The sequence below is a fragment of the Haliotis rubra genome, unplaced genomic scaffold, assembly GCF_003918875.1.
Source record: "Haliotis rubra isolate DU_JTF1 unplaced genomic scaffold, ASM391887v1 Scf305, whole genome shotgun sequence".
Lineage (NCBI taxonomy): Eukaryota > Metazoa > Mollusca > Gastropoda > Lepetellida > Haliotidae > Haliotis > Haliotis rubra.
The window spans coordinates 894,472-961,313 of NW_025766975.1; the positions used below are offsets into that span (position 1 = coordinate 894,472).

Consider the following 66,842-nt stretch of genomic DNA (forward strand, 5'->3'; position numbering starts at 1 on the left):
AAGCAATTGTACCCCACGCGTCATGTTTAAATAGGACTGGTACATATTTTGTTTATTTGTTTGTTTGTTGTTTAACGCCGAGCTCTGTAATATTCCGCAATGTGACAGCGGTCTAGCCAAGTGGTTAAAGCGTTCGCTCGTCACGCTGAAGACCAGGGTTCGATTCCCCACATGGGCACAACGTGTGAAGCCAATTTCTGGTGTCCCCTGCCATGATATTGCTGGAATCTTGCTAAAAGCGGCGTAAAACCAAACTCACTCACTCACTCGCTGTATGGAGCGTCTTGTCTGGTATACACGAGGTATGTTTATATAGTTATCTCCACATAACTGTTTAATACATCAAAGTCTTATGAACTGATTAGATCTATGAACAATAACCCGTAGAAGTCTACTGTTTTGAAAGCACATACTGATCAAAGAACAGATCTAATGATCCTAACGATCCTAACGGTAAACGGATCCTTAGGTTACATGCACTCATAAACAGGTGCAGCAATGTGTTTCTTATGAAGACATATTCCAGTATTTACTGTTGTTTTCTTACGGTGACTGTCTTCAGGGAAGGACTATAAACACGGACACAACGTGTTTTAAATCTTAACTTATTTAAACACAAAGCTTAGAGACGGAGTGATAAAAAGAAAACAACACAAATGTCTTCAGCGGTCTGGGGTATGCACGTCTGTGTGAAATATAGATAAATACATATTGGTCTTATGTCACAAAATATCAATATGTATTAGTTTACTATTTTCCTTGAGGATTAGTTGATGACAATGACACTGATCACAGCCAAGACATCTGAAGGGACAAATACGCCACATAACAACGGCAGTTTGGTGAAACTTGTTAATGTACGTTTACTTTTGAAAACAAAATACAACCAGTTTATTAGATCTTTATGTGTCCTTATATTGTGTGTGGTACCGGAATTGTACTGGTGATGCTCTAACTGAAGGGCTCCCAGGTGTACTGGGAATACACTCAGACATACACATATTTTCCGCAAGATATAAAGGTCACACCTTCCTCCTTTATTGCAGCGTCTGAATTCGAGAAGTCCTTATTGACAAGTGTATGAATAATGTAACAGAAAATACCCTCTAAAAGGTATTAGCGAAATACAATGACAATATGAACGTATTCGATAAGAGATTACAAAAGTCAAATCAACGAAAAAAATATTTTCGTCTCTAAAAAATGTTTTTCCTAATTAATACTAACCCCTTGGTAGAAAGAATAATGAACAATCAATATAATTGTTCAGTCATAAAATTAGTTGCGTTAAATATTCATAAGTTTATACCCATGTTATATATTTGTATAATTAGCGGCATGAAATAAGCGTGTATCCCAAGGCACGCGGGTCCCTAAGGATCCTATTACATATTGGATAATCAGGAAATCCATATTTCAGAATATGGAATCAGTATTATATTATTGGCATATGACATTTCAACGCTATTTTGAACATTTCATTTCAGTAGTGAAACTGGCTTAAATTCTTTTTCCCCAGTTTGAAAGTATAAAGTATTGAAAATAATGATTTGAAATATTAATCGACATTAATTGACAATTTACTGTTAATTTTATTTACCAACAGAATGACTTTACACTAACAGAACGATAAAGAAAGTCATAAAGTTGACGACGACAAAGAAAGAGAATATATCTTCACTCTCTTTCTTTGTTTAGAGATTACAGTCACTGCATGTAATCCTCTTTATAACGTTTCAGAAATACGGATTAACCCAGTTTTAAGCAAGCTCTAGATACTGAATATTCTCCGAATAATTTACTGTTTCTAACAAAAATCCAGTTATAATCGTACGAGAAGGGGATTAGCCGAAATGGTCCTCTTTCATCGCATTTTCTGTGTGAGCGAGTCCCATCATACGAGGGTGGTGGAGGTCAGTTACAATGGACTGTCTACGATGCGGTGACATTTGGGCGGCATTTATCAACGATATCGGGTATCACGACACGGGCTCATTGAAGCGTGAACCGTAAGTCAATTTGTTGCCTCGTCACGGTCTAACTGCAAACACTTAACAAAGCGATCGTCACACTGAGGTACTCGCGACAGGGGTAAAGAGTTGTTCAAATTCAACGACACGAGTTAAACTGTTGTTTCTATGAAATGTTGTTGTTTATCGTAATAAATAACCGGGCACGCGCGACAAGGACAGTTGTGAATAGCCCCAGACAATTGGAACTCGTCTATTTTAGCAAGCGTTGTAAATATCAACAATAGGCCACTCTCTCACCATCTGTCATTGACGAGCCCGGTTCGGAGAGAGCGACCGGGTTCTTTGGTGTTTGGCGACATTGTAAACAATTTTTCCTTCATTAAAGACCTCTGAGTTTGCTTTGTGAAGATTAATCTCATCTTTGGTCAGGAAAATCAACGATATGAATTTGTAAGAAATTGCCAGCGTCAATATTAGCCATATGCTGACCTGAATAAATACGTGATGTGAATATAATTTGAAAACAATATTCCTCCCTGCAAACAAGAACATAAGATGACGAATATTTTGATCGGAAAGAAATATTTCAATATTTGCATTGCTTTGACGGTGTATGGGGAGGATTCCGACAGTAAAATTTGTCGTTTTCGCCTTCCGTCAATGTTGAACAGGAGGCGCGGACTTGGTTGTCAATTTCACGAGCCACGTGGTGTAAGCGAAACATAAACAAAACGTGAGCTGCGCGTGTCTGCAAGCCCGCGCTTCGTGTATGTGGGTCTTTTTACTGTCGACGGCAGTTGGAGGTCCCCCGCTACTAACACTGAACGCTGAGCGTCGAGAGATAGCAGAGGTTACTACCATTTCAATTTCAATTACTGCTTGTGACTCTGCGCTAGTATGATAATATGAAAATAGCACCAATTCGTCGAAATTAACAATGACCTTTGGCGGTATCTGATTGGCCCGCTGCTTCGCTCGTCCACTCCCCTACGGCGCATGGGCGGTAATCCAGGTCTCACCAGGCAACCGGCTCACGCGATTGGCTAATCGGACCCCATCGCTGGTCGTGCTCTCCTCCCCCGGGATCTCGATGGTCCATTGGGATGGCAGGGTAACATCCAACTGAAGAAAGCAACAAAAGCCGTTCTCGAGAGATTTTTAGCCAGAATTGGCGGTGGCACTCAGAGGAGTCTATCTAACTTGGTGGTCAATGGGTGATGTTTGGTGATAGAGTGACGGGCGAGGAGAGAGATGCGTTATGGTCTAAAGGCGAGAACACTTAGACTCTCACAGGATCTTGTGTCGTCAATTACTTCTTCACCACTGGCAGCGTACCTCCGTCCTAGAATCTACCTCTCGTAGTCATCGACAGGCGCTTGGGATTACGGCGTAAAACTACATGTGATTTTATTCGCGTGTGAATGCATGTGCGTGTGCTAATTCTGACGTGTGATTGTCAACCTACGCCCGATCTGGCAAACTTTGATGTTTGACTACCCTGAGGATTCAAACACAACATCCTCTAACACCACCCCCATGAAAGAAGAGAGTACCCACCCATCTCAAACGACACTGACACCCGTAAGAAACTGGATGCAGCCCACGGTGGTAGACCAGGGTGGCAGGTACGTGCTTATTCTCCCACCCTCGCTTCCTGTTCCCGACCCCGGGGACTAACCCTCCCTTCGGGGGGACACTCATTCTCGTGGACACTGATAATACCCCCGGTCCCCGCAGACCAATCCGTTTTGTAATACATCTCATATAATTTCGATTTCGTGATCACGGAAAAATCTGTCTATTCCCAAATCGGCCTTATTTTATGCCTGTCTCTGCATGTTCTAATGTTTGTTCTGTGTGTTGTTATTGCAGTGCCGGACTCGGCCGGGCTCACTTTGAAAAACAGCCACCCAGCAATCTGAGAAAGAGTAACTTCTTCCATTTTGTCCTCGCTCTGTACGACCGGCAAGGGCAGCCCGTCGAAGTCGAGAGGACTGCTTTTATAGACTTCGTGGAAAAAGATCAGGTAAGTTCATCCGAGAGTCTGTTTACATAATCATCACGTTCGTGACACGTTACAAACCCTGTCAATGTTCAAATCAATGAATAACCGTCTTGTGTAGAACCCTGTTTATGTTATTTTTATTTTATTTTCAGGAATCTGAAGGACAAAAAACTAACAATGGAATTCACTATAGGATTCAGTTGCTCTACGCCAACGGTAAGTCAACATTTCAATTGTATTACAAATTTAACAACACCAGCTTACAGACTGACTCACTGGGTTCGGTGTCCTAATCTCCTTTCCTTTACAACACTGACACAATGCATAAAAATGATATACCCGATATATGGTCCGCTTTCACTGGCTTTTTTTATTAATAATGAATACCCGATTATTATCAATTTTCTAGGTGAAATAAACCGTTTTCAGTCTTTATGTCAGTACATTATCTTCATATCGAAAAATAAAGGGCAGCATATGTCACAGCGATACAAGGTGGTCGAAGAATACTGGCTACAGTGAGTCTTATTACTACAAGAACTGGTTCCAGCGTAGCCACATAGCCCTTTATCATCTGTTTCAATGGACGTATTAATTATTTAAACTTTCACAAAAATGGCCTGCCAGTCAATCAATTTGCGTTTCACTGTTTTTCTTAGCCCGACATTGTAGAATTGGCTTAGGCCGTACTCTGCAAGCATGTTAAAAATGTATAAGCTTCGCGTAAAAATGAAAGTCTTTCAGGATGATATTTTCCGTTTGCAAACGAGTTTGTAGGAATCATTTGATGACACGGTTTCGTTGTAGAATTATTCCAATATAAAATTCTGTTAATTCAACATATACGGTACAGTTCCAACAATATGTGATAAGATTCATGGAGCGACTGCTCTTTGGCGGAATATGGTTCTATAAGGCCCAGGCCGTTCTGTCAATTAGTCTATGTTTTTAATGTAAACACAAACCGCTTCGAGCACGTGTTGTTATCAAACCCATAATCAGATCTATTTTCCACCAAGTGTGAAACGACATTGTAAAAACATTGTAAATGTAAATGAAACTGATCAATCAATTATTTCATATTTTCTTTGATAAAACTTGTCTCATCAATCAGCCAATAATTCAAAGAATCTTTCACTATATGCATCCTCTACTTCATCACATTCATGGGCTATTGCTTCGGGGGCTTCTTAACAATTATGCCTTGCTATTAACTTAAGTAGTTGACTCCTGGACAACGAATTAAGTCTTCTGTGAAAGCGCAGATAGCACTTTGACGGATGTCAATTACAACCCAAACGTTGTCGATTTCTCATAGATATTGACACGTCTTTAACATACACAGTTTGTTCACATATATATTATTAAAAGTCACTTAGACTACTAAGACTCAAATTAAAATCCTTTAAAATCGAATGGAAGATCTACGGTCTCATAAACTGAAAAAAACATCTGTTCCATCATCGATACACATGCTGGCATACAAAGCTGTTAAATTATGTTTAGTGCATCTTTACGGTTTGTTGAATTTCAGCTGAATATTTTATGAGAAATGCCACAGTCATCAATTCAAATTTGTCCAAATGGATTTACATATAACGCATTCTCAGACGTGGCGCTTGTTTGCATTTTCCAAAATAACTGCATTGTGTTAAGATACACGAAACATCGAGGTAAATGTCATGTAACGAACAAGATAGGGTTCTTTAAAATACTGTAGAATATATGTATCATGTACTGTAAATCGTTGGGTGCTTTGTTGGAATTATTTTCTAATATGTAAACACATTCATCAAAATTGTAATGTACAGCTGGAGTATCAAACGCAAAAATTGTAATTGAATATAGTTGTTGACAATTCCGTGACAGATTTCGTCCACTGCGTCAGTTCCATTTTCAGAAATGTATCATTGCAACTCTATGTAAACCACATATGTTTGTATACATCAGGCCTATGAACACTGTAAACTATTTAAGAAAGCAACAAACACGTTGTAATTAAGACTTATAAAATCAGTCTTTATTTAATATTAAAAATGGAAAATTATCAAAATAGATAATCATAGTGTCTTTATAGCCATGTAAGTTGGGAAAAGGATACAATGAACTCACGATCAACCGTTCAGGGTGGATACAGAAGGGTTTACTCCATAACGTTTAAACGTCCTTACAAGTAACTTGTCAAGAACGTCCTTATTTTTGTAATATTAATTTCATCCTTTAAAATCAGTCAATATTTTTTCACATTTTTAAACCTGTCCGTGTTTTTACCATGTCTGTGTCATAATTTTTATCATGATGTATGGAACATTTGGCAATGAGATAACAATCAGTGCAGAGTTAGGAAATAAAGTATGAACTCGTGCATGTTTACAACGTTTAATACTATACAGACTTAAAGGGGTGTTGATTACATTAACGTTGTTAATTTCTGTTGTTTATAAAGCTGCGTGAACTATCAGGTTTGAAACATACATAATAAATACCTCAAAGTTACCCGCCCTCTGTATGTCGATACGGGGTTTCCCTTCAGTTTAAATTACCTTGGTGACAAAAGTCGTGTCGATTGCAATAACGTGTTAATTTCTGTTGTTCTTTTCATCCGCGACGGGACGGACCATCTGTTCTTCACGTGATAATTAACGGCATCTACATTAGCTGCTGGTGTTAATTTCAGCTGTACACTTAGAGAAAACTGAATATGAAACTCGCACACCGTAGGAGTTTTCTATGGCTTAGCCGGGGTGTCATCAAACCACTTGATTTATTGATGTCTTCGAAAACGTCGGCATAACGGTAAATAGATGTTCCAAATCCCACACATTGTAAAGTCTGACCCTCTAATCTGCTGTACTTAAATACATTGTTTATTGTACGTTTTGTAAGCGCCAGTTGACATACCTAATATGGTGACTTTAAGAATTTGGATGAGGAAATTGAAAAAATTCATTTCAAGTATTAACATATTTACAGCTATGATCAAATCAACACGTACTGCAATTTGAAACGGGTGAACAAAAGGTTTATAATTACTTTGCAAATAACGTCTTTTATTCATGAACTCCTTTAATTAATTAAACGGATTCCCTGAGAAATCATGCGCAAATGTCCTGTAACCAAGTCAGGAAAAATAGTCGGGGATGCTTTAGAAGGTTATTGTGACAAATCATTCATGTTAAAGAACTATAGTTTCATGTTGATAGTGGTTATGAACGATCCGGATCCATGGTTCCACCATACAAATATCCTCTCTGCACTTTGAAGCCCAAAAAACAAAACCAGAATGCAAGAAACAAACTAACTAATTCTATTTATTTTGGTTTTTATTTCAGGCGTGCGACAGGAGCAAGATTTGTATGTCCGTCTTATTGACTCCGTCTCAAAACAGGTAAGACTGTTACCATAGGAACCAGAGCTAACAAACTCTATTTCGAGTCTTTTGTCTCCAAATTCGAATTTTTGACTTGTGTAGTCCATGCACGTTTTATCTGCCCGGAGTTGAATCGCCTTGTTGGGCTGGGTGCTGTAATTTTCTGCTCTTTCTTCTTGCATTGACTGTGAGTGTCGAGGGGGGAGGGGCGCACGTTCTTTGTGCGAGGGGGGTGGGAGGAGGCGTTAGATTAAAAACTAAATTTGTCTCACGTCCCCTCTGAGGTCAGTTCCTCCCTGGAGAATTGTGAACGAGGTTTGCGATAATACACTTTCATTGAAATGTAACCGAATAAAACTGTAGGGGATATTTGTTTATTTGAGTTCCTTATTTGTTTCGTTTCGGATATTATCGGGCGATAATACATGTTGTTTACAGCTTGCCAAGCTTTCATATAAGACCAAAAAACTATAGCATGACATTATTACACAAATATCTCATCTGTGAAATGAGTCTCCAATAAATTAGAAATCCCAGGGCGCGAGCCAAGCCATCTTAACCACATATAGACAGAGAGGCTGGACTGGTCCAGTTCATTACACCTTTTCGTTGCGAAGATGAAGGGCCACATGCAAACTCGCAATTTATTGATTCTTACAAACACTCCAATATCGTCCCCATCTGGACCTTAGCACATTCTAAAAAACAAAAACAATGTATGTCATTAGAAAGCCGTTATAATATTTCACGGTGCCAAAAGAACCTTCTGTAATCGTTGCTTTTAGTAAGTATGATTACGGGAAGACGTCACAAACGGAAAATGGAATTCGATTGGTTGTACGGTTAAGTATTGTGAATGCTTCACGCATGAGAGTAATCCCCCTCCCATGAGATAAGAATGGCAAATAATTAAAACAATCTAGAAGAAGCCAAATCAATGAGCATTCTAATACACCCTAGAGACGGACCCTGGTGACTACCTTGGATCATCACAATGGCGGAATATTAAACTGAATTGTAGCCTGTATTTAAAACCAACAAGGAAATGCGTTTGGCTCTTGGGTATTAACGCTCCGAACTACCTGTTTACTTATTTAAATATCTTCTTTACGATATTATTCTTGTTTGTATTCGTATTTTAAACATTTAAAAACAAATAAAATATATATTTAAGCAACAGTCTATTCCCTGAAGTCCTCGCAAGTTTTAATACGTTTTGTAAATGAACGAAATCCCGTTTCGTTTCATTTATGTTTCGATTCCAAAATGTGAGAAAATCGCTTTGACCTTTTAGTGTCAACCGGCACTGTTTCCCGTTCACAGGATTCACTGAAATGAATTCCCAGGGATGTTTTGATTCACTGATAGCTTTCGTCTGGTGCAGGCGTTAGAACGATACGTTTAGCTTTAGAGGAAACCAATAAACAAGAATGTTTATGTAAGGAGCGTATTTGGAAAACACCAATTTAGGCATCGGCCCGTCAACTGTTAATGGTGGTCTTATTTTCATTGTGTAGAACTGCTGCGTGATTAGGCCCTCACAGTTGAATGTAAACACTTTTTCCTCAGTCCCAAGTGACGCTGACACGTTCAAGGGGAGATTACTCAATCGCTTAGTCTGTGTTCACACTGACCCATCGTGCGTTGGCCTGTTTGCCCGTTCACTCACACCCTGACTTTAAATGATCAAATAAGTTGTGTTTTTCTAATGCATGGTTAAAGAAATAAACTATTTTTTCTTCCTGTGCATCACACGTTAAACGTGTTGTCAAGTCTATTAAAGTTCTACCCTATGAAATTTCGTAAAAAATTTCACACTGATTGAAAGCGACTGGTTTGATTAACGGTGAATACTGCAATTCGCGACATTTGCTTGGTTGAATTAAAGGGAGAAATTTGTTTACTGTTATATGAGTTAGTGTTTCCACTAATGATATTCAATCACCTTGAATTCCTGAAAACTCGAATTCTCACTCGACCTTAGATATAAAACATGAATGTCATTCACTATTTATAAAATGTTTTACTTGATAAAAAATTAGAGACGAAAGAAAATGACCCAAACGATGCCACACCCTTAATCTTAATACCACTAATCTTATACCATCAGCCCTTACCTTTCCACACCTTTTATATCATTTTCACTATTAAGCTATTTTGCTTTAAGTCAAATGGAATCTGTTTGTGATGATATTTACGACTGGTCATTCTATTGCATTTACTTCTTATATTTACAGGCAATCATTTACGAAGGCCAGGATAAAAACCCAGAAATGTGCCGAGTTTTACTTACACACGAAGTGATGTGCAGGTAATTATTTAAACAGATATAAACTGATTCCAACTGATGTTAAAACGAGACCACCAAAGAGAGGACGTCTTCAGTGGTGGGGCTCGTTATATTCAACTGTTCATAGACACTGTATCTAGTTAAAATGACATACACATGTTTACGCTTATCTAGATATTTAGATAAAACATCTGAATAATTTATTTAGATAGTGCAGGATATCTTGTACAGAGTGCAATCGATAACTGGCGAGTACCATGTGATGGCACGGAAGCTCCGCCAGGGTCAGGGTCAAGTTGCACACGGTTCTGGCAGATGAAGTCAGAGTTGAACCATTAGTGAAATAACTATATTTGATGACTCGTATTGTTGCACATTTTGGAAATAGTATTTCACACAAAACATTTATGAGCTGTGCCTGCAAAAACCGTAGTTACCTCGTATTGTTGATGTTATCTGTATACAGTTCACTATCCCCATATGTCTTTACATTGTATTTAGTATATTTAGGTTAGTTTAAAATATTTAAGCGTTGATTAATGCTGTAGTTAGCAATATTCTACTAATGTAGAGATGGTCTGTAAATAATCAAATCTGGACCAGACAATCCAGTGATTGACGTCATGAGCATCATCGATCTAGGCAACTTGGATACGATGACCTGCATCACTTTAATCGCATCTTAACACAACTATAGTTTGGATCTTTGTGTTTTTTGCTACCTTTACTACACCAAGGCATTAAGTCTGAACATCCTACACATACTGTTTTAAACATTCACACGTTGTTGTTGTCGTTCAAGTAATGATTTTATTTTAGAATTCATTTTACAGAGTACCAAGGTCTGTTTTGTAAATGTGTTTGTTAATCTTCCAGCCGATGCTGCGACAAGAAAAGTTGTGGAAATCGCAATGAGACTCCATCTGATCCCGTCATCATTGACAGGTAAGGAGACGTTTATTGTTAATAGACTCCGCATCTTATCAGCTGTCAACCATCAGATCATGGTTGAATATCGCCCGATCCATTATATGTGTTGTTATCAAGATAACATCTAGACACAAGCTGCGTCATGTACGTCTTCACCCACTTCTACCTACACACAGACATCAGCGTGATTGTTGTACACTAACGGTTAGTCAGTGTATAAACTTGTGGTTGAAACAAACAAGTCCTGTTAAATTGAAAAGGAGCTCCAGCGAAGAGGCTGATGCTTGGAAATCTAGACTTGCTTCAAGTAGAGCTTTACCATTGCAGAAAGGGCTGGGCAAGAGGGGGAAATAATGTGGTTCAGGGACTGTGAGACAGACTGCTGTGGTTACAACTCATGGCGGCTAACTACATCCATGAGTAACCTCATGAGGCCTATAACGATGACCTTCATCCTCTAGGTCATTCGCAGCATCTTCAGATCAAATATCGAACCGATTCTGCTGGGTTCGATCCGCGCATGTATTGTGTGTTCACGTGCGGTGATTGACCCGATGAGCTTGTGGCAAGTTTCAGAGCAGAGTCATTGTTCGAGTCGGTTGTGAGGCACGCGCCCCTAACACCCTCCCATTGTCCGACCTCGTCTCTCAATCTCCCCCTTTTCTGTTTCATCGCCCTCCTTACTGATATTCCTAACGCCTCGAGGCAGATTAAAAGTCTTTCGGTGATGTGCAGTTTTGTAACTTGATCTATTTAAATGTTGTTTTATATGTAAACCCCTATAACGTCCCCTTGCCTTACCCCATCCCGGGTCCGCTTTCCTGTGACAGGTGGCCCACGAGCCTAGAGCCCTTGGTAGTCTACCGCCCACGGATCCATGTGTTTCATTTGTCACACTCAGCATTAAACTACAGCAGGGACTGTCAGTACCACCTTTCTTAATTTCTCTCAGATGCAAGGCCATTAATTGCACGTTGACCATCACAAAAGATCGGCGTTAAGATAACCAGATTTTCCAATGGCTAGCCAACTGTATTCGATGCTGAAAACAGTTGGGAGTCTGAAGGCTTGGAGATTTCAAGTGAGCAATTGTAACCCTTTGGAAAAGTCGATCTCTACCATGACAATCCAAGCCTATCTATAATAATTAAACTGCCCCATTGACATTCGTCATTTGATGGCAGCAACTTGAATTCTCATATTTCTATTGTCTTCGCTTGAATAGCCCTATTTCTGAAGAACGGGATTAAGGAAAGTCTGTCGCAGGAATCATGATGAATTGTATCTCAGCTTTGATTTTACATCATTTATACCTTCACGTTTAGAGTGACATAAGATTTAAGACTTTTTGAAAAGTTTGATTTATCGCCTCGCGCTGTCGAAATGTAAGAACGCCCAACTGTTTAATCAATATCATATTCATATGTTGACTTATGTATACTGAGGTGGGATGTATTTCAAGATAAATGTGCATTGTAGGTGATCTATAATAAAGGCAGATCTACTGGTAACCGCTGATATCATTGATACGTAAAAAGGCGTAAGTGAGATTTGAAATTCCTGGTTAAAAATATTTGACTTGCAGGTGATTTATGATAAAACACACCTTCCGGAACCTTACATTTCCTGAATACGTAGTAAAGGTTAACTGAGCTTTGAAAATCATTGCTAAAATATTTGTTTTGAAAGAATATCAATGATTAGTTTTTCCTCGGATTAACTATGTAAATTAAATTATACTGTCAGCTGGCCTATACTTAAATATAAACGGTAACTAATCAGATTTGTAATAGGTATAATACTTGACCATCGTGCAAGAAGAACAAAACTTAGACATTATTTAGTCCAGTTGGTTCTGCCATGGTTGTAAGACACAAGGAACTGTCCAAGAAAATGATAATAACTATAATAATATTTTCCTGCTAGGGGGTATTCAGTACTATTCAGTGCACCGAAACTGACCGAAGCCTTTAAGGACAGTGCTCTGTATTGAAACAGGTGGACAGGGGTCAGTATGGTGTGGTCAAGGTATCTCTTACAGCCACTTCCTCTCTCTGATAATAATTAAACTGAAATATGTTCACCATGCGCTCCGGACTCACAGTGGCTGTGACCGCTTGACCAGTCGAGCCGTGTTTTACAGTACACATGTATAAGTACCTCTGTGTTCTGTATATAATCCCCCAGGAGGTCTGTAAATAATCATGCACGATACTGTAGACAAACATGTTTACGTAATTCTTTAACAGAGGCCCTACTGTCATGGAAACTTGAATAATATGTCCTATGTAGACTGTATCATATCCGATATTGTGTATAGAAGAATTGTTTTATGACACAAAGGATTGACTTTGCTGTGTTTGTTAGACGTGGCAATATCTATGCACCTAAACTGCGGGCATAAATCTATTGGTTGTCATATTTGAATCTTTTTCGCATCCAACATTCATTTAGAGTCCTTATCATGTCAAATTCGTTTAGTTTTCGGAAAAAAATAATGTGGTAAAGCACGTCGATTCCAAAGAATACTGTTATCAGCATATACGTATATAAACATATTATAAGTCTGGCTTCGTTTCCTAGGTTGGGTTGTGGCGGGAGAATTGACGTAACCAGAATTCGTTATCATTCGTGTAAAGGGGCAAATACAGAAAATAAATCATCTTCCTTCTCGAACTCGTATATCTCGAACGATATAACCGATGTCGAATGTTCGACCCTTATCCGTTTGTCTTGAAGTATTCAGCTTAGCACCACCCCCGATAGATTAACACTCGTGAACTAGCACTGGTTCTTTCTATAACCCTTATTATTTAAATTGAAACTTCGAAAAAAAACGTATTCAGAAACTCGAAGGTTTGGAAACATATATGCTCATCTCGAAGTAACACCCTTATCGCTTCCACAAGTCTTCTTCATCTGCTGTACCAACAAGTGAATTGACGGCAGTTGCAGTTTGATTTTGCTTGGCGTCATCCAAGTTTGATGAGGGCAACACTGCAAGGTGTCATCACGACTGTGTACCTTGCCCTATGGCATCTTCCCTCATCTTACAACCAACATCACACCTGCCTCCGAAGCCGAGGTTTTCAATAAACAAGGCACTCGTTGTCTTGTTCCTAATCTAGTTTCTCCCCCGCGCCTTCTAAACATTAACACTGAATTAAACTCAGGAGATCGGCGTTCTTGGCTGTGTAATCTTGCAACAGGACGCTCTTGCTTTGAGAGGCAAGAGGCTGGAGACTTGGACAAATCTCGGTTTGAAGGTAAACTGCTTCGACAAAATTTGATTTGGTCATCTTGTCTTGATGCGGCAGTTACTGAGTGGCGCACGACGAGACCGTGCAGACAGGCTAATGGTGAAAGGGATTATTGCCCAGCGATGGCTCACTTCAACACTAGTTCATCTTAGCATCGGCTTAACACAGGCTTGAGAAACACTTGAGAACCCTCATGGTCTCCGTTCGATGAGCTTTGATTATCTAATGGGCAAAATATTTACGTTGCTCTATGGCTTGACGGAGTTAGGTGGTTCTGGCCGGGCGGTGCCACGTGCAGCACGGGCTTCTCGCGTGGTCGAGCTGCCAGAGGTGGCTATTTATGAAATTGTAACGTATTCCATAAAGGTTATTAAGATGTGAGTCGGTGGAAGTGATAATTTGTCCTGTTATCACATAGTCGCGTCTAGGGATTCGTGACCAGGGAAGGTCGGCCCACTGGCAACAGTCGTTGCTCTTGAAGACGCGTCGATGGATCTAATGACACTGCTTGGACTAATCTCCAACATGTGATGTTGTTTGGCTATTGCTTAAGATCGAAATAATTTGTTAACGAACGAAGTTTGATCTAGTGGGTTAATCTGCTGATAGGATTTCTTTCTTTTTTGAAATGCACATTTAACAGATTCCAACGCTCTCACCGCCATTATAAACAGAAATTTTCGTCAATTCGCTATATATTACCACCCCACATACTTTATTTTTACATAAATATCAATAATGATAATAATAATGATCATGGTGATCTTCTATTGTCATTTGGGCGCTGTAGTATCATTATTAAAAGAACTATACATGCCAATCCTCTTTCCAGTAATAATGATACATACATGTATATTGTTTAGTATGCTCACTCCGGGCATATGGGGAGATAGAGAGGCCCTTATCGAGTGCACACACCGTTTTGTTCGCGTTACTCTCAAACTAATATATAGAGCTATTCTAACCGTTAATTAACGCCCGTGACGACTAGATAGCTTGATTGACAAGCACTGACACATAATACTCTCACTAGAAAGACCAGATCTTCTCAATTCAAAGGCAGAGGAAGATTTCTGTTGTTGGAGATCACATTACCTCCGTAATTGTCTTCTAAATTGTCCTCCACAGCCGAGAGAAAGACTAATTTCTTTATTGGGAGATATCTGCCGGCTGATTTGCGCACGGAAGGATTTTATATGCTACCAAGTCGAGTGATTTTATCACGAGCTGGCATCGAGAGTATCTCTCTCGTTCCTGGGCCTGGATTGAGAGTATTGGCGTTTGTCGGGTTATTTAGAACCATGCGGTTGTTTTCTATGACTGTATAGAACACAGCTTGTTCTAACATGCTGCTTTGCCAGTCCCTTCTTTACGGGCGTTCCTTCATAGAACGGTATTTCTATTATAAATTGGACACGGTTTTGCCATAGGCACGTATTATGATGATATTCATATGGACATATTTGTACGTGGATGGACCACGCTATCAAACAAAATATGTTGTTTATTTCGCTACGTTGATGATCAAGCCATATTTGTCCAAAGTATATATCCACATTTTCTGAATGTGTCCATGATGCGTAACATAGGATATACCCTGATCAGAAGCACACATATGCTTTATCAAGTAGGCATATTAATTTATGACCTCTTAGCGTTTCTTGTAGTCATTTAAAGAAACGATATAGCTCTGAAGATAGGATAAATATATTCATTTAAATGTTAAGTGCCGAAGCCAAGCTGCAAAGGCCATCACACGACAACCTCCCGAGTTTAACAGACGAGCTCATTCCAACGTGGGATCGAACGCCAGGGTGAGAGTCTCCTCCACGACCAATATGGACTAAAATGTCAAATGAATTTATTAGCCAGACCAGATGCTTGTGAGGGAGATTGGCGTTTCTTTGTTAAGCTTGTCTAGGGCAGGAAAGTGGGAAAAATCGAGTCGGAAGCCGAGAGATGAATATTTCAAGACTAGAACTAGTATGGTTGAATCTGTGGGAAGATACTCCGCCTGCCAAAGGTTTGACAATTTATTGTCCTCCTGACGCGAAGATGCCGTCAAGAGGAGATCACACCCACTGATGTTATTGAGTCTTGTCAATGTGAAAAATAGCAAACGTGTTATATTGGAAAAGATAACCGTTATCTCTAGTCAAGATCCGGACAGGAAGGTTTACTATTAAAGTATAATTCTCACGGTTTGTGTTCATCTTGCATAATGTGTTAAAAAAATAATTATGTTATACATTAATGATTTTAAGTTTACCTTGAGAATACATATAAGGTGATATATTGCAATATGCCAGCATGCAAGACTACCTATATACATACTGATTTGGTCATCGTTTCTAGCAATTCGTCCCACTAATGTATCTCGTTCGTTGTAGGAAAGCTCCATTTTAACATGACAGAAATAGGTAAAAAACATGTTTTTGAAAACTAAAGGGCGAGAAAAGTATCGATTCTGTTGCCTTGTTTTTAATTGTCTCGACCAAAAGGTACAGTATATCGATCGCGTTCCTAGCTCCATATGACAACAATAATATGAGACCAAAGATGCAAATGTACTCTTTCCTGGTGAGAGTCTCCACAGCCAAGGACACTGTGCTGGACCTAAAATTACGTTTATACACGATAAAACAAAATTTAGCCTATTTTTCTAGCGCGATGCTGCCGTTTGTTCGTGTAATTGGGGCTTGGCGGCAAGCAGAGTAAAACCATAGTTTGGAGTTATAGCTAGCGTTAGGCTACTAAATTGCATTTTGGGGACATGGAAACAAAAATTTAGCGAGAAATCGACTGTGGGCATCCAACTGCTGAATGAAAGCAATGCGAATAAACAGACTAATACTCTATGCACATGAGTGAATGGCTTATCATTCAACGATTGCTGGCCCGACACGGATACTTCTTAATGGCGCTCGCTACATCATTCAATTAGAAGCCAATGTCGGTAAATATAAAGCACTTTCACAGTGCGATTTCAAGAGATATGCAATAACTGACAAATTAGATTTCATAAAAGGAAGACAGCTGGTAGACGGGGAACTGACTTTTACATTTCATTCTTGTATTCCTCCAGTTTACCGTTAGCGACATGACATGTTTGTTCTCCAGCTTAATGTATTGAGTCCTGTTTCAAGCTTGAGACCGTTTACTGAGCTTTGATGAGATCTGGTCGGCGGGAAAGCTACGTGCAAAGATATTATCGATTAATTATGGCTTCTGTTAAACGGTTGGAATTTCGTTAATTTTGAAAGGATTGATGCTGAGAAAATTGAATGAAAAATAAATGCTGGCAATTATAAAAGACATTGGAAATTGTTTAATAACTATTGGAGGCAAATGTTGACAGTCAACATTAATGTTTTGTAAATATTCCGCTTAACACTTGTTTCATAGACTGAAAATGAACACATTTTTGGGATGCATTTTAGAATGATTTATGGATGCATATATAATCCAAATTGTTATGATATAAAAACAGTTATATTGAGAAGGAAGACATGCACACTTCCTCTAGAGAGGGTTTTGCCTATTTATTTAATATATTCGAATCATCTGGACCAACAGTAACTAGAACGGACCTCCCAAACAGAATGACCCGGACCACGAATCTAACCTGGTATTAACACAATCTGAAGAACAGTAAAAAAATATAACTAACATCAGAACACAAGTGCTATAATTTACAAGAATTTCCTTTTGGAAAAAAAGAATACACAACTAAGATATCAAAAATATATACTGCGTACACATTCAGCTATAAGAACAATATTTAGATAAAGTTAAATATCGGTAATCCCAACTGAAGGAACGGAACCCAACGCGCGATATTTCTGACCAGATTCCCAGGTTCTCAGAAAACCGTTTGATGTGAAAACGACGATAAGCTGTTTTCCTTAACGTACAGAGATCGGAAGGTGGTTTCCATTGCCTTGTAACAAAAGGATATCAAATGTTAGGAGCGCTCTTGCGAGGTAAGGAGCACAAACAGAGACAAGTGTCCAGGGTGTGTGAGAGAGCAGGGGTGTCAGCTCGGTTGTATACAGCCTAGGTATTTCACTGTTGATTCAGCAGGGGGGAGCGAGAAGAGCGATGTCAGGTCCTCGTCTAAAGCCAGACAGTCTTTGGGGAGATACTACCATTGTGAAGTATTGCTGCGGGAGACTTATCAGACATATTAGGTCAACATTTATTTAAGAAATGTGAGATTTACATAAGTATATTTATAGTGAATATTTATAATAATCATCGGAGTAAACATTTCTTATGATGACTAAAATTGTGGTCGTTACCTTGAGAGAGTGGGTGTAGTTTTACGCCACTTTTTGTTCAGACTTTTCGCTTGTACCACTAGGCTCCCCTCTTACCTCATGGTAATTAACTGTCATATATAGTAGTAGTAGTAGTAGTAGTAGTAGTACTAGTAGTAGTAGTAGCAGTAGCAGCAGCAGCAGCAGTAGTAGTAGTAGGAGGAGGAGGAGGGGGAGGAGTAGATTGTTGTTATTTTGTGTATTCATAGAAGAAGATCAGGAAATAGCAGGAGATGCAATATTGGCAGTAAACAGTGATTATCTGCTTTTAATGATTTTTGGGAACCCGTAACAACGGTTTGTTGTAGAAAATTATCAAATGACATTTATGAATATATCCGCCTTGACACCATCTTCATAATTTCATAATTCGAATAATCTATAAGTCGACACATTCCTCTGAGATGTGATGCCATTTTGAAAATGTTAGGCAAGTTTACTCAAGCATCAAGCTCATACCAAGACATATCTCCAGGTAAATTGAATGCGACTTTTCATCATTTTATTATTTGTATACTGGCGAGCAGTGTCGAGAAGATTATCACCCCTGGAACCACTCATATCACCTTGTTGCGCATTGCCCAACGTCCAACATAACCATCCCTTGTGCCGTCCCCGCTTCCAGAGATACGGTGCGAGAAATCAATCTATCCCGCCTTCCCGAGGGAACCCGTGCCATTTTTGGGTAAAGTCCCCGCACTTATTGTATATGTGCATCTCCCGTATGGCTATTATTTATTTATGACGTAGATCGATAGCGGATTATTGCCAGTGCCGTATGGTCTGGCGTCAGTTGACAGCGCGGCCATACATAGTATAATTTCGTTCTGGAAGGAAGCGCACGACTGACTTTTTCCACGCCAAATGAATGTTCCTGATGAATTTTGATGGCTTTGCATGTGTAAGGCAATCAGGTAATTTTGACAATCCTTTCTGACAGACCAAAACCAATTTCCGCTGATTATTAAAAGTGGCCTTGTCACTCATAGATATTAATATTCTAATGTTTTGGTTGGTAACGCAATACAAAGGTGCCTTGTCAACAATGGGCATTATTTCCAAAGAACACGTTCTAAGGAATTCGTGACATCATTGCGGCTTTTTGTGCCAAGCATTCGTGATTGTCCTTACCTGCTAGCATTGGGAATTCTCAAGGTGGGACAAGATTTCGGATTCCATCAATTTTGGTAATCTATTAATATAAATAAACAATTCAATCATTGATTAGTATGAAATTTTAAACCTTTTCTAATAGATTTACAACATGTAATAATAACAATTATCATTGTTTTCTGAAAAAGTTCGGGTGCGTTACGCTATGTATACTGCGTGATTTGCGTGCATTCCACTCCCCTTATCTTTAGCAGGCGCGCTTTTAAGTTGTTGGTTCTTATCTCCCGGTGCTCTTACAATCGCATTCCACTGATTAAATTTTGATAGATAGAATGTAGAAGAAGATAATCGGTGTATTTACAAACACTTTGCATAGAGCTCAAGGCATTACATCGTCTCCGGGGGCTTCTTCAACAACAAGCGAATGAATGTGCAATTGAACAAGCAAACTCGCGCGCTGATCAGATTAGCCAATCAAATGCGTCCCCACAGGGCCCCTTACTGTAATGAGGACAAAATGCTATTGAATAGTGTGCTTTGGTGTGTGATAACTTTATCCACAAGTCCTCCAAGTGCCTAGGCCCAATTCCCTGGGTTTCTGGACTCCCGTGGTACCAGGCCGACCATACCGTATTGGTTTCTATTAAGTAAAAGCGATACACTGTTTGAAATTCGCCGGGCACACTTGGTTGCCAACCTCGACTAGCGACCCAGGTTTTATCGATCCAGCTTTTCGTATTACCCGAGCAGTAATATATTGTTTCTCCACACATGACGGAAGCGATTGCAAACACGCCAGAAACGTATTCATTTCACGGTTAAAACAGTGCCAGCTTAAAGAAACAGGCTTCCCTGGGAGATGGCAACGCCGTGAAAATTTGACCCGGGTGGACCCTAATTAGGGAGGTATGGGTGCGGGATGATACCTGCTGGTAGGACACCAATGCCGCTGTTTGTTTATCAACTTCTCAAGTTCCTCGTTTGATACAGGATCGTGTCCTTGTCACTGGTTCTATAAAGTGAACCACACACGCTTTGATTAGATACACAAGCAGAAGCAAGGGTCCCCCTCCTTTCTTGACAAGAACTACCGCCTTACTGAATCGTTTCACCAGCCATTCGAGACTCCTGACTCTTAGCACCTTAACGTGTCGAGTTGTTAAATAAAAACAACCTTGGACCTTTTTCTTTAGTTCACAGCGGGTTCAGTCCTTTTGACACCACCCGTTCTGACATCAACCCCCTCCCCACTTGCATATCTCAGACCCCCACGTTACCTCACAAACCAACACTAAATTTGATGGCTGTCGGTAGACGGAATTAATTTGCTCTTATTTCCGGCGCCAAGCAAGAGGTCAGGGAATTCGGCCTATTTTTCCACTTCATCAGGAATAGTAGCTGATTAATTCATTAATTCGACTAATTTGCTGGTTTGCAATCAGGACGTCTTGGTCGTCAATATGGACACAGGGAGGGCACCTTAGCTAGCCGCGACACTTGAAGACATTAAGCCCAAGGAGATGCAGGCGCTTTTACTGCCAAGAAGATGCAGGACTATAACTGTAAATTATCCAGTCTCCCGTTCCTGGTTCTCATTCTCGCCTCTGCAAAGTGTTTCTTTTATGTGAAAATTCAGTGGGACAATCACTCACACCATCTGCCTGGTCTTCGGCTAGCAGACACTTAAAAACACTCCGAAAATAAATGACACTTCCATATTAAAATTGGAGAATACATCCTCAGAAGTCGTTAAGGCAAACAAAAGACCCTCGTCGACGGAGAATTCCAAAGGTTTATGGACATAATTCAATATTTCCTTACATAATCATCGTCTCGGGTTTGTAATGTCGAGGTGTATGTATTTACAGTATTGAATTAAGGTGTATGACCAAACTTTTAAATGAATGTTTCTATCTCGTTCCGCCGCCAGACATCTCACATTTCGCCGTCTGTGCGATAGGTCCCCATAGTGCTGGAGCTCCTCTTGTCACGCGTCTGAGCTCCTAGAGTCATAGCGGGAAATCGTTTAAAACTATTGATACTCCGCTTGGCTTTAAAGCAGTCTTGTTGACCAAGATGTGTTTAAATTGCTGGTTTTGTATTGTCTGCCGCAGCGGCATTGCATTAAGACCACTTTAGATGCTGCACGCGCGGACAATCTCAATTTTCACCTCGACATAGGCCACCTGAAGACGTCTTAGGCAATTACATAGCCGAACGCCCAAAGTGATAGCTCTCTCGACTTGTTCGCCCAGCCCCGTTCGGTAAATCACCGGCTCTCAAACGACTTATTTGTGCTACTTAAGCCCCGCCCCCGGGGACTCTGTTCTATCTACTGTAGAGACCACGGGAAGAAGAATTATATCTTTGCCATTCCCAAGTGCTGTTATTACAACAATGTTATGTGGCAGTAATTTGTTATCGCCGCTCCGCCGCTTGCACTCCAGAGACCAGTAACATGATTCCTTCTCGCCGTACAGTGAGAATTGGGACCAATTTTACAGGGACAAGAAGGTTTAGACTTCCTAAGACATCGCAAATTAGTTAAACGCAACAGATTTCTTTCGATTTTTCTGTTTGTTGACGAAATTTGCATTTTTCATGGAGCTTTTGTCGAAAATGAGGATAAGCTTTAATGACATGACTTCCAGTACGGTAAACAGGATGGTTTTAATACCGCTGAGCGCTGTTACCACATTTACTAAATTGACGAACAATATTGTGTATTTGCACACATTACAAATTATTCATGGGATCGCGGATGCATGGACTGTCGTTTAAAATCAATTACACAATGACAGCTTATAGTAAATAGCTTTCGTCGCTTCGATCAGACGCCTGCCATTGGCGTCAATGCCAACACGCCTGGATTTCAATGAAACCGAAATGGTAGGAAGCCAATATGCAGATAGCGACAATCGATATCAGTATTAACTATCGCGACGTTTCATACCGGAGTATAATAAAATTTATACACTCGCTACCATTATAATGATGAGACTTTGTCCAGTAATTATATTATGTACATCCTCTCGTTGTTGTCTATTTCCACTGACGGACCTGTCACTCAGTGTTTTATGACAACACCAGTCCTTTGTAACCCAACGCTGAGAGTGATTGTCATATGGTCCTCTCTGATTAAGCCATATTTCAAATTAGGATATTAGCTGCTGATGCTAGTATTCACTCAGCCGTGACTATGCGGATGGGAGTTATGACGGGAGGGTATGAACAAACGCCTGCATGAAATGTGTTTGATGTAGGCCGACGGTTTGTATATTTCTCTCGCGTGCGTCTAACGATTTATTTCCGAGTTTATGAATTCCAGTTGGTGTCTGCTACTCTGTTAACAATTCGGGTATTATCGTCAGCACCATCCATTTCCATATCCATTTGCTAATTGCAATCTTAATTCCGCGACAATAAATTCGTGAATGCAATATCGAAGTTTGTATTAAATTTACCATATTCTGGCTTTACCACATGCGCCATATTGTTTGGCTGGGTGCACTTTGTTGGTGGGACACCCTATGACCTTACAAACATGAAACAATGCAAGAGTAAAATCGTGAGTGAACATCGAAATCGTAACAGATTATATCATCATAATAATAATGAAAAATTGAGGTTTGCTGATAGTATACCCCGTTTGACAGATAGTCTATACTGGCTGACTGACTGAGTTTAGTTGTGTTGTGTTGTGTCTCCATTGAGGCTCATGTAACCTTGTCTCGGACGATGTTACCTGAATCTAGGGGAGACGTTATGGGACCCACCAGCAGCTGGTAAGACTGACTGACTGACTGAGTTTGGTTTTACGCCGCTTTTAGCAATATTCCAGCAACATCAAGGCGGCGGACACCAAAAATGGGCTTCACACATTGTGTCCATGTGGGGATTCGAACCCGGGTCTTCGGCGTGACGAGCCAACGCTTTAACCATTAGGCTACCCCACCGCCCCGATAGTCTATACTGTAACACTATACTGAATATATAGCAACTGCCATAAACGAGTGATTAGGCTGTAACGATGGTGACGACGAGTAATCTTATATTTGAAATTGACAAAGAAATAGATTATAACATACGAACATGCCTAAATGGTCATTCCCCTACCTATTACTGCTACTACTACTACTTCTGCGGCGACTGCTGTTACTACTACTACTCCTGCTGCTGCTACTGCTACTTCTGCTGCTGCGACTGCTGTTACTACTACTACTGCTGTTGCTTCTGTTACTAATACTTCTATGATAACACATATAAAACTAAATCTCGCATTGAAAACTTACCCACCCCCACCCCAACAATAGCAAAATATAATAATACCCCATTTTGAAGTTAATATAAACCATTCCGTCTCCACATTTCTCTCAAATGTTCACACGACCGTCCTCCATTCCACTTCACGGGGATATGTTAGTGTAGGCGTCCTAGCTAGCAGATACTTATGAAGTGTTACTTTATCGACCTAGTGAAGTCGCAACATGGACAGTTTTCACCCCGTGTCTGTCGACTTGTGTGTGGAGAGTTTGAGCTCACAGTCTCGTGTTTTCATTCACTAGGCTGGAAGTAGCACGGACAGTTTGGCGATTAATAATTCACAGATAACAGAAGTGTGACCTGTGTTATAAAAACCCTCCCGCTTAACGTATTTGCCAGTAGCAGCCAATTTCCTGCAAAACATTTCGTTTGACGTTAACACTGTTATTAGGCTGGGAAACAAAGGGACCGTCTCAACCATCTCTAGTCTCTTTCACGGTCAATTACAAGCGATAAAAGAACATTTTAATTGATATAATACATTAATATTCCACGAAAAATGTCTTTCCTCTTTCCGCTGTGACATATCATGCACACAGTCTCCCGATAAGCATCCAATAACGGAAATGAAAGTTCATAGCAACGATGCCAAGGCTATCTAACGCGCACTCTATCGTAACGCTGTAAAATAAGCCCGCGAGAAGACAGGATGTGTCTTCCTTAGTTAACCTAGCCCCCTCTCCCCCGCCCTGAACGGCAGTCCCGGTGATTGAAGTTCCTGGGCACCCCTTTCTGCCACTTCATCTTTTCCCCATCCTAACACACATGAATGTCGGAAAAGCGCTTGATCTCAGAGAATCAAATTAATGCATCTGTAGAATGGCACAGCGATGGGCAGGGAACGGTCTGGCGGATCTCCTTCTAGGCTTCGCTATTGTTGATAATATTGACCAGCCTTCTGATAAGAGCCTTATTAAATATGACCCCGACATTTGTAACATAAGTCATTCTCTCAGCTCTCGCCCGCTGATACTGAAGTCAGGGGTCCCCCATTTGAATAGAATCCCGCAAATTAGCCCATTTTGGATGTTTCTGCCTCAGCAAAGACGCTTCCCATATGGCGAACCCTTTCCCCTGCGAGGACATCACTCTGATGTGTGAGTTCAGTCGGACAATTCGAGACATGCTCCGTATTTTACGTCACAAATTCGTGAATCATATCAGAGTTACCGTATATTATGAAAATAATTTCATTGTTTGAAGTTTGATAATTTCCTCGTATTATACACGTATATACGTTTGATCATACCAAAGTTACCGTATATTATGAAAATAGTTCAATTGTTTGAAGTTGATAATTTGCTCGCATTATACACGTATGTACGTTTAATCATACCAAAGTTACCGTATATTATGAAAATAATTCAATTGTTTGAAGTTGATAATTTGCTCGCATTATACACGTATGTACGTTTACTCATACCAAAGTTACCGTATATTATGAAAATAATTCAATCGTTTTAAAGTTTGATAATTTTCTCGTATCATGCGTGTATACACGTATAAGTTTAAAGTTGTCAGTTTTCCATCCGAGTGTACACATACGCTTTTGGATGATTTACGTTGACAGGTTTTGCCATGTACATTGAAAAGTGTAATAGTTTATGAGTAAAATGCCTTCTTGTTTCAAGTGGCTAATTTGCAACAAGGGACCGATTTGTCGACAACTCCGTGGGGGTGAGGTTGAGTCCCCGGGGGGTGGGGCAAATGTTGTGTCAGCAATCTCCTACCATGCTGGGAGTCAATTGATTTGTTGATAAGATCACACTCCTTGTGGTAACAAATCTGCTTGTTATACCATCCCCCGATTGTGTTGTATATATCACTATGCGATAGACCCCCATGCGCTCACCAGCCACCATTGTGCAATCCCTCCGTGGGGTCCCCCCAACTTTACACGTAATGTAATACCCCAGCCTGCTACTTACACTTCTTCACCTGTTTACGCTAATCACGACACGAGAACACTTAGTCAACAGATGGATACCAACAATTAGAGCGTTTAACTGACCCCCATCCCTTCGCTGACCACCCGGTCATCCCTAGGGGGGCGCGTTACTCAATTCTCCAACAATAGTGTCTTTGATTCCGTCACACTAGGAGTAAGGATTCTGCGATGCAAATCCGGTACCAACCTGGCCAATTTCGCCGAGTTAGATAAATTCTCTTTAAATGTATTATTTAGAGCCAATTTGTTTCCGACACTGTGTAAAACCATCGATAAACAACTGAGAATACTTAATTACATTACGTCGTTTAGCTGAGCGGGTCTATAATTAAAGTCAATGTGACACTTATCTGAAGCTGATCTCTCTTTCACTGTGATTTTGATTCTTATCATGTTAATTACTCGAAGATTTGAAACGATTTTAATTCAATTTAGTGTAGTTAGTTTATGCACAGGTGTTTCAGTTTTGATTTCAAAAGTTCCCTCTGGTAATTAAACGATTTTGCAAACAAATTGTGTACGCGTTCTTAGAAATCTAAACAAACAGTCGTGATCAGTGGATGGGAAACCCTTTTAGTCATCCCCGGATGTAAAGCATCATTAGGCGGTCAGACAGCGGACAAACCCGAGTTTTCACGCCGCTTTTCTTTCCACAAACAAATTAATAGGTGACTAAAAGCTTTAAACTCACGTTTCATTGGTCAGAGTAAATACGTCTATTTGATGTGAGGTTGAAACATATCTAAAATATTCTAAGCGTTCTGAAAGGTTTTTTCTAAATACAGATAATTTGAAAAAAAATCAAAATTCAATACACTCCAATAAAACAACGAAGCAGGTAATTACGGTTTTGTTCATTATGAATTCTTTGTACTCCATGTTAGAACTAGTACGCGTCTCTCGGTGCCAATAGTATCTATTGTTAACGTTCATAGTTTATGCTTTTTGAAAGGTGGAGCTTATTCCGTATTAAGCGCAACAAGAGGTCTGCGACGTATGAATGTTCAGGCAATTCTCCGGAGACTGACAACAACAATTAGGTGTAAACTAGGCTCCTGCAACACTCCACCTTGCAGCTTGTATATATATATTTGTTGATTAACCATTGTAATTAACAACCAGAGCCTGTCCCCCGAGGCTCGTGAACAGTTGTGAATTATTCAGTGTCTTGTTCCGTGAACGTTAAAGAGCGGTACTGTGTACACGAAATTCGAATGCAAATATGTGTAAGGAATCTTGCCATAAATATCTTCCTCTTAGATGCTTTTGGAAATGGCTCACACATGTAACAATGAAATTAAGATTGATACAAACGAAGTATTTTCAAACAATTTCATTACGTTTAAATCTTGATAAATAGTGTTGTAATGATGTACGATCTTAAGTGTTACGAAGTCTCCTCGTTATGAATACAATAACACTATACTAACCTACAAACTGAAAAGTTTAATGCATTGTTATTTATATTGCAAACCATAACATGAAAACAATGGAAAATATGATTTATATACATTCTTAAATTTCTAGAGAGTGAAAATATTTACTGTTATATTCTACCGTTAAATATGACGTAGTGTATTGGACGTGAAAGGGTGTGCTGATCGTGTTGACTCGTTGTTTGATGGGGGATGACAGCAACTACAAGGTGTACAACTTCCACGTGTAATCAAATCCGTCTAATGTGGAAATAACAAACTGTTAAGGGCTTTGGGGATTTGAATATGTGGAAAAAATAGCAACTTGTGTAGCGAATTCCCATGTGCCTTGGGACCGCTAAACGGTTGTCGGATGATGTTGAGTTGGTTAGGCAACAAGTCACACCGCGTTCCGTGTCTCACTGTTTACATTACCTACATGCCGCCGATATAGCATGTAGACATGCCATATGTACTAGCACGGCTATCCTTTGGCCATACATCATAATATGGAAAGTAAGCTAGGCCATATTGAGGGGTTTGACACACTATACCTTAATAGCATCAGCTTTGAAACGTGATTCTTTCCACGACCAACTCTCATTGCAAATCCTTGTAACATTTAAAAAACCTTTCAGTGTCGATGGGGCGGATTTATATCAAGCAGGATTGGTAGTTGAATTTGATGGCAATCACTAGCGGTAGGCTTGTGCTGATGGTCCCCGTAATGCGCAGATCAAAGCCGATTCGCTTCTTCATTAAATATTTACGATGATTTTTCATCAATTAATCATATCTCATCAAAATTGCGAACCCTTTGGCGCGTACCGACAAACACTGGACTACAATCGCTGCTCTAATGACAGAGTGGCTACCAGGATACATTATCCATCAATCCAATCCGAAACGCATGGCTACTCTCTTGTCGATGGCCGAGGAAAATTTATCTTGAAAAAACCCTCCGCCACGAGTTGATGTGTTTACGCTATGGGAGATAGTTACTTCGTTGATTACACGTTAACCCATATGATGGTTTCAACATGGTTTCATCACCGTGCCTCGCGCAGTGCAATACGATCCTTTATTAATCCTTCGTTAAGCCCCCATAAACCAAGACCAGCTTATGTCGTTTAGCATTTAAAATTGGATCACCTTTCAAATATGCAAAATTGCCACTTTTATTCCAGGGTGAGTTTAATCCAAGTAAACATTTGCACAATGTAAATCTCAAGTTTGGAGAGCAAAACCCCCTCATTTCCCATCCCCCGGACACCACTGCTGTGACGGCACGGCGTTGTCTGTCGGTATAATAGAACAGTGATCAATTTGCTTGTGTAGCTCTCAAGAGACAAGTTAGAATATTTTCCCAAACAAAACCATCCCCGGCAGTATATAGCTTCAGTCGCACCGTATCTCCTGCCACGGGGTGAATGGAGAAGGCTCTCATCTATCCGTTAGAAAATTTGACTTTTTGAGCCTTTTCTGATTCTTATTGGTATATATGTGGAAACTTATATGTCTTGAAAAAGGATATATGTTTCTTCGCGGGATGGCGTTCCTGTTAAGGGTAGGTTAATACATGGATGCACACATTGATATAATTTGATATACATACTGTCTGCGATCAAATAATTTGAATTTTTATTTAATTTCAGATTTTTCTTGAAGTTTTTCATGAAATGCAACCAGAACTGCTTAAAGAACGCTGGAAACCCACGCGACATGAGAAGATTCCAGGTAGGTCCAAAGATCTTGTTGCAAATTATAATTATGCATTTATTAATAAATGCATTTTAAAATTTGTGTTACTTTATTATGCCTATATCATTCCACTGTGTAGCCACGGCTACCGTTTTTTACTCAAGCAGCGACAGCAAGTGTGACTCTTTAGTGACGTAGTCATGGTAACGATCTTTATAGTGACATGAAATGACGTCAATATATCTTTGTTAGGAAACAATTAAAATGACATACCAACCATGACGTGTAGATGTTTTAGCTTTGCCTGACAGACTTAACGGTGACTAGTATGCGCGATACGCTATTCACATCTACTCTGTGCAAGCCTGTCTGTTGTCTATTTCAACAAGGGCTGGTAGACCAAATCAATATTTCAGTCACAATCCGCAAATGAAATTTACATTCTATTCCACAGATCTCAAGTTTGTTCGCGAGAACATTAGTTGTTGTTTGTAGTTATGCAGGGAACATTTGCGTGACGTCAGCAGTGAATAAACCATTACGTGATTGCTCTCTAAAACACGTAGATCCAAATGAAATCCGGGAAATACATTTGACAGTTTGATGAAATCAGAACCTTTCGTTTACACAATCCACATTGTTTGCAAGCATTAAGTAGAGGCATACGTAGCTGTAACATGACCAGCTTAAAAAAGGAAACCTGGTCGTTGGATGGACGTATAAAATATTCATTGTCTAGCGAGTACGCGGTAGTTTATAACTGTCAAACCAAGCATTGAGGGGCAATAGCTTCATTATAGCGCTTCGTGATTAACTCCCTTTATTACCGAAGGAAGGAAATGGCGCTTGGGAGGGTTATAGCCTTGTAATTTATATTTGTGCAACTTGTGTTGGGGACACGCTCGTAATTTTCCGATCATTGACAACACACAATAGTCGAGCGGGTTTGTTTGGCCGTGGTAACTGTTAACATCCCGATTCTAATGTAGCACCGGAGAAAAAGGAATTGGCTGAAACCAATTGGTTCGTGAGTCAAGGCGTCCATTTTTGTAAAGTTTATAAAGCAAGGCGTAATGTGCGAGGATCGATTATCTGAGGGAATCTGCTTTGCAATGATCATCCTTTCATTGTCAATTGAGTTCAGCCGATCTACAGCATGGAACAAATCCACAGTGTTTCAGATCTAGCCCCGTTTTAACAAACACTATCATCTTGTCAATCACTTGATGTTTACGGGGTTGTTGTAGAAATGAAAGTGCGGGGACCTAGGAGAGTGGTATTAAATGGGGGACTTGAACTACCGTAAAAAACTTCATTAACTAAAACACTTCGAAAATGAGGACAAGCCCAACTAGGCGAAGCTTGACTGAGCAGACTGAATCGGGATTTAAACATCTTGACGCGGCTTAAAACAACGCATCGGGCATTTAGGTCCGGGTCGATAGATGGAACTCCCACAACACGAAACAGCGCAAAACTTTAAAAATATTCTGCTTTTGTTCACAGTAATATGATTTGCTTCAACACGCAATTATGCGGAAATTTTGTAAACATTGTTTGAAAACCATTACAGGAATTAGTTTAATTTTGGTATGGTGAGCATTGAGCATTGAACATTTTGAAGCAAATCGGTTGTTAGTTCATGCTGATATAATTTCACTTTAAAACAGTGAAAACATTTTGATGACATCATTGTAACACCACTGTTTTAATTATTAGTTTTGTTATGAGTACAACTAGTACTATTATAAGTAGTAGTACTAGCAGTACATTTTAGAAGTAGCATCAGTGGTTGTAGCCGGAGGTGAATAGATAGTTGAACTTGTAACCTAAGAGTTAACATTCAAAACATTCGCCTATACCGCTGACAGTTGCAGCTGAAATTATAGACGGTATAAGACTGCGTAGTATCGTAAGAAGTAGAATTAGTTGTATCATTACTAGTATCCATGTTATTCGTAAACATATTAGTGCAACTGCTGAGATGCTATTGTCACCAAAACTACTGATACTACTTATATAAACATATGTTGTCATTACATGTCCCTACATGTGTTTATATTCATGAATTTCGTTTGCAGGTGTCTGTTTGTACAAATGTTGCGATAGATGGCCCTCTGTTAGCTGTGTCGGATAACATGTTCGTACACAATAACTCCAAACATGGACGGAGGGCTCGGCGCTTGGACCCGACTGAAGGGGGTAAGACGATAATATGTATACATAATTTCATTAACTGAATTACAAGGTTATTAAATTATACATAAAAATAAACAAAAATAAATTTTCACATATTAATAAAAAAATGTAATACATTTATTAACTTGTATGTAATAAATATGTATGAGAATACTAACTGACTTCAAATACTTAGAACATACACAAACAGAACACTGAAACTATGCATAACCATTTTAAAATGTGTGTTAGTATCGAAGTGATAGACGATAGAAATAGAAAATATTTGACTTTATTAACACGTTATAATACCTAAAAAATGAACGTTTTCATTTACATCGTCAAACATCACTTTATAGCAATAAATATAACATAACTCTCTATAATAAAAATATAACCATGCTTTTTAATTCTTAAACAAGTTCACAAACTCAGATTTATCGATGGAAAACCAATTAACATTAAACACTCTGTTCATGCTCAATTACTATGCATTTATCGAGCATTATGATACAAAAACTCCCGATAGATGTCATTCAAATTCCTATTAAGAAATCAAAATATAGTTCCGCAGCATAGGCTTACAAGCATGGCGGAAGAGGTGTTGACTAAAGGCTGATTGCTACTCCCACCTGACCAATTACAACCCCGGAAATCAATACGCCGCAACAAAGTAGTCCGGCACCTTGCACGGCTAATTTCCTTGGTATGGGGTATTACAGCAGGGAATCTAGATCCAATAAGCTAATGAGGTATTCGTAATCAGTCACCTGTTAGGGCTTGCTCTTCTGTCTACAAGTAGTCATACATATATTTAAATGGCGGCCAGTCAGACGGATCCATAACCTCCTCACCTATGCCACTGTTTCGTACAAAATATAGGAGTAGATTCTTCACCTCATTTGAAAAGGGATCGTTTGTGAGGAATATATCTGGATTATTTGACACGACGCTGGTTTATAATTGATTTTGATTGATATTGGCAATTCTCACCTTGCATACTAAGTATTTTATTATTCAACAAGATACTGCCCATACTAATGATAATGGCTTTATTTCACGTCTGGAAATACCGTTATTTCCACTTCAAGGCAAGAAAGTACAAAGAAGAGGGTTTTCCCTGTTGAAATTTGTTAACAATGCAACACAAAATAGAAATAAAGCTGATGGTAATCTTACTTTTCCATCTAAGAATATCGAACCGTGAAATCAGTTGCTTTGCATTTTGTCCCTCGATTTGAAATTAAAATCATTATTAGGAACTTAAAGCATTGATTATGGAAACTTAATTTATTCTTACGTCATTTTAAATAACATCTCCAGCGCTTGCGATGCATAAAGGGGCATTAATATCACTAAAACTTTAATTTATCATTATACCGTTGGGTGAGCAAAATGGGGTGAAAAATAATATCAAGAACCGTTAAGAAGTAGGGTCATCGCTCCATGGGCCTTTTCCAATCGTTTGAGGAACATTAAGGGATTTTATCTAACGTGCTACCGTATCGGAGGGAGTTAAAGGACTTAGCGCCGAACGTGCACATGATGTAACGGCGATGTGTAGTAGAATTTAAAGGGAATAATTTCATTTCGTCAGCAATTATTACTGCCCCGGAGATTCTTCTAGACGCGCTCATATTACAGTTTACAATTACAAGCGTATCGAAGATTACAGCTTTAATTAGAATGACAATAACACGTGATTCAGCAGTGGCTGGGCTCCAGCTGTCCAAAATCAGATTCTAGCGTCCCATCTGCTTCTGGTTTCTCGACGCATCTGGGGTCTGGGACGGTGACTACGCGGCGCTGACGCACGCGACATCAGACAGGGACCTTGGCACAAGGACTACGTTATTTAAGGGCAAGGGAAAACCAGGTAGCACGGACGAGAATCCATCTGATTGCATCCACACGCTTGGAAATCGAATTGACCAAAACGAGGCTAGTGGGGCTAACCTTTTTGGAATGGCGCAATCGATTATAATTGCATCGAGGTTTTTGACACAAAAATAATGCCTGACACTTATTGTTTAAAGAGCTTAGGGACTCTACCTTCTGTTCCTCCATATTTGAACCCTTTGTAGGGTATACTTACAAAAGGTCAAGGTCACTGCTCAGACGAGATTGACAGCAAACGACAAGTCTCATGGCCGGGAGATTGCCGGGAAATGTCGCATGCCCGTCTCAGACCCAGCCTCAGTCTCCCCTGTTCGACTGTGAAGAGCGGGGCTAAGTTTTCATTAAATTTGCAACTATCTAATTAGCCAGTCCGAGTTGGCCATCTGGCTGAGTATTTTCACCTTGTCCTTTACTTCCGACATTTTTTCTGGTAGTTCCTGTTATTTCAAATGTGCCTTGTTGTAGGGGAAAAAATGAAGTCTCTAAATGAATACCGTTTGTTAAGTTTCCAACTGACGCCTGGAAATTGGCGCAAATGAAAGTAAGATCAGAAGAAGTGCTTCGGCCGTGAGAGGAAACAGGTTACAACTGCCATGACGTCATTTGATTAACAAATTTTGTTAACAGTCGCCGACAACCATGTTTTTAAAATATATTATCGCGGTTGTATTTTTTCAAACACAATTAAAGTTCACTTATCACGAGTTGATTGATCTTGTGGCCCAGAAAACAAGTTCTGTTGCCTTTGGAAGGAAGACCCCCCTGCATGAAGAATATTTGCACTTATACGATTTTCAGGAAAACTGCTTTTGATTTCGAACCAAAGTCCCCGGAGATGCGCAGGTCTTTGTATTCTATTGTAACCACACTGCCACATTCCACTCCAATATAAACCGCGCTAACAACCAAATACCCCGGCATGGTGTCTTATAACAGTCTCGCACGGAATGTGAATCCCTTATTCACCAATAGAGATACTTCCCGTGTATTCTCTGCGGGCCCACTGTCGGTTTCTCCTGCGTGTGTGTACAAACAACCAATAGAATAACTCGTAGACCAAAAACATAAGCGTGCTTGTCTTCTCCCACGTCCGCGCGCTGAATCTACTTTGGTGTGATGAATGTTAGCGACATATTGAATTACGATTACATTTTCTGACTTATGTTTGGATTCATTCGCATGAAATTAATATGTCAGTATGAGCAAAATTGACAAAAGATTAGTAATTTGTCGCACGTGCACTTTACCCCCATCGGCGTTGCGTGCCTCTCTGCGTGGGGTCCGGAGGGACACAAAGTGGTGTTCGTTCTTTGATGGTTCATCCCAAAAGTCATTGCTGGAATTATTTCATACAAAGCCGCGTAGTCTCACAGTTATCAAAAGCTGTTTCATAATTGTTAGAGCTCGTTTGTCGCGTCAGTGTTTAAACCGATTCACACCATCTCCCTAAGTTGGTGGGTCACACGAGTGCGTAGGATTCCACGCGGATAAGTACACAATAAATGAATGAGTGTAAGAGGCAGACTGTCGACAACAATATTAATTACTCACATTAAGCATTACAACCGAAACATTACTACAAAACAATAATTGCTGTAGCAAATAAGTCCGATTACCGTTTCTTAAACAAAGGAAAAAAGAACAAAACAAATGAGATAGGTTATTAAACCAATAACTTCATTATTCCTAATGATAAAAGGGTATTTCTAATTAACCTGAAAATACTGAATGGTTTGAACAAATAGGGCTTCCATATGATACCATGTTTGATTGGTGTAGTGGCTTGTCTACAAGTTTAAGTAAATACCACTGAAAATAATTAACTGAAATAAATGTTTTGAATGCTTTATGTACGGCATGCTATCTTATGTTCGAATTGCGATAGATGTTTATTATTTAAGCACCGTGAAAGTATTTAACCATGTTGTATATTATGCACGAGTTATCTATATTTTTACATTTTTGCGGTTAAAAGCATTTTTAGTTTTGCAGTTGTAATGACACGTTTCTTTTGTTTTGCATATAGCATTGTTTGCCTTTAAATCATGTTTTTATACAGAAGTTTCAAATGATATAAAATTTTGTCAAACTGAATTTGAATTTGGCAATAATCGCAATATGTTGATTGGAACTTTTAATGCTAATTTTCATCTTTGAAACTTCTACAACAACCAAAATGGTTCAAGGAAGCATTAAAAAATTCAAAATGAAGGTTTCCTAAGAGAGTAAAACACCCTTTCGTTTCTTTGCTAACACGGATGTTCCTTGGACCATTAAAACACTTTGCACATGATTAAAAGACAGTAACGGTAAATGGTCAAATACTGACCTGTCCAATTTCTGTGCATTGACAGACATGTCCAGTGGCTATGGTCAAATTCCTCATGTATTTTGGGGCAAAGTGGAAGTTTCCTCCAGAAATGAACTTGGGCGTAAGTGAATTTAAATACTTAGAAGTACTCTTACATTTTACAGTAACAGTTATTAAGTCTAAACAACCCTCAAGCATGCCAGTAATTATGTGCAATAAGCTATTATTTTGTTCATTCACCTTTATCAACTTTCTGTATCTCAGCTTCATGTCTTTCTTCAAAATGTCTTGTCATGCATGCATTAAAGTGATATATTTCACCCTGCTCTGTTGTATATACTGTCCTTTCAAATGGGGTTTTGTTGTGAGAGCGTCTACACTGCGTACCCCTCTACCAGACTGCATTGTGTGCATGCAAATTTTGTAGAAAAATAATACCAAATAAAAAGAATATTAAAAAAGTCAATAAATATAAATATGTTTTTGATTTATTTTGGAAATCAGGAGTTCAATAATTTCACCTTTGTTTAAGATCATTCAATATGATTTGAAAATCCTGAAGTGGATTGGTAGTAGTATTTATCTATAGGTTTTCTTTTTCCAGCCACGCCGTGTATCAAGGCTATATGTCCGAGTGAGGGGTGGACAACAGGAGGGACGACAGTCATCATCATCGGTGACAACTTCTTCGACGGATTACAAGTCGTGTTTGGAACTATGCTTGTTTGGAGCGAGGTGATTACTTTTAATTCTACCATACTACATTATTCAGAGTCTGTTTGAAAAATGTGACCTCCTCTATGGTCTAGTGGATAGAGTTGCTGCACGGAGAACGGTATAGGTCGGTGGTTCCATACCATACCAAGGCATGTCATACCAAAATACGTTAAAATATGGTAATTGTTGTTACCCTGCCTTGTGTTCAGCATGAGAGAGTGAGAGAGAGGTGTGTGTGCACTCAGAGATGATGTGGTGTTGTCGTTGTGGTTGTGTCGAATCAACGACAGCATAAAGCCATTGCTGCACTCAACATGCAATAAACTGATGATACATTTACATAATTAGTATACAGGGGTGGAGACAACTTTCAAACACCAAGAACACTTAGATGCCATCGACTGTTATATATGGGATAGCGGTTGGGTAGCCTAGTGGTTAAAGCGATCGCTCGTCAGGCCGAAGATCCAGGTTCAAATCTCCACATGGGTACAATGTGTGAAGTCCATTTCTGATGTCTCCTGTCGTGATATTGCAGGAATATTTCTAAAAGCGGCGTAAAACTATACTCACACCACTGACGTGCATTTATCTCACACTGAATACATACATCTGTTGTTGGGAACCTCTATTTACACAGTGAGAATATACCACTTTACAGTTGGTTTAATGACACATAACATTATTGATCTACATCGTTGTCCTATTGTCACTGTACCACACCCAAGGAAAGTTGTCGCCGACGAGGACGTTTTCAGTTTCTCCACCATCTTGTGTAGAGAGCTTGCTTATGCTTGACAAATCACTAACAATTTTTTGACCGCAGGATATTTTTCAATGGCACTTGTCAAATTCGAATCATTATACCAAGGCAATTCATAAGGACGAAATGTCAGACAGAGCCAAATCAGAGAGTCCTAAAGAGATTAAAATTGTAGACTTCAGTGTGGCTTACGTCATTCATTCCACACTAATTAATCCCTGGAGTAGGCTCTCCAGGAACACCACCTTTCAGACGGTACATTTATATTCCAACAAAACCCGCTTTGAATTTAATTTGTGTGTGTAATTCCTCAGTAAAGAAATAGAAAGGCATATCTGTTCTCTACAAATGGTCTGTACCTTAAATGTGTATTGTATTGAGTCCAAGAATCTATTACAGATCTCCCACAGGGCTCTATGTCTGGTTTCTATGCTAATTTAACTGGACCATGGCCAGAACATCTACTACTTTCGTTACGACTGGTTTTAACCGGATTACAGCAAATAGGAAAAATATTGAGTTCTACAAAACTGAAGGATTTTGAAAATACATTTGCCAATGAGAGAATTTTTTTTATCGAAGACAGGTGCCATGGCATACTAATGTTCTCATGATAGGGGAATATACAGGATGACACAATATACCGGGCATCGTTTTCTTATTATATTTAATGATTGCTTGTAGTTTGTAAATGCACTATGTTAGGGAAACTATTCTCTCTAAAAGTATTGTTTTCTTTATGAAGCTGGACGGGGCTGAATAAAACCACTATCTTCAATATAACATCCGTGAGATAAATTTGAGTTATGTGTTCGTAGTATCGAATTTCGCTGGATTTTGATATGGTCATATTTTCCAATTTTCTTGGATGAGAAGACAGGGGAATGATATTAGGGTAGCACCGTGGACAACCTCGACACCTCTTCACTGCCTGGCTGCGAGGTACCGTCAGAACGAGCGTCTCGCCTGACCCCTGAGCTCGGCTTCCGACATAATAGACAGCCGCCATTTATTCCCAAATCCCCAGAGACGCATACCCCATGTGTGAAAGCTCGATAATAATGATACAACTCTCCAATCAGTCGGTATAACGTCATATCTATTTCTGATAGATGGGAAGCGTTACTGTTAGATCCGCAGGTTTGGGGATTTTATTATGTGCGACGTTGACTGTGCCCAGGGACGTCCTGGCAGTCGGTGTTTACGAGGGGATGTGTATACGGCGTTGAGCCTCAACATCGTTGTCGTTATTATTCAATACGACGATGTATGAGGACATGGAATCTCACATGGGATGTGTCAATTGAATCATCTTGACATGCGTGTGTGATTGACATCATAGGGTGCCTTGATTCCTGATGTGTTATACAGCCTCGTTTAGCCAGACTGGTCTGTCTAGGTTAACCAAATTGTGGCCAAGAACCCGGATGATTTAGTCCCGCGCTGAATGTTCTTCCGGATTCGAGACGCCCGTGAAAGTTCTGATGAACACTTTTCTGATAATATTTCAAAATGAGAGTAACATTTTAGAAAATGTCCAAAAACATAGGATGCCATTATTTCTTTAAGGTACATCAACGACATGCTGGGACGTTTTACAACGTCAGCGCGTTTGATACTTTGCATGAAATATCGACGTTCCAATTATAGTGTTCATTCTCAAACGGTTTAATTGTAAAGTCGTAAAGATCATATTTGGTCTTGTAATAAGAAGAGGATTTAGCAGAAAGTTAAAGCCAAGGTATCGCTGTCATAAATTTCCGTCCCAAATTACGAAAGTATTTAATGTTAAAGGATCATTACTCGTTCGCTTCATTTCGCCATCAAACCTTAAGGTATCACCAGCTCAAAGAACTCCTTGAATGAATCAGATTCTCCATAGTCGTTTATTTTGCCCATGTCGTATTTTATATCTTCTTTATCCCAGCGAATTCGGGCCTTTGGCCTATGAAGGTATTCACGACGTGAAACTAACCCAACGAAATACTCCACGTACAGTCACTGGGATCCTTTGTTTGAGATTGTCCGTTATTCATTGACCCAGGGTCTGTGAAGTTGAAACAAAATAGCTCATCCTAATGTCCACGACTTTACTGTTACGAGCCAGGGGCTCTGATTTGTCGAATTTACGACTATTTGATGATGAAATTTCTCGCCTGTGATTCTTATCCGACTCAAAAGCATTGGCACTTAAACCGTTCTCTTTGAGCTCGGGTGAAACCAGGAAGTAGCTTCAATGAGCTGTGTTTGCAACAATATGGAAAGCCCACTTACCGCACCACAATATAACGCTATCTGTTTGTCAAGGAATCATTTTGACTCGCAGTCTGTTTGTATAAGGGGGTTATTGCTCCATTCTACATTGTTCCTGAAATGGATTGTCAACGTTTCGGTGCCTTAAATACCGCCAAGTTTACATCCCTTCCAACATGAATCATTAATACCGTATTGTGAGAGCCAGATCTCATTTGAATACCAGAAATAATAAATTTGCCGGCAATGGCGACCAACTGTCAGGGCCGATCTCGCCGTAATTGCTCTTCATTTTTGGAAAGAGGAGCTCGCACCTGATACCGAAATGATTTTTGTTGATTAAAATGAAAATCTCGCCGGTAGTAATGGGACAGTTAATTCTCACTTCATCAGCGGGGCAACACATTAGCCGGACGACTTGGTCGTACAGTTTCTCATCAAGTCGTCGACGGAGAGAGAAGACTGGGCTAGCTATTGCCAACAAACTCATCACTCCTGAAATCATCAAAGCTGTCACAACGCCTAGATTCATTTTGGTCCGGGCCAGTATGCCAGCTTTTTAGCTTCGTGATAAAAGACTCCCTTCAAATCTGTCTGATTATGCTATCCATTCACGGCCAGGGTGATGGGAGCGCTGGGCGAGATAGGTCGCCGCTAGGGCTCTGTAGGGTGACACTTGTAAATAACATGTTGTGTACATGACTCACAACAACACAACCAAGCCACAACGGTAATACTACCATTAGTGTTGTTATAATGACAATTATTGAGGATTAGTATCATCATAGCCATTAGTTTTATGATCCTGTGTCAATGATTATGATGAGGTTGTTTGACTCCGTCAACACAAACATCCCCAGCAAAAACGTTATCACAATCAACAGTGTTGGTGTAATTAGTCAGCATGCAATATAGTTGTCACGCTGTACAGTAAAGTGATCTATCGCAAGGTAATTACCTTTTCAAGGAAAATATATGAACAAAAGGTTGGACATCATGAGAATGTGGGGGATATGTTTAAGAATCTGGGCACTCAACCTTCTCAAAAAACAATATCCGCCCAAAATATTCATGGTCCCTACTTTTTCATCAGTGAATATTGATACACGTATCATACCATCACGTGTACGTCCCATGAAGCGGTTTTAACACTTTTTGTGACAGACTATTTTAAAAAGAAACTCATTAGGGGAATTTCAAAGAACTGTTTTCGGAAACATTATTTTCAAAACATTTTGTCCAAATATATAGAATAGATTAATACTACATGATTAAGGAAAATCAGTATAGAAGCCCCTCTCTGTGTTGTCCCCTTTCGTGTGAGATACGGCTTCTGTCAACACTGGGGGGAGATATGAATGTGTAGAATACTACGTAAACAAAACTAGACAGTTTCCTATAAATCCAGCGGCGATGATTGTCATTTCCAACGCGATCAGGGAATACAGGTTTTCCCCGTAATTGTTTTCTTTGAATTATCAAGCATTTGTTAATGACGAGAGTTAAAGTAACGAAAGATGCCGTATATCTTAACCGATACAATCTCTCCGGCAACCAACATGAAGAAACGGGCCATGCGTCTTCCCTTATATCGCGCTAAACACATCTGAAAGTCTGTCAGGGCATCAGGATGGGACAAGAAAACAAATGTTTTCCTCTCCCTCGACACTGCAGCCAGTAACAGAGCTATTAATCTGCATCAGCAAGGTACGGGATGAGGTTGGCGTCTTAATTGCATCCCCCGACTCATGTTGTTACGGCAGCAGGAACACATCCCGTTGAGAAAGCGTAGAGGCTCTAACAGTTATTAAGTCAAATCCTAGAAGAGACCAGGGTCACTTAGAGGGAGTTAATTGGTAATAATTGAAGCATCTAGAGAAACGAGGGTCTTGATACACTTTAGTACGGGTTTATCAGACAGTCAGGGTAACCTGTAATTACTGATCTAGTTTTGGGTACAATTTGCCACAGTCTTTCATATTTAGAGCATATTAACACCCTGAAAGAAAATATAATATTCTATATCATACAATTTTGATGATTCTTGTCCAATGTGTTTTATGCTGAAATGAGAGATTCCTTGTTTCAGTATATGTCCGTATATCTTAAAGGAGAATTGTTGATGTGAAAGCATCTATTACTGATGTTAGTATTTTTAAATTAATCATGAAAGGAAATATTTCTTAACAACTATACAATACCATTTCGACAATTCTATTTTTTTCTTTCGAAAACTCTCTTTCTTTTCTTCTAATGAATTATGGTAATGAAATGGGATCGCTCTTTCTTCTATAGTTAACGTGTCAATACAGTTGGTATCGTGTATTCATTGGAAGCAAATGATGTATAATTTACAACTATAATGAAAACAAAAAGTAGGATTGGGGCTATAACTCACAAAAAGGTTGACACTCGAATTATCAATAATTAATTCAAGTCATACTAGAAGTTACCTCGGATCGTTCATTGTTAATGATTGAAAACATGAAAGGCGAGGTATGCATGTTCAAATTTCTAAAATATATGTTCATTTTAAGTATTCGAACAACTGTCAATTATGCATGACTGGAATACCGATTATTGAACTATATCCATAGATTACATTCGTCCCTACGTTTGTATTATTTACTGTTCAGAAAACCAAATTTTTTCTCTGGTTATATATAATTCTTGATTTTCATAAGTTCATCCTTTCGAGGGTTAAACTGATATTGATCTCGTCTTTTTGGATTTACATCAATAAGACAATTACGTCAATTTCAGACCATACAGCTTGGAGTAACTATTATTGAACATATTATTGAGTAACATATCCGCAGACCTTGTTTATTAAAGATTTCTTTTTAAATATGTTTAGAATATAAATCATGAAACGATCTTCGACAAAGATTTATATTACCCGTAATAATTTTATTACGCACAGTGTGAACGCCATGACATCTTCCATAATAGAAATAAAAGACAACCAGATTGACGTAATACTTATTCGACATATTTTTTCACGTGTTTAGTTGCTGACGTCACATGCGATACGGGTACAGACGCCCCCTCGTCACATCCCGGGGGGTGGTGGAGGTCACTCTGTCCTACAAGTCCAAACAATTCTGCAAAGGAGCACCGGGCAGATTTGTGTATACAGGTAAGCATAACTTATCTGTTTTCTTAACATATTGTCTTCCACAGCAGAGAATATCGGAATATTTTTCAACAGATGTAATGAGTAGTTTTTCGTTAATATTACATTACTGCACACTGGCGTCATCGTTCATTAGAAAAAAAAATATTGTCCATCATTGCAATGGTGTATTGAATACATTTATACCATATCCTTTCACAACCAGTTAGAATTAGCCATCAGTTATGTTTTCATTGGTGGAAATGTTTATGTATCAATACAAACATACAGTCACCCTAAGCCGTGGTAAGTGGCATAGGGAATATTATTAATATCAATAACACACATATTTGGCAGAAAATAATATATTTCAACAAACCTGTTTCTTTTGGTTTGGTAGAAATACATAGTCGATCATTACATGAAGAAATGTCACAAACACATTTATTGTTCACTGAAATGATACATGAAATACACATAATATATATTACATTTACACACCAAGTCAGTATATCATAACCATATATATATTATATATCTTCAATAGCTTAATGCGAAATATGTTTCAATATCTACATTTATTCGTTCATTAAGACATTACAATGACATAAAGCCACACATATATTAATTAAAACAATTAAATTATGTTTAATATTTTTGCAACTGTCTAAAGAACAATAACACACATGCGTAACTGTCTCGAGTGAATACTTTTAACCTTTTTAAAAACTTCTCCAGGAAAAATGATCTTAGGCGCATACGTTAAGAACGGTTCACCAGTATATACACCACTTGGTTAAACCATCCATCTCGATCAATGCACCGAGCAAACAAATAAGCGTGTGATATTCCCATATTTCTCCAAACTGCAAATTAATATTCACGTAGAGTCCATCCCATGTAGCTACAATGCTGAATTCTACACATTATTTATGCATGGACTAGCACGTGTATGAAAAGTCGTATAAATGCCAACATGAACACTCGCGTCAGTCGGTGCAATGGCTTAGAGGCAGACATATTTTCTTGCTCTCTCTTTTTATCAGGTTTTCCATTATCGATCGGTATAGCCTTCAATGATCAAAGCATAATGTCTTCACACTCGTTCTTGGAGGATATTTCTTGTGAAAGAAGGCGAGATTGTTCCGATAGCCTTGCTTGAGATCTGCAGATACACATTTAACGTATTAATTATACAGCGACAATGGTTGAAATAATTAAAACTGTCCATTTGGAGCAGTCAGCAAATGCTTCACTTCAACCGTACTTGTAAAGGCTTGACAATGTTTTGGGTAATAAACAACGGACAGTTTTGTAAAATTCAAAGGACATATAATCTCAATTGAATTTATTGCATATTGACAATGTGGGGTATACAACTAGGAATATATCTTTTTTCGCAAGTTGAATTGATCTGAACCTTTATCTTTGACAAAACAACAAATCAATTATTATTATTATATTTTTATTCATAAATAGACAAAGAAATTAAAGATAGGTATATTTTCAAGGTAGAAGCGGTATCAACGCTATATGATATACAAGAATATAATTATAGGTATATTATCAAGCACAAAAGCGGTATCAACTTTTGACCGTAATGTTTTGAGGACTGGTTGAAAGCACCGGTAACTTGAATGGTCATTTTAAGAAGAGAGATATGTCCCTGGTATGTCTGCTTGTCGCCTCGGATGCTTCCCAGTTTGTTTTGTGGACGGGATTTGATTTCCGGTTTACCAGTTCCTACTTCCGGCGAGTGTTGCGCGTATGTCCCGCCATTGTTCCCAACAAGAGCCACGTGTTGAGACACGGAAAAATATTCTTACCAGCACACCTGTCAAAATGTTTGCATTTTTGTTAAAATCGGTTGCAAAAAATACTCTTACTTTGTGGGAAATTTTACAAGATCAACATTGAAGCTTGTTTTTGATTTATGCGATATCGTCACGAACTGTTGAAATAAGACCAAAATGTAAACAAGACGGAGACTGGTGCTCAGTCGGGATAAAGTGGCGCGTTCTCCAGACAGCTCGTTAACATTGTAGTGTTTAAATGGAATGCACAAGTATGTCTTCATATTTTCACATCAGACTTTTCTCCTGGGAAGGTGCAATCTGATAGCATTCAGTTACTTTAATTCTCTATCAGTAATCCCAGCTCACGGACCATCTCTCTCCCTTTACCAACATCAATTGTTTCTAACAGTAGCCCCCTTGGGATAAATTACTTAGCTTCCTCCGCCAATGCACAATGACATGTGCATAAATGAACCACGACTATACCGAAGGAGCCAGCGAAACGTCCATAATTAATGAATTTCACGTCAGACAATATAAGGCGACAAATTGTTCTAGTCTAACAGTCATAGACGGGGTGTATGTATTGAAACAGATCCTGAGATGTTGGGCATCAAAGACCCTATCTTCTCTTAAAATTATTAATAAATGAAAGCTTCGATAGACGATCTCATAGTGAGCATCCTGTAAGCCTATTTACTGTTTCAGAGAGTGAAGAATTGGTAGTTTTCGTACGTGTCTTAAGTGTGTACCTGCTGACATGCTACTATTTAAAGTAAACTGTTTTGGTAAGATAGTTTTTAATTCCACTATTTAAGGTATTTTAGGTATTTAACAATTTTAGGTCTTTCTAATTCCTAGTCATCATGAGTGAGAACCTATGTTTTATTGATGGTTTTCCTGATGTTATTCTTGTGACACAGGAAAAGACAACACTGACTGTATGTTTCTCCGTTCAATTTTTTTCCTGCTGTCGAAACGCCAATGCAAATAAACAGTCGCTGTCAAAAACGCAACCGCTTCTAGAGTATTGACAAGCCAATAAAACGGCCGTGCGTCAATTAGAGGTTTTGCGTTCTCTACAATTTGTCTCGATCATATACATGTCCAAATAAAGAGAAACGAACTCCGTAAACAAATATGCTAATATTAGGTGCAGGTTTCACTCTCAGGGAAATTCTCATTCATAATGATGACGTTGAACTAATCTTCCTCACGCCGACAGCGATGATGAAAGGCGTCCAGATCTCCCCCAAACCCTGGTGGCTTGTCGAATCGATAACAGTGTATTAGCTTGGCCATACTCGTATATGAACAGTTATTAACCTCTCATAGATCCCCGACCACTTTTTCATCCAAGTCGCATGTCAAAGAGACAAGAGAAGAAAACAGCCAATCAGGAAGCGTCTCTTTAAACGAGTGATCCCGAAAATTACCGATCACTTAAACGGCAATAGTCGGGAGCTGTCGTGATAGTGTGGAAATTTAGGAGAAGGACACACTCGCTGTTTCCGATCCTTCCTCTGTAGGAACCTCCCCATTTCCTGACTGGGGCTTTGGTTTAACACCGGCAGAAGGGGGATATCGATCTTAAATACAGTCACCTCTTATTACATTGATAACTAAAAGCTGTCATTTTGTTTTCGTCATCCGCGAATATGGACTCAAATTTGGCTAGTGATCTCTGAGAGAACGCAGTCAAGCGAAACGCGAGCGCCCTTAAAACTATTAGCCAAAATTGGACGTCATGAACTCTTAGCTTCTTAATAAAACGGTTTTAACAGTAAATTCATATCAGGTAGGAACCAAACCGCAGACATTCACAGACTACATAATTTTATACTCCCATAAACTATGCACCATTGTAAACCGCTATGCTGCATCGAACCGTACAGCGGGCTCCCGTGGATTAATTGTCAATTGACGGTATTGCGTGGATCCATCGTGAATGAACTTGACATATGCCAGCTTCGTCGCGCCATATTGCGTGTGTGCATTATTCATTTAAAGTGGTATCTCCTCATGAAATATTTACCTCATGATATTGTTGCAAGCCAGAACTCTGGCTATTGTCGTTGCCAACACTTCTACCAAAGACACGCTTCATGGACCTCGTCAGTGAACACAAGCGGTTAGACAGTCAGTATTCCGAAGGGAAATGTCAAATCAAAATGGCTTCCGTACCAGTTCTGCAGCCGCGATGGCGGAACTATCCAGATTGAACGTGACACGCATGACTGGAACAACATATGTCTAACACAGGATCTTTTGGCCAACAATATTACATATGGTACATGTAACATAGATAATATCACGAACGGCGGGGATTAAAGTAGAAATTACGTACTGAGTGTCAACACAAGTACAATTCCATAACTAACACCGTTCTCCTTTTCATGGTCATTGTGCGAACATCTCACGCTCATCATTAATTAATATAACAATGCATAGCACGTCACGGTGCCGTGTTATCAGAAGGCTGATTTCAGGTTACATCGCTGCTTGTTTTGTTTTCTGGGAAATGACTCTTTAAGATTTTTTTATTGAATTTTATTTTTTTTCCCACAGCGTTAACAGAACCAACGATAGACTACGGGTTTCAACGCCTCATGAAATTGGTACCACGCCATCCTGGGGATCCAGAGCGACTTCCCAAAGTAAGACAAGTTTTCAGGATGATATCATTCTTAGTCACTGGTCTCCGTCAACTCGCTCCCGCTAACAATGATATGCACCGCTACCTTTCGAGTGCCTTTGAACATAATTCAGAAAGTTACACCCAATCAATAATTGTCATAGCTTTGGATGAGAACATCTGTTAGCAGGTAGCCACTAACCCGTTCTCTTTTATTGCTCTAATTATCGGCGGTGGAGTTTATAGTGTTGCATTCACCAGTTCCTCCACTGTCGTGATAATGGATTAGCTATTTTCGATGTGCAGATTTTGGTTGTTGGCTTTTATTACGTTTAAAATCTTGTTTGGTGATATTTGATCGAACAGATAAATATTGTATTTTTTTTAATTTGGTACTCTGTGAACTTTATCAAATCTATTTCGGTCCTTTCTGTTGGAACTTAGGGGTGAATATGTGAGACATTGAGAGGAACTGCTAGATGTATGCATGTAAGGCGGACTCGGGCTTTCTGAGAAAATAAGTTCTTAACATGAATTACAGTAAAATCAATTTCATATAAGAGAAACACTTTCAGGTTAAACTGACGCAAGAAAAAACCCAAACCATGTTTCTCTTTTTATCATGGAAATAGTGTTGAGATGTTTGAAAACGTCTTTTCGACATAATGATAAAACTGATAATTCCATGTTTTACTATCATATTACATTGTTCAAATAGTTGAAGTTTCTACAGTTTGAGAAAAGACCAATCCTAAATCGGTGTTCTTGTGTACTCTGAAATTTTATTTCTTTGTCAAATTACAATATATCAAAGAAAAGCCTATCAACATAATCATCGTCCCTTTTCTATGATTCAGTGACGTGTCAATGTTTGTTATTTGGTGATCGTTGTTATATATGTATTTTTTCTCTCTCCAGGAAATAATCTTAAAACGTGCCGCGGATCTAGCCGAGGCACTCTACAGTATGCCCCGTAACCCCAACCAGCTATCACTCCCAGCCCCCAGGTCCCCCGCCATGAACAACACATCCCCAATGTCCGGATTCAACACCTACCCTGGTCAGCTAGCGGTCAGCGTGGCCGATACAGTCACCGGTCAGTGGGAAGAAGGTTGGTGACGCTCCAACCTTCTTAGTTACATCGCCTCTGAGTTGCCTCCCTTTGCTCTAACCAGAGTGGCCTCCCTTGGCTTCCTGAAATACTTGACTGTCTTTCTGAGTTGATAGACGTAGCGATGGATGTGTTGGAGCATTTTGAGAATATTTCATTACAATGCGTGCATGTGCCTTCTTACAAATCATAAAAATATGTAAAAATGCAATCTGTAAATGACAGCTGTTTAGATGCATGGACAGTAATGGCTAGAATCTCCTGGGATAATGACTCAGTAAAGGTTCATGCATGTTATGTACACATTTTATTGATAATAATGAACAACAGTATTTGCAAAGTGGATGTAGTCGACCTTTGTAGCTTCTGTGCTTCTTTGTAAAGCATGTACTATTGTCATTTACACTTGTTTCTGTTATATATGGGGTACGAGTGGCCCGAACATCTAAAAGTGCCACAGTTTCTGTGCAGAGATGCCAGAAACCTGTGATCGTGGTTCGAATCCCGATTCGCTCCGATTGTGTTTCTAAGTTTGGTAGCACCATACCCATGCTCTTTGGTATCACCAAAGTGGTAAAACGTCTGAGACAGATAAAGCTGACAAGCCGTGATGGAACTGGAATACTGTTCAAAACGACGTTAAACCCAACTCACCCAGTGGCATATCCATTGCATGTTCAGAAATGAACTAAAGGCAACATAAAATTTCCGTTTTCATAATGCCACCTTTACTTATTTCAAGTTTGCTTAAATCTGATTAGAAGCTGATTGATGCTCTTTGGTCCTCTTCATTTTCAAAGAACTGTTTCTTCCAGGCTACAACAGAAGCCAGAGTTCCAGCGTATCGCCCCGTGGTTACGGGTCCAACGGATCCACGCCACACAGTACAAACAGTGGAAGCTACGCAGGCACGCCGGGAATGAACGGGTATCACGGAAGTGCTGGTGCGCTAGGCAATATGGGTAAGTTGTGACGTCACATACGCTTCCTCGTCATTGTCATTTCGTTGCTGCTGGCTTACTTCATATCCTTCAACCATTGTGGCACTGGTGTTTATTTATGATATTTTGCACTTTATTGCATGATCTGAAATACTTGATATCATGTTATTCATACGCAATACATCAATATACTAACATTCACGTTCTGACGTTTTTTTTCTGTAAAAATGAAAGGTAGTGTTTTTTTCCTGATCGTTTAGACTATAAGTTAATTTCAAATGAAAATTGTCAAACGACCAAATGACCTATCATAACAATTTTCAAGAATCGAAATACCGTTAATTGTTGTCATTGATGTTTCTGCCGACATTGATATACCATTACGTTAAAGCGCGTAGGGTAAATGCTGCTATATAACGGCACAATTTTTAGAGTAATTCCCATTTCTACCTGAAGAATTCAAAATCCACAACGATGAGACGGGACAATAATACTGCGACCATGCCACTGTTTACCTCTGCGCTTGTGGGAGTTGAGAACAGTTATAATCAATGATCTCAACGCTACTTCGGAATAAACGTTAGACAGCCGTCAATCTCGGTTAAATTTGCCGTCATATTATGCATTGTGTTGGCTATAGGAATGAAGCCGGGGGTTTACTCTACTCTATATTCGCTACAGTGGAACAATACATCATTTGGAACCGATGGTATTTGTGGACACACAATATTTTGTAACAATAAGTGCAAAATTACCTTTAGTAGAAAATCAACACTACCGTAGTCGGCTCCGCTAATTGTTTTAGCCAAACAAATGCCGCATAATTCATAGGGAAGAAGCTTGATTTTGGTGAAGGGATTGGAGCTGGGATCCATTGTGTTGGGCCGGAGCGCCAGTTTCTCCGAGATCTCGCGGGACCCGCTTCTAATAGGTTGATCAACAACTTGTTAGCCTGGCTAAGGCGTCATGGGACCTCGTGATGAACAAATCATGCACACACCGTTTCAGACATTCCAATCTATAGTTCACTGATAATTCACAAGCAAATAGACGTGGAATATGTGCAAGCTCCTCTCTGCGACCTCACTGAACATTTCGCGCACGTGGTTTGAACTCAATCGCATTTGGCGGGAAATCGATGGGCCGCCATCTTAAGCCCAACTTGAGTTCGTGTCGCTTGAAAGTACGTTAATCCTAACTCGTCTGCCCATAATCATATGTGACTCTCGGTAGCAAGCATAACGCGCACATGGCGCGAGGATAATGCGAAGATCAATTTACAATTGTAGCTCAATTTCCGCCCGAAACGGCCGGTTATTGGAGAATTAAACAGTGACTTTTACTACGCTGTGTTTATTTCCGAAAAGGAAACACAACGTTGGCCGATAGCTGTAATATTTAGACTCTGCTTAACTGTAACAAAAGCTACGCCATTATGTCGCGGCAAACCCGTTACCAAGGGTACACAGCGGATGGAAGTGTTTGTTGCCGGATACAGAGCCGTTAATACGCGTTAAGGCAGTAAAACAATTCTTTATCCTTTATTGATGCCCTGCTGCGATAGCTGTACTAGTGCCTAATGACTCGAATCATCCATGCGTGAAACAAATCAATTCATCCATCCTAGATATCATACCCAATCTAAATTAACAAACAGAATTCAGACAAGATCTGTTATTTTTTTTTGTTTCTCTTCAGGTTTAGATCATTTTCTCAGAGATGAAGCAGGAAGATTGGGAGCTGGTAAGACTTTTTTATAATTTTTATTCGTGTATTTTTTGCATTTCTTCAGTCCGTTTTTATTTTGCTTTCTAATTTCATTTCTATCTGTCTCTCTTGTATTTCGGAAATGGTCTTTTCGTTTTTTAAATTTAAAGGTCAGTAGGTATTGACAGATATGTGTGACGACAATTGGGAAGGGGGTGGAGCAAGACGTCCATTCCTGGCCGTTTTCGGTTTGTTTATTTTTCTTTTTTGTTTTATGTTCTGCAGTTGCTACGTCTCACTCGCCTCCCCATCAGTTCTCCGCCCCCTCGGGCCTGTCAGGGACTTGTGCCCCCGGGATTTTCTCTTTCTCACCTGCCAATATGATCACGGCGGTCAAACAGAAAAGTGCCTTTGCACCTGTCGTTCGTGCGCCGAGCCCGCCCCCTCCCCTTCCCGGCATTCAGTGCGGCTGGGTTTCACATCCGCTTTTACACGTTAGTAGACATTGCTTAATATAAAGGTCCTTATTGGTAATGCATTATTTCTGATGGCGTCCTACCTTGGTTTGACGACATATGAATGTAGTTTCATAGTATTAAATTCAGTAGATTGTATATGTTGTCTGCTTTTATTGCGCTTGCTTTGTCGTTGTTTCTTGTAAACTTTGATTTATACTTTTTTTTCTATAAATGTTTTTACTTCTTCAAATGTATTAATAAATGTAAATACAATGTATACAATATTGTATCTGAGCGGATGAATAGTATTTTGAAAAGGAAAGTAAAGAGTTGTTTATTTCATTACAGGAATGAGCAGCATAGTAGCGTCGCCGTTTACGAGCGTCAACCCATTCGCTCTGCCCACGTGCAACTCACAATCATACAGCAGCTCCATCGTGTCTCCTGCAAAATGATTGGTTGGAATTCACAGTGTAGGTCCGGACTGAATACCTCAACATTACATGATTGGACGGAGTGTTAAACCGGAAGCGCAGTGTGCGTTGATTGAATTGGATGGTTTATGCACATTGTGGGCAAAGACGATATCAGTGCTAACATAACACGAACAATTCGAGGAAAAATGACCATACGAAACAAGACACAGCGCTTCCTGCCCGGAGAATAAATTCTACTACACTCTAGGAAGTACGATACGTCGGGAACGATATCGGCTTCCATTCCTCCTCACAAACATGCCCATTAGGAAGGTGTCTGGGACGGGACATGAAAACTGCGCACGTGATCATAGAAGTGATCCTTGTTTAGTCTGAACGTGATCGTTCAGGATGTTTGCTCTAGCCTGAGTGTGTTTCTCTGTTTCACAGACTTCTTGTTTACTCGTGTCTTGCCAAGGGAGATAACTTGTCTCATGGGAGATAACTTTGTCTCAAGGGAGATAACTTTGTCTCATGGGAGATAACCCTGCCTCGTGGGAAATATACCTGAGGGTAACCCTTTCTCATTGTAAATACTCATTTCCTAGTCCCAAAGCTCAGTGGACATTTTGCTCACCAAATGACATAAAACCCAAGAGATTATTTTTGTTGGTCTTTACGTTACCCTTCAGTCACGTGTCTTTGTTTCTGATTGTAATTGTTTTGCGACGTGTTCTGGCGTGATGTAGATTTATTTATTCGTAGCGAGTAAAACAAAACGGGACATTTGAGCACATATATATAATTGTACATATTACGATAAGTTCAGTATTCGAAAACAGTAATTTCACAAAATAGATTTGACGCTACGAAACCCCCGAATAATTTATGGACAAAAATATGCATAATAAGGCAGCATTAATGCTCTCAAAGAGAGATCCACCAACGCTTACCCTACTCTCACGTTTCATATTGTTAACATAATACTTTATATATAATTCTTGCAAAAATAAATACTAACGAATAATTTATGGGTATCAATGTACCCTGCCCCGAAGTCCCATCTCAGGTGAAACCGAAGTGCTGGAGGCATGGATTCTGTATATTGAGTGTCAAGTCTTACGTGGTTATGTTACATCGTATCTTATTGCATTTTGATCTCATAATAGAGTATCGCCTGTTCTTATGTACTTAATTGCATACTGTATACAATACTCAAAAAGTATTACAAGGGCTGTGGAAAGACACCTTATCGACGTAGGTTTTATTTTTGTACATTTTTAAAACATACCTCCTCACTTTAAGTTTATTCTCTGCGAATGAATTTCTCCTTTTCTCGGAATATCCACCGATATCTAGTCATTTTCTAGTCAATCTAGTTGATTTTGCCGGCAATATTTCTTTGACATTGGCGTCTGATTCGCCCGATAGTTTCGCATGGTTCTAGTCGCGACATGTCTGATCTAGTCCCGCCATGTCTATTCTAGTCCCGCCGTGTCTATTCTAGTCATTGCTGTTCAAATGATCTCTGCAACATCACAGTTTGACCATAGTATGGGTTCCGATCTTTCCTTGCACAACGCACGTGGGATACTGTACTTATGTATTACAAAGCATACTCTATAATCTCGCGTGCGTTCTTTCATTTAACCAAATCATTCTGTCAAAGTACTATTTATTACTGAAAATATTGTTTTTATATTGAAAGTTTGATTATGATTAAAATGTTTTTCTTCCATATCTGTTTGATGTTATTCCTGGTGTTCTAGAAGTCTGCTTTACAAGTAAAGGTCACCTCCGTTGTTATATCATTTTACGTTTTATGTCAATTTGGCCAGATGTAGAAGCAAAATAGGTGCTTTAAAAATACAGAAGAAAGCACTTGAAAGTTGGATGAATAAATAAAAGAGATTTGAAATATACATAGTGTCAATCGAAAACTAAAGTATCCTTATTTTAGATTTGTACGACCTGAAAGACAGCCTCCTTCGTACAATGGGGTAGTCTGTTTGCTTCGTGGTTAAAGTGTTTGCTCGATTCTTCACTGCCTTTATATTCCTGGAATATAGCTAAAAGCGGCATAAAAGTACACTCACTCACTTTGTAGAAAATTAAACACATAATCGAGCCTAAGAAGAATGTTTTGCAGTAGTTACTGCACAAGGTTTCTATCTTGCACACAGAAAACATTACTTGGTGAACTTCAAACACACTGACAAGATATCAAACCACAGTTATAATAAATACTGTACAAAACAATTAGGGACAATGAATATTTTGGAATATTTTTGTTGTGAAGACATCATTTCATATCTATATCTCAACAAATGTTTATAATCCCTAACTGTATTCAACGTATGTCTGTTTAGATATGCATACAACAGTAAAGTAGCATACAATTACATACAGTTATACTAATGGCCATCGGTTGTCTACAGCGTTCACCATGTAACTGCTCGAGTCTATACTACACACGTAGCGTGAATACAACAACCAGTAGAACTGCAATGATTGCCTGTATACAATGATACCACCACCGGTTGTACACCATATGAGAATTCTGGCTAATCCTTTAACGGCTTGTACGAACACAACCCACTGGACAGTACAACACCAAACATGACCCGCGTTTACAATGGTCAGGGGTTTACAATGATACCACCACCGGTTGTACAGTATATGAGAATTCTGGCTGATCCTTTAACGGCTTGAACGAACACAACCCACTGGGCAGTACAACGCCAAAAATAACCCGCGTTTACAATGGTCAGGGGTATACAATAATATCATCACTGGTTGTACAGTATAAAGAAATTCTGCCTATTCCTATAACGGCTGGTGCATATACAACCCACTGGACAGTACAACGTGAAACATGACCCGCGTTTACTATGGCCAGGGGTATACAATAATACCACCAATGGTTGTACAGTATATGGGAATTCTGCCTACTCTTATAACGGCTTGTACGAACACAACCCACTGGACAGTACAACGTGAAACATGACCCGCGTTTACAATGGCCAGGGGTATACAATAATATCACTTCTGGTTGTACAGTATAAAGAAATTCTGCCTACTCCTATAACGGCTTGTGCATATACAACCTACTGGACAGTACAACGTGAAACATGACCCGCGTTTACAATGGCCAGGGGTATACAATAATATCACTTCTGGTTGTACAGTATAAAGAAATTCTGCCTACTCCTATAACGGCTTGTGCATATACAACCTACTGGACAGTACAACGTGAAACATGACCCGCGTTTACAATGGCCAGGGGTATACAATAATATCACCACTGGTTGTACAGTATAAAGAAATTCTGCCTACTCCTATAACGGCTTGTGCATATACAACCCACTGGACAGTACAACGTGAAACATGACCCGCGTTTACAATGGTCATTTGTATACAATAATATCACCACTGGGTGTACAGTATAAAGGAATTCTGCCTACTCCTATAACGGCTTGCACGAACACAACCCACTCGACAGTATAACGTCTAACATGACCCGCGTTTACAATGCTCAGGTGTATACAATAATACCACAACAGGTTGTTCAGTATATGGGAATTCTGCCTACTCCTATAAAGGCTCGTGCATATACAACCCACTCGACAGTACAACGTCTAAAATGACCTGCGTTTACAATGATCTGGTGTATATAATGCATACAATAGTAAAGTAGCATACAATTACATACAGTAATGCTAATCGCCATCGGTTGTCTACAGCGTTCCATGTAACTTCTCGAGTCTATACTACACACGTGGTGTGAATACAACAACCAGTAGAACTGCAATGATTGCCTGTATACAATAATACTACCTCCGGTTGTACAGTATATGAGACTTCTGGCAGATCCTTTAACGGCTTGTACGAACACAATGGTCAGGTGTATATAATAAAACTACCACCGGTTGTTTTTGGGATTCTGACAACTCGTGACAGGTGAATACGCCACAGAATGTTTTTGTTTCAACACGTAATGATGTCTGCAAATGCGTTGTATTGGCGCATAAAATATGTAGCCATGGCAGACAGATTTACAGCAGTGACATGTATTCACAAAAATAATTGAAACTGCTGTTGCGATTAATTCGCTAAGACAAGCAATAAAGACCCCAACCCCTTTCCACATTCACAAGAAATCACACGCGAGTCGATTTACGGTTCCGCTTATACCATGCACGTGTTGATGAATCACTATCAAATAGGGATCTTACAGTAAGTCGCGAAAAGGTAAGCGCATCCTGACCCACTAATAAACACATAAACACATGCAAAGGCTAGACAATTTTAAAGTTCCATGTATCCTACAGGGGCGGTGGGGTAGCCTTGTGGTTAAAGCGTTCGCTCGTCACGCCGAAGACCCGGGTTCGATTCCCCACATGGGTACAATGTGTGAAGCCCATTTCCGGTGTCCCCCGCCGTAATATTGTTGGAATATTGCTAAAAGCGGCGTAAAACCATACTCAACCAGTCAGCCACTCCATGTATCCTACAGTGAGGTGATTCTTTTACCTTATAAATCTGTGGTCACACTATACCCAGTCATTTGATTACATTCGAATAACCCAACCAGAAGACGAATAAAGGCACGATAGTCTCAGTATAATGAAGGATAGAATCAATATTTCAAAATTTATTACAACCGAGTTTATCTTTGTGTTATTTGTGGCAATGATAGATCTTCATCACACACTGACACATAGCTCAAATATCAGCCTTCATCACACTGAAAAATCTAAAACCCACCTTCATCACACACTGACACATAGCTCACATATCAGCCTTCATCACACTGAAAAATCTAAAACCCACCTTCATCACGCCTTGAGCCACATTTGAAATACGTGATTCAATGAAATATAATATTTATAATACACGCATACTCACCTTCGTCAGACACTGAAGTACTTATCAATTACCCGTCTAAGTTAACTAATTTGTCTTCATACTGTCTTCTAACAAGGTACTGAATACCCGCCTTAATTAAACCAGAACATGCAAATATTCGTCTCCATGACACACTGAACAGAATAAATATCACATTGAAACAATGCCATGATCAAACAGCCTGTAATTAGACTGAAATATTAATTAGATCCACCATATCTCAATATATATCAAATACTCGATCTGTGCATACGCCATGAACACTGACATGAATACAACATGCTGACATGGTAATAAGTAAAATTAAAGGGCACAAGACGAATGAAGTCAAGACTGTTGTAACTGCAGGGACATCCCTATATTACATCATTCAAACTGTTGTAACTGCAGGGACATGCCTATATTACATCATTCAAACTGTTGTAACTGCAGGGACATGCCTATATTACATCATTCAAACTGTTGTAACTGCAGGGACATGCCATCATTCAAACTGTTTAACATGCCTATGTAACTGCAGGGACATGCCTATATTACATCATTCAAACTGTTGTAACTGCAGGGACATGCCTATATTACATCATTCAAACTGTTGTAACTGCAGGGACATGCCTATATTACATCATTCAAACTGTTGTAACTGCAGGGACATGCCTATATTATATTACATTCATTCAAACTACAAACTGTTGTAACTGCAGGGACATGCCTATATTACATCATTCAAACTGTTGTAACTGCAGGGACATGCCTATATTACATCATTCAAACTGTTGTAACTGCAGGGGCCTATATTACATCATTCAAACTGTTGTAACTGCAGGGACATGCCTATATTACATCATTCAAACTGTTGTAACTGCTGGGACATGCCTATATTACATCATTCAAACTGTTGTAACTGCAGGGACATGCCTATATTACATCATTCAAACTGTTGTAACTGCAGGGACATGCCTATATTACATCATTCAAACTGTTGTAACTGCAGGGACATGCCTATATTACATCATTCAAACTGTTGTAACTGCAGGGACATGCCTATATTACATCATTCAAACTGTTGTCTGCGATGAAAACTATGACAACCAAGACACTTTAGTTTGTGGTGCATGCACAACTTAAGGGGTTATGGGCAGCCTAGTACTTAAAGCGTTCGCTCGTCACGCCGAAGACCCGGGTTTGACTCCCCACACAGGTACAATGTGTGAAGATCATTTCTGGTTTCCCCCGTCGTGATATTGCTGGAATATTGCTAAAATTAACCTCACTCACTAACTCACTGTACAGCTTAATATATACTGCTGTATGGATGGTGAAGCAAACATGTTATCATGATGGATGATGATAAACAACGGCAGAAATGGCGCCATCTTACATCACTGTGAAGCGCAAAGACAGGCATTTGGCCTACACTGAAACGAATAAGTCTCTCTGATAAAGGCGTTCGTGTTTTTGTGATGGTACCACACTGAAGCGAATACGTATGTCTGATGAAGGCAATCGTCTTGTTGTCTTCTTGCCAAGAAACAGTTCCCTTTGGGATTAAACGCAAAATGGACTAATGGTTAAAGGGCTCGTCACGCTGAAGACCTGGGTTCGATTCCCCACATGGGCACAATGTGTGAAGCCCATTTCTGGTGTCCCCCGCCGTGATGTTGCTGGATTATTGCTAAAAGCGGCGTAAAACCATATTCACTCATTCACTCCAAGAAAAGGTGAGCGTATATAAAGGTTAGAGGTGTAGAATGCGTAACATAAGATGTTACAATGATAAAACGTTACATTATTGTGTATGCATTAAGAACTAAATTTAACATCTTGCTGTGCCGATGTTTGAAAATTGGTTCAGCATTTACTTCATATGTCGTATCAGGTTCCAAATGATTTTTAAACTGATGAGCTAACAAATGGTCACTATACACCGAAAATATATCCTTATTTGAGGCAACAAAGTACATTCGAGAATACCAGGGTGATTATATTCACGCCCTAAGAGTTACAAAACACCAAGGCCTTAAAAGATTCCTACTCTTATCATTATTTCAGCCTACGAAGAAACAACATTTCTGTGCAGCTTGAATATGTATCATGCCAGATATATCTATGTTTTATTAGCTGCTGATGCCAGTAAAAACCTTGTCGAGAAAAAGTATCAATACTGTTATATAACTGAAGTGTTTGCTGTATGAAGGACTGGGAAACAGTACGGACAGAACACAGAGAAAGTCGGTTTAGGAACAACATGGCTATCTTACGATCTGTGATGTTTTATCGTCTTACGGGTTTTCCATCCTTCCTAAATGGATGAGTAGGATCACGTGACTCAAGTAGCACATTAATGTGAGCTGTTGTAAGGATATCAGTATATCTGATCTAGATGATAAATGAAGGTTGAATTACGGGCAGAATAACAGATGACGTCCGTTAAAGGCTTCCGTCGTATCAGCAACAGTACATAAGTGTAGCAAGTTTAACTCAAGTCGTTAAATGTAACATACGTTGTCCTTTTGGATTACACTTTCTTATTAAAGTACAGGTTCTAGTAATTTGTGGGGTTGATGAACATTTAGGATTCGAATCGATACTCTCAGAGTGGGGGGACCTAATCGCCAGCACACAACACAAAATAACATGTTTATAGCGGGTGGGGGCGGTGGGGTGGGGTAGCCTAGTGGTTAAAGTTCGCTCGTCACGCCGAAGACCCGGGTTCGATTCCCCACATGGGTACAAGGTGTGAAGCCCATTTCTGGTGTCCCCCGCTGCGATTTTGCTGGAATATTGTTAAAAGCGGCGCACTCAGCTATATGGCGGCGGTCTGTAAATAATCGAGTCTGGACCAGACAATCCAGTGGTCAACAGCATGAGCATCGATCTACGCAACTGGGATACGATGACATGTAACAACCAAGTCAGCGAGCCTGACCACCCGATCCCGTTAGTCGCCTCATACGACAACTCACTGTCTATCTTCACGGGTACATGTTTATAGACGTACATACATCTCCGAATGCACCACATACAACATACCTTTAAATGGTAATGTTGCATACAATAAACTGTAACTGCTATAGAATAGCATCATGGAAATATACACCAGGAACATACCTATTTATACTTACAAAAACGCAATCACTTCCGTGAGGATTCCGTATAAGAACATGCCCCAGTATTTGCTGATCAAACGAGGCGGGTCAGCTGGTCACATTCGATGACTTGGTTGATACCGTATCAACGCACCCCGATGGTGTTGATTGTTGCTCTTAATATCGATCACTGGATTGTCTGCTCCAGACTCGATTATTTACTTCTAGGATAATGTTGACTAAAATTAACTAAAAGCGACAAACCCCTTTCCACATCCATAAGAAATCTCTGCTAAAAGCAGAATCGATTGTACAATTGTGACTATATCATGTTTCTATTGAGTATGTATTTGTTTCAGCAGTATTACAGCTGTACGATGTTGTTTGTAATTATTTCGAGTCTGGACCGGACAATCCAGTGATTGTCACTGCGATACGATGACAGAGAATGTTATTACAGAATACCAGGTGTTCGCGAAAAGGTGGGCATATCCTGCCACATCGGTGGCACTTGTCATAAACATATGCAAAGTCTATTCAAATATTCACCCAAACTTCTTGAAAGCTTAACTAAGTATGAAACAACCAACCAACCAACCAACCAACAACAAACAAACAAACAAACAAACAAACAAACAAACAAACAAATCAAAATATATATACATGTACTTTACCACTTTTCACCGACATTTGAAACAATCAGTCACAGGGCGGTTTACGGCGACAACAGCACTGAACCAGTTATATAAATGCGTCTTCGTTCTTGCTCGTTATAAAAATCTCATCTGTTATGAGGTGTTAAACCATTTACAGTTCCAGATTCTGTCAGGTTATAAATCTTACATGCATAACATGCATTGATACACCCATCTAAATCACAATAACGAAATATTATGAAAACTATAAATTAAATAACGTGGCGTAAAAACGTGTTAGGGCAAATACCGAGGTGATGCGAAAAGAGTAGAATTCTAAACCATAGACTCCGAGTACTGATCTTGGAAGTGAATTCTGACAGACGGGGTACAGGTTTGGAACAACTATTTTGGATAAGGTTTAGTGATACGTGTGTGAACATAAGAATCTTATCTTCATTCAGATAGTTAATGGTGGAACCCATACCCATGCAACACAGCTAAAAGCATTAGGAAGAATATAGTTGATGCATTTACCTGCTCACTGTTCTCATCAAAATAGAATATGTACAGATAAAATCTTTCACAAAATCCTCTTCTTGCATTTTTTAAATGTAATTTGATTTGCTGTGAGAATCGTCTTTCCTCGGAAAGGATGCCCAACGTTTCAGTAGCGATAGAAACTTTGTCAATGTGAAAGTAATTTCAGTAGCGATAGAAACTTTGTTAGTGTGAAAGTGATTTTAGTGGCGATAGAAACTTTGTCAATATGAAAATTTCAGTAGCGATTAGAAAGTGTGAAAGCGATAGAAACTTTGTCAATATGAAAGTGATTTTAGTGGCGATAGAAACTGAAAGTAATTTCAGTGGCGATGGTCAATGTGAAAGTGATTTTAGTGGCGATAGAAACTGTGGCAATGTGTAAGTGATTGATTTTAGTGGCGATAGAAACTAGCGATAGAAACAATGTCAATATGAAAGTAATTTCAGTAGCGATAGAAACTTTGTCAATGTGAAAGTGATTTAGTGGCGATAGATTAGTGGCGATAGAAACTTTGTCAATGTGAAAGTGAGTTTAGTGGCGATAGAAACTTTGTCAATGAAAGTGATTTTCATGATAAGTGATTTTAGTGGCGATAGAAACTTTGTCAATATGAAAGTGATTTTAGTGGCGATAGAAACTGTGGCAAGATTTTATGGCGATAGAAAAAGTAAGTGGCGATAGAAACTTTTAGTGGCGATAGAAACTTTGTCAATGTGAAAGTAATTTTAGTGGCGACAAAATCTGTGGCAATGCGAAAGTAATTGTAGTGGCGATAGAAACTTTGTCAATGTGAAAGTAATTTTAATGAAGATGGAAACTTTGTCAATGTGAAAGTGATTTTCGTGGCGATAGAAACTGTGGCAATGCGAAAGTAATTTTAGTGGCGATAGTGAATGAGTGAGTTTAGTTTTTCACCGCACTCAGCAGTTTGACGGAGGCGTTAGAAACTCTTGTAAACATATTTTTGGAAATTGTCAGTTGAAACAAATGATTCACTTTTAGTGAAAATGTCAAGTGCCGTCGTAGCCGGATTTATATAGGGAGTGAAGAGCTGCGAAGAATGGTCCTGTACTAGAGTTATCCGCCCTTCCATCCATAAACATGTCCGGTTCAATCGTCCCGAAACATTCTGACGGGATCGATTTTGAGATCTAATCGACTTGCGGATATTTATTTCAAGACAACTTCAAAACGTCATTGGATTCAAGACCAGAGATGTGCTCTTCAAGCCTTTCTTAACATTTTGTAACATTAAGTCTTGGGCATGTTTCTTGTTGCTAATGCCACTCCTTGCTTCCACTGAACTCTTTTCTAATAATAAACCTTGATTGTGTTGAAATGTAAATTATTGGTTTTTCCTTGATCTTGTTTGGTAAAATAACGATTCCATGTTTTAGTTCTGTGCCAGCCGATTTCAAGGTTAAACTTTTGGAAATCACCATGTTGCATTATGAGTATAAAATGACGTATAAAAGAAACTACATACCGGATGCTTATATTCTAAACAATGTAAATATTTAACCAAAAAATGAAAGTGATTTTCAAGTCACAGACATTGTGTCCGTGTTGACAAAACTCTTATATAGCATCCAGTTGCGACGTTGGAAGCGCATCACGTACCTCGTCAAAGGTAGACTATTCAGTTCATGTTGACTGGTTTCTGACATGTCCCGAAATGGGCCCGGATGCCGACGCACACAGTCGTCTGATGATGCTGTGACCCAACGCTGTTGATGTTGATGACGTCACTGTGGACATCTGGTTACGCAAGTGATGGTCATCTTGCGGGCGGTTCCTGGACTGTCAGATGTCCTGGTTGGCGCATCTCCTTAGTGTGGTTCTGAACGTCCAAACGTCCAGGCAATATGCTGTTCGAAACTCCCATCGCTCTGCAGCTGCTACTCTTGATATTTTGATGATAGGCTTTAACACGTGTACCGCTTACACTCTCATTACTGTATACTGTTGTTGCATATCGTGCACGTGCAAGTTAACAAAATTGTGGTTTTCATGTCATCCCATGAACAACACTGTGAAGGATATCTGTGGTATTTTGACAACATGTACACAATATTTATGACTAATAAGCCACAAACAAAGCATATTTCTAAATATTTAAGCTGGTTTCTCCTCTTTAAAGACCAGTGGTATACTTATTTATACGTCAGTATAATGACGCGTATATTGGTTCTCTAAGGGCAATAAGTTGACAATTCATTTGTTGATGTTTTGTTGTTGTTTTTACCTTGGTCCTCGGAGTGAATAGGTAACACCTTAACTACAGCTCTACCCCATCGAACAATACACAGTGAGAAGATTAATGATACTGGTTCTACTAAGAAAATTAATGACTTGATGAGAATGATGAGAATCCATGGCAACAATCCTGACCACGTCCTTTATTATAAATTCAATGAAAACCGTGTATTTCACACTAATACTTTCATTTTCATACTAATGAGATTTACAAGATTCAGAAAAAGTTTGCTTTTATGTCACGAAATTTTATGCGTGCATTATGCCATGTGCCAAGTTGTCCGATTCTTCATTGTTTTCAGTGGCTTAGGTTTGGTACCTCAAATCTGTTGACTGTCATTTATACACGTCCCCGGGTCGAACATCAAGTCGCATCACTGTCCAGTAACCGTAGCACCTTCCCCGGCCGGCGGTCGGTACATCTCGGCACGTCTCGGCCCACTTCGGCACAGTTCGGCCTGATGGCGCTCATAACGGTTTCAGTAGGAACTTTCTTGTCCATACATTCTGTTCACTGTTTTATCGCATACTTTCATCATGTATTGTTTTAAAATAAGCTTTGCCATGTGTTTCAGGCATTGCAAGACCATTCCGGGTCGTACAACTACTGGGTAGTTAGGTTAAAACTAGGTTTTGCCTGTAAGTGTTTAGAAAGCAATGTCGATCTTCTATTGCTTTACCTCTGGACATATTGCCTCGGGTGATATATTTCAACCCCTTATTTCTAGTAATCCTGGAATAACCAATGTCCACGGGATTGCTTAGTTTTAGTCAGGTACCTCCTGAGGTTAGTGAGGTTACTCCCTTGGTCAAGAACCTGTATGTTCTGCAAGTCTATTTCCTTTTCAAGCAAAGTCGACTTTGCTCTGTAAGACTAGGTAAATATTTAGGTCTGTTCGCCTGATCATAACAATCCAGGAGACATATTGTAGGGATAGGACAATGCCCATTTCTCCCTTACTTACCATGTCAGGGTAACTCGCCCTATAGAGCGCTGAGTTAGTTAACGTCCAGGCGATTGGTCACAGTTATGCATAGTCATGCTGTCTTGTCAGAGAGTGTTTTTTTGCTAATAGCAGTTATGCCATTTCTTAGCTGATCAGGTTGTATATTTGCTCATGGTTTGTTGACCAGCGATCGTTTGCCAGCTTTAACCGAGGCCTTGATCGTTTGTCCTTAGTTATAATGATAAAACGGTGACCTTTTACCACGTAGTTCATTGACGACCTGATCTCAGGAACAGGAAAATACCGGAATTTGCTACTAGAAACACTGACCTCCTGACACTCTTGCTAAAATGGAAGGACACTCTAGCTAAAATGGAAGGCTACATTGGTTGGGAGTCTACACAATGTCCGGAAAGGTCTTGTTGGGACGACTGGGCAGCGCTCATCGCGAGTCTATTCGCTGTCGGGGCTGCGTGTAACGGGTGCAAGGGTTGCGAGCTGATGACAATTCTAAACAACATAACCGACCCAGAATCACCCGCACCCGTTTGCTGCGAATATTTTAAACTGAAAAGTACAAACGAAAGAAACACATATATTGACAAGAACCAGGTTCCTCACAAACAAAGGCGTTGGAAATAGACAATAGCTCGTCCGAAGTGCGAGACCTCGTCAAACTTTTCACAAATAAACAACCAACGTCATTATTTCATCAATATCACATTTCAAATGTTCACCACAGTTGTCTTTTCAACATCCCCGACCAAAAACAGCACTACATAATACATGGTGAAAACACAAAAGAAGGAATTATATTCCATTTTGCCTCGATGAAATATCGCCATTACCTGGTCCCAACCTCATATATCTTACTTAGACAACCAGATAGACACTGAAAGCTAGGCTGACGAAGATCGTGCATCAGATAATGTCCTTCATTATGCATGAGCATATAGCGGGGCCCTGCTTTGAGATCAGCCTCCATGGTTATGTAGTAGGAGATGGTGGGAAGCCAGTGACCCGTTGCTGATGCAGCAACAAAAGAACCAGCTTCGCGTGTCACTTCGCCAGTAGGTTTGATTAGAGCTATTTCAAGCTCCGTTGTGAAACTGGCCTATAAACCCTATTTTGTGTAATCAGCAAACCTACTTCTGCATGAATTCAAATATATCATTTATTAAGCAATATTAGACAAAGATTTGGTCTTTCAGCAAACGTACTTCTGCAGGAATCCAAATACTTCATTTTTTATTAAGCAATATTAGACAAAGGTTTGGTCTTTGTTGAAGGGAATCATCCTAATTTTGCAATCAACTTTTTCCCACCCCAAGAGTGTTTTGATCCACGTAAAGATTCTTCTGTAATGACATAGGTTTGGGGTGTCATTATGATCTGGCTGTAAGTGACATCTGACTTCTTCCATCTCAGGTAACGTCGTCGATACTTTATACTACTAAATATTTGATAAGGATATTATACGACTCCTGGAAGGGGAGAGATTTGACTAGGTTTCTGTAGTGTCAAATTTCATTTGAAGTAATAATAAATAATTGTACACATTCGATCTACGCAACATCACAGTAGCTATTGCCTGATATAAACATCGGTGGTTGTCGTTAATACAATAAATGCGAAGGAGTTTTTGTTTTTGCATATAGATACTCTTCTCTCTGAACAACACTACCAAGTCTTGGTACAGATATTATGCTCACATTTCTCCGACTGTCGGGGTGTGTGTGTGTGTGTGTGTGTGTGTGTGGAGGGGGGGGGGGGGGTTGTACACTACACGCCAAAAAAACCGTCACCCGCCTTCCTTAATGACGGAGGTACCTATCTTCAACTGGCGTTGTGATGCGTGGACGTCCACTTCTTGGTCTGTCTACGGTGACTCCAGTCTGTCTGAAGCCCTGACTAAGTTTTATAACCGTGATACGGTGGCATCCGAGGGCGTTGGCAACAGCATTGTATGTCGACCCCATCTGCACCACCCCAATGGGTCTTTCTCTGACTTCAGCTGTTAATCGTGGCATATTTCTCGTACTTGTGTATATCATCTTTTCTAGGCTCTCTTCATACCCTATAGAATCATTCTTCATGTGAAATGGATGCAAATACTGCTTGAATGTTGCTGCGTTTTGGCGATTGATATTGCTATGTGTAAACGGAAAATGGAAAAATGTTACTTTGCAAGCAACAATGTTAACAAAGACCATTGTAGAAGTTCCTAAACATGTTTTTCACAATATCAAAGACACGTTTTACTTGTTTTCACTAATGCAAATCAGCAGAAAATGTTTTAAAAGGCTGAAATCATAGGAATGATTATTTTACAATTTTACACACTCTACAACAGTTGTTTCTTGTTTTAATAGTTGAAAAATGGTTATTTTAAATGGTTTATGTTTGTCCCAAAGCGGAATTTTAGTTCAACCTTTCTTTTGGACATCTAAATTGCTGTTATTGGTTTATTTCGGAATGGACGAAAATAGGACAATTTAATTCTTCTGAAAAAGATGCATTTCACCTAAATATGAATGCATTTGAGAATTTATTTTCGTGATTTGCATAAAGCTGTGTTGTTAAGCTTTATTGTAAACTAATACCTTCTACCATATCTGTAATAGTTTTTAAGTAATTTATAAAGGTAGGGGGGTAACGTTTCTTTTGGCGTCTAGTGTATATAAATGCTTAATTTTGTTCATTATAAAGTGACCCGTGAAGGTCCGGGTTAGAATATTGATCTTCAGTAACCCACGCTTGTCGTAAGAGACGACTAATAAGATCAGGTGGTCAGGCTCGCTGACTTGGTTGACACATGTCATCGGTTCCCAATTGCGCAGATCGATGCTCATGCTGTTGATCACTGGGTTGTCTGGTCCAGACTCGATTATTTACAGACCTCCGCCATATAGCTGGAATATTGCTGAGTGCGGCGTAAAACTAAACTCACTCACTCACTCATTATGAAGTGTTTTAACATGCGAGGGCGGTGGGTTAGCCTTGTGGTAAAAGCGTTCTCTCGTCACGCCGAAGGCCAGGGTTCGTTGTTTGAAGCCCATTTTTGGTGTCCCCCGCCGTGATATTGCTGGAATATTGCTAAAAGCGGCGTAAAACCCAAAATCACTCACTCACTCTTAACATGCGTCTGGATCCAAAATACGCTATTCGATCGAAAAACATCGACAAGGACTGATCCACATCTGGACAATAATCCGTATCAAATATTGACACGTATGTAACCTCTCTTAGTCGGAATGACCGAATTGTAACAACAGACTCGTTTGTTAGAGTGAGTGAGTCGGGTTTACGCTGCTTTTAGCAATACTTCAGCAATAAAACGGCGGGGGACACCAGAAGTGGTCTAATCACATTGTACCCAAGTGTTGAATCGAACCTGGGCCTTCGACGTGATGAGCGTACGCTTTAACCACTAGGCTTCCCCACCTTCCAATTCCTAGACGAGTTGCCGCTATATACTCCAACCTCACGGTCTCCATCCGAAGCTGACAAGCAGTGAAC

General features: G+C 39.5%; 1 protein-coding gene and 1 long non-coding RNA gene across 2 annotated transcripts; one reads left to right on the plus strand and one right to left on the minus strand.

The window, feature by feature from the left end:
• The first annotated feature begins 3,083 nt into the window (after positions 1 to 3,083).
• LOC124282873 (transcription factor COE3-like) lies at positions 3,084 to 52,685 on the plus strand. The gene is given in 17 exon segments (XM_046718909.1): positions 3,084 to 3,598; positions 3,846 to 3,999; positions 4,131 to 4,194; positions 7,311 to 7,366; positions 9,586 to 9,659; positions 10,515 to 10,583; positions 28,602 to 28,683; positions 30,729 to 30,849; positions 35,079 to 35,156; positions 35,640 to 35,770; positions 41,780 to 41,830; positions 41,832 to 41,907; positions 46,248 to 46,336; positions 47,233 to 47,425; positions 48,241 to 48,387; positions 50,065 to 50,109; positions 50,880 to 52,685. Coding segments are annotated over 17 exon segments (1,677 nt in total). The 5' UTR covers positions 3,084 to 3,458; the 3' UTR covers positions 50,987 to 52,685.
• On the minus strand, positions 42,310 to 46,029 carry LOC124282874. The gene is made up of 2 exons (XR_006900273.1): positions 45,715 to 46,029; positions 42,310 to 43,048 (listed from the first exon to the last, which is right to left on the minus strand). It is a non-coding gene; the product is annotated as an uncharacterized LOC124282874 (long non-coding RNA).
• Positions 52,686 to 66,842: the final 14,157 nt, after the last annotated feature.